The sequence below is a fragment of the Prionailurus viverrinus genome, chromosome C2 (assembly GCF_022837055.1).
Source record: "Prionailurus viverrinus isolate Anna chromosome C2, UM_Priviv_1.0, whole genome shotgun sequence".
Taxonomy (NCBI): domain Eukaryota; kingdom Metazoa; phylum Chordata; class Mammalia; order Carnivora; family Felidae; genus Prionailurus; species Prionailurus viverrinus.
Window position 1 is genome coordinate 112,497,634 of NC_062569.1, and position 72,089 is coordinate 112,569,722.

The following is a 72,089-nucleotide window of genomic DNA, read 5'->3' on the forward strand; positions in this document are numbered from 1 at the left end:
AAACTGATGGTTACTAGAGGGGAAGTGGGTTGGGAGATGCGTTAAATAGGTGATGGAGATTAAGGAGAGCACTTGCGTTTTTTTTAATCTTTTTTTTTTAAAGTTTATTTTGAGAAAGAGAGAGAGCAGGGGACGGGCAGAGAGAGAGGAGAGTGAGAGTCTCAAGCAGGCTCCATTCTGTCGGCATGGAACCTGACTTGGGGCTCAATCTCACCAACCATGAGAACCTGAGCCAAAATCCAGAGTCAGTCAGAAGTTTAACCAACTGAGCCATCCATATGCCCCAAGGAGTGCACTTGTGATGAGCCCCAGGTTGTATGGAAGTGTTGAATCACTGTAGTGTACACCTGACACTAATATTATACTGTATGTACAAACTTGAGGCACCTGAATGGTTCAGTTCATTAAGTGTCTGACTTTAGCTCAGGTCATGATCTCACAGTCAGTTAGTTAGAGCCCTGCATTGGGCTCTGTGCTGACAGTTCAGAGCCTGGAGCCTGCTTTAGATTCTGTGTCTCCCCGCTCTCTCTGCCCCCCCCCACCCCGCAGCCCACTTGCACTCTGTCTCTCTCTCTCTCTATTTATATATAGTGATTTTTCTTTTCCAATACATCCCTTTGTATGGAGGAGGAGAATCTTCACCTGCTGTTGCTCTAACATTTTCTAAAGACAGTTCACCATCTTCGTGTAATCTCTTACATTAAGGGTGGATACTGATCAAAATGGGTAACCAGATTGCCCCATATTCAGCACCCCAGTCATCCCATGTAGTGTTCTTTTTCAGAAACATATCATTTATAGAAATGTATCTCTTTTTAAGTTCAGAATGAAGGGAAGTGAATAGAGAGGAACTAACAGGAAGAAGAGTTAGAGGGGTTTGGCTCGCAAAGCTGTGGTATTCAAAGAAAGAGAGCTGCTAGCTATCCTCTCCAGTAGACTATTTTTCTTATACCATGATGCCAACATGTTTTTGGGTGTTTTGGGGGTATTTTAATTGACATACTCATGGAAATGAAATGACATTTCCTTCTGAGTTTTTAACCATGCCCCATTCCCAAAATTGGGTATTTAGGTTCCTTTAAGTGAACTTGGAACTTCACTTCTCTGAGCTTCCATTTCTTTAACTGAAAAAAAAAAAAAACTGAAAAAAGAAATGATTCATTTCTTCCAGCTCTATGAGTTTTTGTCTAACTTCAGACCTTAAAACTGAGATCTTCAGGTACTGAACAAAAATTCTTAAGAAATGGATCAAACTTTATACTTTCCTTCCTTCCTAATGACTTATGTATCTACCACATGTCAGACTTTGTACCATCTTCTTTTTTTCTTCTGCTTTAAGTTTTATGCCACATACTTTAGGTTGTTAGGGATGCCATAGCAAAGCACCACTGAGTGGGTGGCATGAACAATGGACATTTATTTTGTTACTGTTGTGGAGGTTAAAAAGCTGAGATCAAGGTATTAGGAGTTGATTGCTTTTGAGGCCTCCCTCCTTGGCTTGTAGATGGCAATATTCTTCCAGTGTTCTTTGTATATGTCTGTGTCCTAATTTTCTCAGACACAAGTCATAAAGACACAAATCATATTGGATGAGAGCCTATTCTGATCACCTAATTTAACTTAATTACCTCTTTAATCATGTTATCTCCAAATACAGTCACGTTATGAGATACTAAGAGTTGGAATTTCAACATATAAATTTTGGAAGGACACAATACAGCCCATAATACTACATATGGACTCTGTGCCTTGTCCTCTTTTTGCATATTGAAGTCTCTTAGCTGGGTGCATACTGAATATTGTTCGTAAAAATAGTTCAACTGTTACTCCTGAGAAAATTTGCATGAATATGATACACATAGGGACTTTTGTAGATGATACTGATAGCGGAATGTGTGTGTTTATAGAAGTATCTATGAAGGAGAAAGGTGGATATAAAAAGGAATACAAGGGGCAAAGATAAACTTTGTTCTTCCCTTATCCTCAGCCCTGATCAAGTGTTATTGAGCCCATAATAAGAGAGTTTTTTAGGCAAACACTCAAGACTAAGACAAATTCATCTTTTTTTTTTAAGCTATGAAGATAAAAATGCAACATTTTCTTAGAGAAATAGTGTTTCTTCTTCATAGCTTCCCCCGACACCTGATCTAACCACTCTGTCACAGATCACAGGACAGCTTTGGTGTTTTGGGGCTTAGTATAGCCCCAGCAGCAAATTGCCATCCATCACTCTGATGGAGAGAGGGAACAGAATGAAGAGGCAATATTGAAGCTGCTGGATGAGGATACCACAGTGGAAGAAAATGGAAACCATCTGAAATTGCAGGCAGCCTATAAGAGGATGGAATTGAAGTCATTCTTTCCAAAGATGCTAACATCTACTAAGAAACATGGAATGCTTGGAATTTATGTAAAAGAAACATCATCTATACCCCCATGGTGAAGCGATGACCATTTGGGTCACATTTGTTGACAATTGCTTGCTTCAACCATTTTTTTCTCCTTTTTTTTCACATTGAATTTTAGGTAAAAGATCTGTCACTTCCAAATTCTATGGAGCTACAAGCAAATAGTGCCTTTGGAGAATTCAACTTACCCTCTCATTCAGTGTTTTCTTTCAGTCATTTATTACATGTGAATAAATTGAAATCTTAGTATATGGTAGACTGCTTCCTCGTTTTCAAAAATTATAGATAGTTTTAATGTTAATAGCTTCCTTTAGAAGGGGGACAGATATTTAGGTATTTGGGATGTTCTAGAAACTATTCGCAAATTAATTAGTATCAAAGAAAAAGTCTAAGTTATTTCATTTCTAGTCATTGAAAATCAGCAGGAAATATGTATAAGCCGTAACATTTATCCTGACATCTGAACTATCAACTAAACAGCAGCAGATCAAGCTTCAAACATAGGATTCCAAGCTGGACTTCATGGTAGACAATCACCTTATGGTGTAGCAGATGCCTTTTTAGCCTATACACAGGTATTAAACCTCAAAGATGGACAATTTCATGAAGGAAGTCTTGAGGGGGGGGAGAAATTTTACTAAATCCCTATGTTAAATAGCCTAGAATGCCCTCAAATGAATATCAGATGAAGAATATCTTTTCTCCCACTTTCTTTTGTGTTCACTTGACACCAATAGAAAGTAAATCAAAGTAGCTAAATTAAATATAGACAAGGCTTGATGTAGGGTTTCATGTATTACAAATGCATTGAGTAGTATAATTTGAGAAACATGATGAGGGAAGGTATTTTCTATAAACAGTAGTGGGTGTCTGTTATTGGAGATGCCAATGAAAATCCCATTTTTCTAAGTAAGAAGAAAAAATGGGGAGCCAGTTCCTTTCATATTTTATTCAAAAGAAAAGATGTGAAAGGAATTGACTGAATATACATAATCTGACTATAAAGTCCATCTGAAAAAAAGATTCAGATGTTTCTCAAGACATGAGTTTTTAAAGTAAGTGACTTCAGAAGTCAAAATGTGAATTAGGGAGTTAGTTGTAAGAACTTTCCAAAATTGAATATATGACCAAGGACTTAGGATGTTTTAAAATTTGACAGCTAATTTGTATTAAAGTTTGTTATGGATGCCAGACCCAAATAAGTAGAATAGATTTTAATGTTTCTTTTGAGTGAGATTCAGCACATTGGACAGGGAGACCAGTACTGTCTAGAAAGCTTTTATTTATATAATCAACTCTTTATTATGGAATAATAGCTAGAGATATTGACCCATTAGGGTAGATTAAAGAATCATAGGAAAGAAAGTTATCTTGGTTAAAAGAAGTTTTTATTGGGAACAATAGAGTTTTGATTAGTGTATACTCAACTAACTGATGCTTTCTTAGACCATTATGGAGTACTATGAACACTAGATTTTTCCCAGGGTTTTTTTTTTTTTTTTTTTTTTTTTTTTAGTGTGGTTCTTTCCACATTCATTGTTCTGAGAATACTCAAATTCTATAATCTGTAATTTTGTGTCCTTCAATTATGGATATTTTCTTTGATAAATTTATTCATTAAAATCTCTTTCTTTTAATTACTATTAGTTGGATGCTGATCCTATAATTTTTATATATTTTTTACTGCCATATTCCTCTTCTTTGCATTTTAATCCTACTTTCTGGGTGATCCTCATACCTTGTTTTTCTACATCTACATTTTACTTTTTTTTTTTTAAGCATTAGCTGTTTGACTTTAATTTCTAAGAATTCTTTCTTGTTTTGATTTTCCTCTTTTTGTGACATATGTTTTTTATTTGAAGATTACAGCATCATCTTCACTATCTGAAGGTTTTAAGTATTTATTTGAATATCTATTTGCATTCTCTCTATTGTCTCTGTTTCTTGTATTAGATTTGCTTGGTTTGCTTTGGCCTTTCTTTTCCTTATTGGAAACTTTCCTTGAATATGTGTTGATATTTGTTTTGTACAAGAGTGTGGAACTGAAAGCTGACTGAAGTTCTGTGTGCATGGGTGTGACATGCCAAGTAGTGAGCCTCTTTTAGAACAACTGGATGAATTTCCGTTTCAGATGCAACAAACGTCGGTGTTTGTATATCAGGTTTCTAGCTCCTCTAACCTGTTGCTTAGGGGCTGTGAGCCTTACTGCTGATGTTCAGGAAGCAGGTTTGACAAAGAGGCTGGGGTCTCACTACTTAGTATTCACACTTACACTTAATGTCTTCATCCTCATTCTGGAATCTCATGCTTTCCCTCCTCTGTGCTTAGTGTTTCAGTCTCTGGAGCTTTGCTGACCCAGTTTCTCTGAAATAAATTCCTTCTTGTTCCTGGGATTGAAAAAGGGAGGCAGTCATCTGACGCTACAGGTTGGAGTTGTTATTAAGGGCCTAACAACTCCATATATAGGCTTTCAGACCCCAGGCTCCCAGTGAGTCTTGATTTTTGGCCTAAACATCATACTGTCTTTGCTCTTTGATTTTTATTTAAAAATGGTTACATACTGAGTCCTACTAATAGAACTTCCATATTTCACTGGTCCTATCACTAATGTGTCCTGTTCTCCACAAACTTCCACTCTCCTCAAACTTGTAGACCTGTCATCTCCTCATTTATCCTTAGTAGATGGCATCACTTTGGACCTCCAAGCCATCAAGTTTCCAATTCTTCTGACTTCATCACATGAAAACTTTGTTCCTCCTTTCCCCATCTGGAAATACAGGGTCCTGGATTTCATCCTTTACTCCTTCCTCAGTACCCTCTTTTTATTATTTCTTCTTTTTCCTTTCACTTTTCTTTGCCCCATCTAATCAACGCTTTAACATTCTTTAAGCCTCTGTCTTGAGGGAAAACTGACTTTTCTTGAGGGAAAACTTTCTGAATTTCACATTTCCTTCCAATCACTAACTTACTTTTCTCTTTACCATCACAGAAAAGCTTCTTGAGTTTTCTACACTTGTTCTTTCCACTTCCTTACTTCTTATTTACACCGAAACCTATTGCAGTCTGATTTTATACTTATCACTCTATAGAAACTATCCTCATTGAAATAAAAAAAATTAAAAATGGCTTTTCTGTAGCCTAATACAGTGGACATTAGCCCTTAAAGTATTTAACTATATTCAATTTTTAGCACTCTTGAATAATCCTATATTCTGGAAACACTTTTCCTTTGGTTTTCATGATAACCCAGTATCAGTCAGGATGCGTTACCTTATGCTACAATATAAAACATCCTTTATATTCATAGCAGATTGAGTTGGGTTCTGATCTGCCTTGTCTTACTCTTAGACACAAGCTGATAGAGCAGACATTATCTGGAACATGGCCAACTATTAAATCAAAGGGAAAGTGAGAGCATGATAAATCGGATACTAGCCCTTTTAGCCTCATTTAGAAATTAACATATGCCACATCTGTTCACATTCCTTTGGCCAAACGTGTTGTGTGATCTCAATTATCTCCAAGGAAGCAGAGAAGTGCAAACTTACTAAGTGCTTACTGGAAGTAATTTGGGAAAAGCACTGAAGAGAACCATTACCACCTTTTTCCATAAAACTGCCCTAAATATTTATATCTAGGCAAGCAGTATCAACCAAAATACACAATAGTTGGAAGTGTCATTTTAGCCATTTTACCAACTGAATGAATCAATCATGATTAAGTAATAGCCACATATATTAGGAATAAATATGTTTAGAATACCGCATAAATTGTAATGAAATCTAAATACATACCTCCATTTATTGTATTTCCACTAAGTACTTACTGTATGCTTGGCACAGTGACAAATGATGAAGAGTAAACAAAATATAATAGATATAGGGAAATACTGCATAAATCCCGTAATTCTTGGTTTTGTTCCTTATTCATCAATGAATTGCAAAAAGTGAACTTATAAAAAGTGAACCTGAAAATACAGTTATTGTTGCCCACAAGATAGAAATTTGAGCATTAGCTGGAAATGGGAAGCTCCAGCCGGCAAGAGCAGAGAGCATTCCAATTGTAAAAATTCTTTAAAGTTCCTGTTTAAAAAAAAAAAATCACAAGATTTTTCAAGTGCTTCTTGAGAACATGCTGAGATGGAAAGAAAGTTAGATGAAAGATAGTGACTGGGAGCAGACAGTAACTCAGAAGTCTAGTTATAAAATACTTTTTAAGGTGGAAAAACCATGCTAGCACTTCCAAAATCAGGCCAAATTCATTTTAGCTTATGCAGTTGTTTCCTACTGAGTCAGTGCACTATAGAAGGCAGAGACATCCAACACTTCTGTAATAGGTCAAAGAAAAGAATGTGTGACTGGAGGAAAGAGCGTGAGGCTCTTATAGCAAGGAGGGCTGCTCCAAGATCACCGCATGGAGACCTTACAGGGTGACTGTTTTTTTTTTTTTTTTTTTTTTTTAATTTTTTTTTTTCAAAGTTTATTTATTTTTGGGACAGAGAGAGACAGAGCATGAACGGGGGAGGGGCAGAGAGAGAGGGAGACACAGAATCCGAAACAGGCTCCAGGCTCTGAGCCATCAGCCCTGAGCCTGACGCGGGGCTTGAACTCATGGACCGCAAGATCGTGACCTGGCTGAAGTCGGACACTTAACCGACTGCGCCACCCAGGCGCCCCAGGGTGACTGTTTTTTATCTCAACTGTAGGAAAAATGTTATGACTCAATTTACATGGTTAGGAATTCATTTAAACAGGTCTGTCTTTGGTTACTTTTTGGAGGTCCATGATTATTTTAGTTGGATCTTTAGGACTACAGGTGCCCTTCAACTGGAGGACATTTGAAAAAGTGAAACATTGATATTTATTAAATAAAAAAGGTAACTTGAGTTGGAGGACACATATACCTCACGGGGCAAATGCAACTGTTATCAAGATGCTGTGTGATTGTCATGTTAAACAATCAGCATTGTCCATCAACAGGCTCTCCAGTCTGCTCTATCTGGGATTCTCTTAAAGCCTCACATAGGTGTTCGATATAGAAACAGCTAGTCAGCTGGCTAAAATAAGGAGAGTTCTGGCTGACTTCCTTTACCAAAGCCAGTCTCTGATCTCACATCTGTCCTTTATGCAGGAATATCCCTGGCTCTGTTTTTATATAGCTCTTCAGTAGACCATTAGAGTTGACTCAGGGGAACCAGAGGAAAGTGGCACATGTCCCACCTAGACCTACTTCTTTGGTTATTCAGTTGTTGGGGAAAGTGTAAAGGCATGATCTCCTGTTGAGACTTGGCTCATGATAAGTAGAAGAAAATATCCATATTAGGAGAGTGGTTGCAAAGTCCAAGTTAAATATGACACCCTTCCTCCCCTCAGGTTCCCATATGTGGATATGTGTGCTTAACAGAAGGACTAAAACATTTCTAGTTTCATTTGGCTTAATTTGGCACATGTGAACACAGTTTCTCTTCTTGGAGTGGTTGCTGCTCTCTGGCCAGGTTCCAATGATCTCACAGTAGACGTTTTCAACGTTAAATTTTACGTGTGTGAAATATTTTAGAGATTAAAATTTTTTTTTTATTTACTTTAAGAAAAAAGTGACAACATGAAATAAAATACTAGCACTTCTATTAACAACTTGAACTGAATCATACACATAATATAGTAATATAGATAATATCAAATTTAAGCAAATACAGCCACTATCACAGTTTGCCCCAGATACTTTTTTGTATATGCAAGATGGAATTTCTGTAAGAGTGGACATTTAAAATGTGACCGGCCTTGCATTGTGTCTACAAACTGAATATTCAAATGAAGTGAATAGCCCCAAAATGTATTTCCAGTTGTTCAAGTAAACCCATGTTTACCATAATTCAATTCAGTAAACACACAGTACATACCTCAAGGTGCGCAGCTCAGGGGTTAAAAAGACGGACAGCTACTACTAATTTTGCCACCTTAAGCAAGTTATTTCACCTTCTGTGTCTCATTTTCCTCTTCTGTAAATAAGGATAATGTAACTACCCAGAGTTTCAGGCAAGGATTAAATGATTTAACATATGTAAAAAAGTGCTTACAGCAAGGCTTGGCACCTAGTTAAGGCTCCATAAATTGTGGTTATTGCTGCTATTGGCCTATTCCAAACATTGCCCTAGGTGCTGTAAGACAAAGATGAATGAACAATAGTCCTTACCTCCAAGGTGTAGAAATCTAAGAGGTATGTAGTGAATTATAATTCAACTCAGGCTGCTATAAGGGCTCGAACAGAGACACAAAGTATAGTTGACAGTATAGGGGAAGGTCAGGCTGATGACAAGGGCTACATTTGATTTGAATCTTAAATGATAGGTAAGATTCTGACAGGAGAAAAAGGGAATCATCAAACATTCTAGTCAGAGGATACAAACAGGATATAAACTTATAAAGATAGATAGAATGTAGCATATAGTATCAATGTAACTGACAATTGTTTCCTTTGCCTGGTGGCAACCATGGCTAATCTATTTCAAAATCCTTTCCTGCTGATCCTGATTTGCTGGAGAGTTCTTAACATAGGGCTCAAGAAACAGCTACTTTTGACCATTTTGGTTTGAGTAACGAAATCTGTTTGCCCCTTCAAATATATGATAGCTTAGTGGTAGGAGTGAGTGTAGTAGTAGATAAATTGGGAAAAGTAAAAAAATAAATAATAATGACTACCATATATTGAGTATTCATTATGTGCATTCATATGTGCTAATTTAATTCTCACAACAAATATGTAAGGTAGGTATTCTTCTTTCTATTGTATATGTAAATAAACCGAGACAGAGGGTTAAGAAGTATTTCCAAGTTCACTTAGCTAGAAAATGTTGCAGTTTGGGGTGCCTGGGTGGCTGTCATTTAAGTGACTGACTTCGGCTCAGGTCATGATCTCACAGTACATGGGTTCAACACCCACTTCGGGCTCTGTGCTGACAGCTTGGAGCCTGGAGCCTGCTTCAGATTCTGTGTCTCCCTCTCTCTCTCCCCTTCCCCTGCTCATGCTCTGTCTCTTTCTCAAAAATAAATAAACATCAAAAAAAAAAAAAAAAAAAAAGAAAGAGAAAGAAAATGTTGGAGTTAGAGTTTAAAACCAGGGCTTTTAAAATTTTAAAGCTGTATTCTTAATCACTTTACAATATTGGATCTTTTTAAATAACAAGGAATTAAGCCAGCCTTTAATTTCATGTTAAATTTTTAAAAAGTCTATTCTGCATATAGAGGGAAGCTACTGAATGCTTCTGAACAGAAGAATATCTTGATTGCATTTGTGCTCTAGGAACAAAACTCTGGTGGCAGGATTAAAAATATTGGAAGTAAGGAAATTGGAAATGGAATGATCAATTTATTGGGAGAAAAATGGGGATATATGAATAGAAGGGAGGTAATAGAATCAAATTATAGCTTCAAAGTGAAAGTCCTAGGGCTTGGATGCATGGAAAGAGGGACATTTATGAAATTTTACATGTGGCAACTTGACGATTGATATGGACAGGAAGGCAATAAATTAAGTTTGAGATATTGGTAGAATATAGAGAAGGAAATTTTCTATAAGTTTGACTCTCCTTTTCTTTCATTCATTCATTCATTCATTCATTCGTATAAATAAGGTTTAACATGGTTAGTTTTTGTCCTTGTCAAAAAATAGTGGATACTGTGCTAATGAAACTCTAAATATCTTTAATCTACATCAAGAATGGGCACATTCCAGGGCTCCTGCGTGGGTCAGTTGGTTGAGCATCTGACTTCAGCTCAGGTCATGATCTCATGGTTTGTGAGTTCAAGCCCTGCTTCGGGCTTTGCGCTCACAGTCTGGAGCCTGCTTTGGATTCTCTGCCTCCCTCTCTCTCTGCCCCTCCCTTGCTCTCACACTCTCTCTCAGAAATAAATAAACATTAAAAAGACTTAAAAAAATAACGAGCACATTCCTTAATAATATTAAACAATATGTGTGTGTGTGTGTGTGTGTGTGTGTGTGAGAGAGAGAGAGAGAGAGAGAGAGAGAGAGAGAAGGAGAGGAAGAGAGAGAAGGAGAGAATAGAGTTGTAGGACCTAATTTAAAAGGGCTGTTTGATATTAACAGATAAATTCTCCAAATTTCTCATTAAATCACTTCTTTATAAGCAACAAGGTAGATTTATTATGTCGTTGTCATTCTTCCATGGTAGAGAGTCCTTGCCCAGTCAGAAATAAAATCAGTGCCAGGGCTCTCAGCAGTCTGACCTACTTAGCTAGAATTTTTATTGGGTTTGTAGCTGAATTCTGCTGAGAAGGTGTCGGAATGGTAGTTCCTGAGGCAGACAGACAGTAGAATGCTTAGTGTTGTTGGAAAGCCCAGTCAGTGCAGGTTCCTGAAGCTTGGTTCCTCTCTTTCTTTAACCATATTGGAATCCCTTGAATTCAGTAGAGCATGGCAAAGTGTGAAGGGTGTTTATGTTTTTATACCAACTTTAAACAGCAATTACAGTTTATATTATAGTGATGCCCAGAAATTTACCGTTCTAAATAGTATTTCCATACAGCTGGTAGATAATGCATGGGTTGTCCCATAGAAATTTACTCTAGTAAAGTAGTCAACACAGATGAGGAAACATTAAGGAGAGAGCAATCATACACTGAAACCAAAAGCAGTATATAGACATGGAGATATCATCAGATTGTGAGGAAACAACACCCACCATTCTTATACTGAACTTCAGGTGTGGTCATTAATAAACTTAATTTTTATATTACAAATGCTGGAATTCCTAATAACTAAACATTTTTTTATTAAAACAATTAAAATCGTTTATAATTCAGTGAGAATGAAAAGTAATTTGTCTTTCTTACAGACAGCTGTTAAGCAGCCAGTGGACCTTAGTGTAAATTACTTACAAAAAGTTTGTCATGTTCACAGAGACTTAGGGCTCCTAGTAAGGAACACGCTCACTGTTCTTAAGGAATTTAGAAAGTGAAAAGAGTCAAGGGAGATCTGTAATAACCATGAATGCTTAAAAAAATTTTTTTTAACATTTATTCATTTTTGAGAGACGGAGTATGAGCGGGGAAGGGCTTAGAGAGAGAGGGAGACACAGAATCTGAAACAGGCTCCAGGCTCTGAGCTGTCAGCACAGAGCCTGACGCTGGGCTCACTCGAACTCACGTACTGAGAGATCATGACCTCAGCCAGAGTTGGATGCTCAACTGAGTGAGCCACCCCGGTGCCCCTGCATGCTTTTGTGTCGAACAGTAATTAAAGGGAGTTGGAGACCTAGAAGCAAATTGCTTATGTAGAGGTGATGCAAATATTTATTAGAAAAAAAAAATCTCCCCTGAAAACTTCAGGTCCTGATCTCCATGCTGAAAGGATTCAAGAAAGGAGCTCGTCATTCACCTCCTAAAGGAGCAAGGTTTCAAAATTGATTAGTGTTCTTAGTGCTATTGAATTTCCATATGATATCAGCATAACTTTAACTGAAGTATCATTAGTTTAGAAAACGTAAGCAAATTAATGACTAAAGATTGAGTAAAATGTGGTTGCCAATAACTTTATGAACATCTGTCTTCAGAAGCACATGATTATCGGTTCAAAATTGCAGGGAAACAGTGACAAATAATCGGGGTCTTGGCTGTAATTTTCATATGTGGGTTGGGAGCCAGCTTCCTCGGAAATCGGCCTGGTAGTTCCCTCTCCTTCCATGTCCTTGGCTCAAGGAGCAGTTGCTTATCTCTGGAGTCCATCTGTGAAGAATTTAAGGGAGCCCTCTCCAGGAGTGCCAGCCCCAGGAATGTTCTCCATGCACACTTCTCCCAGAAGCTTAATGTGGCAAAGCTCACCACGGGACCATCTTTTTATTTAGACTCTCCAACAAATGTAAAAATATTTGGCATGCTCTTTCCACCTTTGCTACTATTCATTTAGTCTTTGCCTCTGAAAAGTATTGCCAAGAGAAAAGTTTCCTGTGTTTATTTTATTTCTAGCATGACATCTTGCTTTGAAAACTTTGAGTATGTGTATAGGCCGAGAAAGAAAAAATTAGGCTCCACTTTTTCCCTCTTTGCATTAATACACAGTCTAAAGAGGAAATTCAAGATAAATAATGAAAGTCATAGCCTTATAAAATCTGTAGAGTATATATGCTCGCCTGATGATAGATACTTCATTGCACTTTCAAAGATGCCCTGATGGCAAATAACCTTGGAGGGAACCTTGGTAAAACATTAAGAAGCAAAACAAACAAACAAACAAAACACTAAAACTGAAGTTTGAGCTCTTTATTCAGAAATTGGAAAGATTTGTATGCATTTTTTTTAAATTGTTGTTGGGGTAGACGGGGAGTAGCAAGAAGTGTTAGGCGCTTTTTGTTTGTTTTTAATTTTGGTACCTAAGAGGTTATATTCAATCATAGATAACAAAAGAAATAAATAGGTCCTGAGGTTGAATGCTCTTACAACGATGAAGGATCTGGATATGTTGATGTGGAGTAGAGGGATGATATTATCATGAGCGGACCTGTCCCTGGGGTTTGACATAGTAAGTATATCAGAAAGAGGCATTAGATAGAAAGAAATTTAAACTGGTCAGGAAAAGGCAATAAGAAGCCTTCCAGATACCACTCAGTTTGCCCCATGGTGACCAAGGAGCTCTACATAAAAGAAATGCTATGATCTCACTAATTGTAAAACCTACAGTTTTAGAAAACTAATGGATTTTAGTGAAAGAGAAATTCATAGCTGAAGAAAATGACAACCATGATAAGATACTGAAAAGTCAGTTTTTCTACAGCAGGTAGCATGGACTCTGTAATGAACTAAATACTGGGAAATTTAATTTGAATTTTCCAAACTGCGTGCCCAGATATGTCTGACTGAAACATATTTTCAGAAAGCTATAAAGCAACCATATTTCTTGACGAGGACTGACAGTCTGCTTACACAAAGAACTTTTGTTATTATTTTTTAATCTGAAGGCTTCAAAGGATAATTATAGAATTCATTATCATATTACCATTTACCATTAGAATGAATTGGTGGTGGGAAAATGATTAATCTGAAAGTTCCATTGAGTCAAAAAGTTCATGTTTTCTACTTTTAATCTAGGATCGCTGTGTTTTCTTTATTGTTTTAAAGTTAAAAGAAATTTAGTTATATTTATCATAGAATATGCCAATATTTACAGCATTTGATATTGTATTTCAAATAATGAAAATATTACCAAATTGTATTTTTTTTGAAAAATACTTGCAACAATAAAATTCCAAGACAGCAAAATGATTCTGCTCACTTTCTGGATATCAAATCTGTGACCATATGACCATACCGAAAGATTTTGTCAATACAATAAGGAAAAAGAACAAAACGTAGCCTCAGAGAACTGATTAATTTAAAGGAGTAATGCCTGGTATTATCACAGAGAACCTGAAAAAGTACAAGACATGTTTGCCAAAAGACTGCAGATCTAGAGAGGATTGTACGGGGCATGACACATGAAACCCCAATACCAGAAAGAAGATGTGGAGAAGGGGGTCCTGGATATAAACGCTAATTTTAGAAGGAGCAGGACAAGAACATTAAAGACAAGTATTGTCTACTTTGGAACTCTGTCTAGTTTGTGGTGTGCCTAGGTTAACATTACAGGAGCCAGAATAGACTGGATGTCCCAGCCTTCATTACCCCCATCATGGCTCCGTGAAGAGATTCAAAAGAAAGACAGTAATCCCTGCCCTTTTTTAGCTGCTGAAGTCATTCCCTGAGCCCTTAAAACTGTCAGCCGTGGTGCTGAACCCTTACTTTTCAATTTCATCTATCTTCCCACTAGTCTAATTATTGTGAATGATATCTCCCACCTGACCACCCACCCTGTTTTTTGTTTTTCGCTTTTTTTGTTTTTGTTTTTTTAGCAGAAGATACTGAGACTCTTGGTTTAATGACTTCAAGTTCAAACAAAAAATAATAGAACAACTGGGGTTTAAACCTCAAGCTATCTGACTGGGAGGTTCTTGCTGTGTCCCAGTGCCTTGAGACACAGGATCTATCAGAGAAATGTCTGGAGAACTTGATGCTGTTTGGTCTCCAGGCTCTGAGCACAGCCCAGAGCAGCAGACCTCTCTCACTAGCTGGGGCAGGAATTGAAGGAAAATTCAATTCCTCTAGTCACTGGGACTTCAATTCCTCTAGTCAGTCTCAGGCTCTTCTCTTCTGCTCTCTCTCATCAGACTCTAAGATGCAAATATCCTACTTCTGCTTCAAAAAGAGAAAATGGGAATTGGAAGGAGAACACAAGTCTTAAAGAGACAAGGGAATTAATGCCCATGGAAGTTTCTCCATTTCCTCAGCCTCTCACTCACTGCCTAGCTCCCAGCATCAAAGAGCAGGTAAGGAAAATCAGGGTTTGGAGGGACAGGGGCTCTTCACCCTCTGCTTTGTTCCATATATCCCCAAGTCGTCTTGAAATTCATTGTCTCTTTCTCTAGCTATGACATAGCCCTTTAAAGACAGATTGCTTGTTCTTGGAATTTGGCAGGGAAGAAGGCAAGACTTCATAACCTGGTGAATTAATTATTATATCCTGTTGGGGCGCCTGGGTGGCGCAGTCGGTTAAGTGGCCAACTTCAGCCAGGTCACGATCTCGCGGTCTGTGAGTTCGAGCCCCGCGTCGGGCTCTGGGCTGATGGCTCAGAGCCTGGAGCCTGTTTCCGATTCTGTGTCTCCCTCTCTCTCTGCCCTTCCCCCGTTCATGCTCTGTCTCTCTCTGTCCCAAAAATAAATAAACGTTGAAAAAAAAATTTTAAAAAAATTATTATATCCTGTAAGGATGTCTACACTGCAGTTCTAATTGTGGCGATTGCTGCTTATAAAGTAAGGTGATTTTTTTTTTAATTTTTTAAGTCAAGCTCCTGAAAATCCTCAGGGCAAAGAAAGTTTATAAATGACAGTAATTGGAATGAAGCTACTTCTAAAACTTGTCTTAACACAGAAGGATTTTTCTTTTCCTAGAGCATCCAGTGCTTTACCCCAGATAGATAAGATAGTTAATCCTCTTTGCTCACTTATTACTCTCCTGCCCTGTCTATGAACACACTGACTAACCTTTCCCTGGGGCCTTGGCACAAACCGAGTAGAGGCGGTGATGTGGAAGGATAAAAATTACTCAGACACTTGACGAAAGTTTCTAGCACTTGGCAATACTCAGTCTGACCTTTATGTTGGATTTTGCCATCATTTTAATCACTTTACCATCACTTGCAGGAGAGAATGTGTCTTTAAAAGTGCCCTATTTAGGGATAGCTTCAGAGCCAGGGCTAAGTGTACATTCTCGTTACTTTACATGTTGTCAAAGTAACCAATACAGTGAAATGACAGCATTTTGAAGAAGATAGGTTTGTGCAAAGCTCTTCGTTAATGTAGGAAGGCATTATATTGCAATTATTTATATTTGTTATACAAATGTGTTAATCTTTTTTGGCATTTTTATGTATATGCAGTAATAAATAGAATATATGGGAGGTTATTGCATCCAAAATTTTACTTTTAATTCCCTATCACTATTGGTCAAAGCTCTTGTAAATTTCCGTTTTTTTGCAAGAGTTTTCACCCAACAGTTTTTGGGGTATCTACTATAGTCTTCGTTTCTGTGTATTTGACTAATTATTTTACCATAGCTCCTTTGCAAAAGACTAATTCACACATAGCATGCTGAAAGAATGTTCAGTATACTTATCAATGGAAAGTAAGCTTAACTTTTTTTCTGTATGATGTCTAACACCCCCAAGGATAATGCATTTGATTTTATATTATTACTGTTGTCATTCATTTTGTTTACTTTTTCATTTTTATGTTTTACAAAATATCAACCCTACAGAAAAATTGCAAAAAAAGGAACTTTCAATCAAACTTATTAATTAACTTTCAGCCACTTGGGAGTTAATTGTAGACACCATAAAAATCAGTCCAATACCTCACCATTTCTCTCCTAAAACAAGGATATCCTCCCATAAACTGCAATATAATTACCATAAGAAATTTTAACGTTGACATGAAGCTTTCATCTAATAAACACAGTTAGTATTCAAATTTCCTAAGTTACCCCAACAAAATTCTCTATAACTACTTGTATACCTCCTTCCAGGATTCAATGAAGAATCATGCATTGCATTTAGTTATCAAATTTCTTTATGCCTTTTTAATCTAAAATAGTCCCCAGCTGTTTTTTCTCTTATGGCATTAACACTTTTAAAGAGACCAGGTCGTTGTTTTGCACAATATCCCTAAAATGACTATTTTCTCCTAAATAGATTCAGGTAGAATATATTTGGCAGGACAACAACAGTTGTGATGTTGTGTCACCACAGAGATTCATATCAGGAAGTACATGATATCAGTGTATCCTAGTTTGGGAAATTAAGTTTGATTATTTAGTTAAGGTGGTGTCTGTTGTATTTCTTCATTGTACAGGTATGCTTTTCTTTTGTGGTTAATGAGTACTCTGCAAGGTGATATTGAGACTGTATGAATATTTTGCTCTCCAATGATCTTTCCCTCAATGGCTTTGGTATCCATTAATACATATTCCTTAGATAAAGTATTACCCTGGTAGCAGCAAAATGATGATTTTTCCAATTTTATAATTTCCTCTACATTTGTTTGTTGTCATTTTTCTGTAAAAAAGAACTTTTCATTCTCCCTCTCCCCAACACTTGAAATTATTATTTTTGGGTATCAGTATGAACTGATGGACTCCTTTTTTCCAGTGTATTGTAATTTATCCAACTCCTTATTTGTTATAATGCATGAGCTGTTTCAAATTTGACCAGTGGAAGCACTGCTAACCTCTGTTATCCATTACAATTTTCCTATTCATTTAACCTATTTATTAGAAATAAGCTTTGAAGATAATTCAAAAATAATTTTTAGTCTATTTACTTGTAGCAATACTTCAACTCCCTTATCACATTTGTTTTTACTTGTGAAAAAACTGTATAAAGGCTCAGCTTCAATGACATATGAAGAGTTTGGAAACTATCGCTCCTATCTTCACAGGAAAAAAAGCTGAACATACTGAAAATCAGTGATTTTTGGACACAGCAGCAAACTGAGGTCTCAGGTCAAGCTGCTATCCCCAAACCATGCAAATTCAGACAGTCACAACAAAGATCTGCCTAATTGGAACAGAAGTCATGGAAGCCATAAACTTATAGCAACAGTTAAATGGTAATTTTAATTAATTGCTGGATGCTGAGTATGGACTAACATGAGAATGAGAAACTGCTAGGGCATATAGACTTAGGGGGAGTCCCACACTTTCATGGTGTTTGCCTCCAGGGGCCTCACCATCCTCCTAGTAAAAATGCAAGAAAGATCTGTGCCTCTGGCAGGGGAAGGGAAAAGGTAAAAATTTTAAAACTTACTGAGGGACGCCTGGGTGGCTTAGTTTGTTGAGTGTCTGACTTCGGCTCAGGTCACGATCTCACAGTCTGTGGGTTTGAGCCCCACATCAGGCTCTGTACACATCAGGCTGACAGCTCAGAGCCTGGAGCCTGCTTCAGATTCTATGTCTCCCTGTTTCTCTGCTCTTCCCCTGCTCATGCTCTGTCTCTCAAAAAATAAGTGTAAGTAAGTAAGTAAATAAATAAATAAAGCTTACTGAGATCATTCACCACAACAAAGACCTCTCCTCCAGGGTATAAGACTTTACCAGAGCCTTAACCCCCTGGAGGAAGGGCATATATACAATTGTGGTGCCATCTTGTTTTACCTAAGAGGTTGAGTAAAGCTAAGAAATATTGGTGAAGGTTACAGCCCAGTGACATAGGCCCACTAAAAGACAGATTTTCTTGTAAGATTATAGAATGTTCCTCTTCCCTCCCCCCATTTTATTCTCCCTCCCCCGACACACAGCAATAAGGCTCCAGTATAATAACAGTTAGTTAAAGCTGAAAGGGCTGCAAAACAGACTATCGCTGAGGAGGTGTTCTTAGGGAAGCTCAAAGTGATAGGGAAGACAAAAACAAAAGCAAGGAAGGTATTTGAAGCTATAGTATGTAGAGGCTAGTATGTAGAGGCTATACAAAATATTGAACACAGCCCAGTTTCTAGATAAATTAACATAAAACTTCACACTAAAGACCTGTTTACCTCAATTCATATTACATAATACATTATGTATGTTTGACATTCAACAGAAAGTATAAGCTATGCTAAATGGAAAAATATATATATAAACAGTGTCCTCTATTAATGAAGACATTTTTCTCCTCTACCTGAATTAAGATGAGATAGCCCAGAAAACTCCTGCTATGTTTGCGTTGTGAAATTGCATTGCAAATTGCAATATCTGAAATTGCATTGTGAATTGGAATATCTGATTTTTGCTTTAAAAAGTCAATATGGTGACTCATTTACCATAAAGAGAAACTTAATTATTGATTTAGTACTAGATCAAATAATATGTACAATTAAAGAAGTGCAATTAAAGAGTACAATTAAATCAACAGACAAAAACAAACAAACAAAACCCACAAACCTGCCTATTTTCCTTAGGAACAGAGAAACCAAAGTGAAATATTTGCATTAAAGAGACCTGCTGTTTTTATGGTCACATCTGCTAACCAGTCTGTATCCTTGGCTCACGGAGATCCCCATGACTGCTGAAAAAAGTGATTCTTTCAGAAACATTTCCCCTTCATGTACCCTAGCATATTTGAGCAGTCTGTGTTCCCAAAACTCGTGGTTGAAAAACACTCAACCTCATGCCTACGTTTCCTGAAAAGAAGATCAGTCCAGAGGTGATTCAGTAACACATGAAGCTTCCTCTCCAGACATAAATATGAAATACAAATCAGAAAACACTGGCATAAAAATGACAGAAACCTCATCACATTGAGTTGGGAAGTCAATCTTATTATTAGTTAACAGAAGTGGAGTGTTCTTTGGCATTGAGTGGTGCCAACAAAGGGCTAGGTGCTGTAGAGAACACAGAATTAGACAAAGTTCTTGTCCAGGGGGCTCATAATCAAATTAGACAAACCAGACACCAACACAGTCCAGCAGTCTGGAGTGGGGAAAGTTGGGTTTATACAGGGAACCTAAGGTTACTCTGTCCATTAGCTACTCAGTTTGCCTCCAACCTTGCTCTCTTGTGTTTCTCCCAAACACAAGAGAAAATCTTAACATTCTTTCTCATGATTTTCCTTTCAACATCACCTAGGAAGTCTCTTTTGCAAGAAAGGACAGTTGGGTTTTCATTGCCATGTGCCAGGATCTAGGATAAATTCCTTCTGTTCCTTCTGGAGAAGGAAGGGTAAAACTGTGAGGCCAGAGTCACTAGAAAGAGAAGTAAAGTTATGTAGGAGAACATTCCTTATGGAGGCCACATTTCTGCTGAGCCTGCAATACACATTCAGCCATTTTGTGATGGGTATATTCTTACCTTTAGTCTGTCACCAACAGCAAAGGTTGCACAAGCAACCTTGACAAGTGAGTAAACCTGCTTAGCACCAGGAAGTCTGGCTTTGAATTGTCAGGATTTTTTTTTTTTACATTAGATGTCTGGGTATACCAGTTAGCCATCAGTTGGAAAACTTTGGACTCATATGATATTTTCAATATGGGAACGACCCTGTTCACATGAGGTCTGGATTTAAAAAGCAATAGCATACATGTGAAAACTCAGGTCAAGTTTGGGCTAGATGATTTCCAATGTCCTCCACTAGCATTTATACTTACCTTCCTCACAGAACTTAGCCTTGTGTTGTGATCAGTACCTTTTTGCCTATAAATGCCCCTCCAGCATCTATACAGTACTTGACACATAGTTAGGTCCAATAAAAATTTGCAAATTAATAAATGCCATAAAGGATGTAAACCAGCTCTAATTTTGAAATCCCAAGGAAAACTCAAGTATGACAACTTGCAAAAACCTTCACATACTCTCCAAACCCCACTAAAGTTTTTTTTAACAGTCTAGGGGCCCTATAATTATATTTAAGCATATATAATGATTTCCATGATTGATTAGTTAGAATCACAAGAGTGGCCCCTCCCAAACCTTCATGTACTCCATAGTTTTATGTATATATCATAAAGTATACATTACACATACAGAATTACATCACACTTTTATTTTGTGCACATAGCACTACTAATATAAGTTGAACTCAGAATAGTAATATAACTGTTTTAAGGAAAATTTTTGTGAATTTAAAAGCCATGTGGTTTAAATAATAGTTTTGCTTCTTTAAAGTTTCTTGAAGACCTTGTAGATTTTTTTCTCTTTTTTAAAAAATTTATTTATTTAAGGTCATGTTAGTTAACATCCAGTATAGTATTGGTTTTAGGAGTAGAACTCAGTGATTCATCACTTACATAGAGAAAGTAAGTTTCAAAAGTCATTGTGCAAGTATAGTATGTTACACACTAGCTTCCAGCAAGAGCAATGGATTTATATCCAGACTGTCTTGGGGGTCCATCAGCTGGTGACAGAAGACCAGAAGAGGTATGCCGCAACTAGCATGTGGACATATTAGTCTTATAACTAAGCTAAACCCAACATTGCTGAAACCAGAATGAATTAAAGGACCTGCCACATATATGTGGGTTATCTCTCCTCCATGTAAAACAGGGTTTGGGAAAAGTTTGGTTTTCTGAAAAAAGATTTTAAATTGCAAGAATGAAAGTATTTCTTTGGTTCTCTGATAGGCTGAGAAGGTTGAGTTTTTGATTTAATCTTAAACCAGTTTCTCATCTCTAACATTATGGGGAAATGCCATCTTGGTCTGGGTGGAGGACACTTCTTAGAGATTTTACATTAATGAGCGAGCAGATTGATCTTTTCCAGGTGCAAGATCTCCATACTTGGGTGTATCTGTTTTCTCAGATTTGAAATAATCTCCATGCATTCCATTTCAGTGGTATAGAGAATCATATATTTCATGGAAGTACTCTTTTCCAGGAAATAGAAATCTATCAAAGAATCATATAACTGGAATTTGATTTTAGAGGTTAATTTATCTAATCTACACATTTTACAAATTAGAAAACCATGGTTCTTAAAGTTGAAGTGACTTACTCAAAGTCATAGGCTCCTGAGTGGTGATCCTGGACAAAAACCTAGTTCTTCTGAATCCAGTGCTATGTTCTTTTCTTTTAAAAAAGTATTGTTTTCCAAAGTTTTTATTTTTGTGATAATTATAGATTCACATTTATTCATAAAAATTATACAAGGAGAGCTCATGTACCCTTTATTCCATTTTCCCCAATGGTGACATCTTGAAAAATTATAGTATGATATCACAACCAGGATATTGAAATTGCTACAATCAAGCTATGGACCATTTACATCATAACAGATTCTTCACGTTGCTTTTTTTAAGTTATATCCACTTTTCTCTAATCCTCATCCCCTCCCTTAATCCATGACAGTTAATTTGTTCTTCATTTCTATAGATTTGTTATTTCAAGAATGTTATATGAATGATACAGTATGTAGACTTTTGAGGCTGATTTTTTTTCACTTAGCATAATTCTCTGGAGATTCATCAAGGTTTTTCTGTGTATCAATACTGTGTTCCATTCCCCACCCCCTGAGTATTCCATGATATAATTACACCACTGAGTTTATTTAGCCATTCATCTATTGAAGAACATCTAGGCTACTTAGTTTTTGGTTAATACAAGTCTGCTGTAAACATTCATATAGAACATTTGTCATTTTGTGTGAACATAAGTCATTATTTTTCTGGATAAATAAATGCCCAAGAGTGTAACTGCTGGATTGTATGGTAGGTATGTTTTTAGTTTTAGAAGAAACTGCCAAACTGTTTTCATTGTGACTATACCATCTTGTATGCCTACTAGCAATATATGAGGAATCTGATTTCTCTGTATCCTTGACAAAATTTGGTGTTGGCACTGTTCTTTTAGTCTTTCTAATAGGTGTGTAGTGATATCTTATTGTGGTTTTAATTTGCATTTTCCTAAAGACTAATGATGTTGAATATTTTTATGCGCTTATTTCCCATCTCTACATCTTCAGCAAGTGTGTCTTTACCTCCTTTTCCCATGTTCTGTTTTTTTAATTGTTGAGTTTTGAAGTTCTTTATATATTGTGCATACTAGTCCTTTATTAGACATGTGATTTGCAAATATTTTCTCCTATTCTGTAGCTTGTCCTTTCCTTCTCTTCACAAGATCTTTTGCAGAACAAAAGTTGGCTTTGATGAGGTTCAATTTATTGCGTTTTCTTTTTATAAACTATGATTTTGGTGTGAGGTGTAAGAACTGTATTAAATATTCAGAAACTCACATATTTAATTTTTGTGTGTGTGTGTGGTAAGAACACTTAATATTTATTCTGTTGGCACATTTCAAATATGAAATACAGTATAATTAATAATACCTATCATGGTATGCATTAGGTCACCAGAACATATTCACCTTTCATACTGAAATTTTGTATCTTTTGACTAACATCTCCCTTCTATCTTTATCCTCCAGGACCTGGAAAACACCATTCTACTCTCTACCTTCAAGAGTTCAAATTTTTTAATTTTTAGATTCCACATGTAAGTGAAATCACGCATATTTGTCTGCCTGGCTTATTTCACTTAACATAGTGCCTTCCAGGCTCATGCGCAAATAGTAGGATTTTCTTCTTTTTTAAGGCTGAATAATATTACATACATACACTACATTTTCTTTATCCATTCATCCATTTACAAACACAGGTTGTTTCTCTCTTGGCTATTGTGAATAGTGCTGCAATAAGCATGGGAATGCAGATATCTCTTTGGGATTCTGATTTCATTTCTTCTGGATATATACCCAGAGTGGGATTATTGAATAATAAGGTAGCTCTATTTTTAATTTTTTGAATAACCTCTATACTGTTTTCTATAATTGCTATATCAGTTTTGATCCATCACTGTACCAGATTTCCCCTTTCTCTACATCCTTGCTAACACTTGTTTATTTTTTGTTATTTTAATAATTACCATCTTAACAGGTATGAAGTGATATGTCATTGTGGTTTTGGTTGACATTTCCCTGATAATTTATGATACTGAGCACCTTTTTGTATACCCGGTGGCTGTTTGTGTTTTCTTTTGAGAAATGTCTATTCAGGTCCTTTCCCAATATTTTAATCAGGCTATCTTTTATTTTTGATTGAGTTGTAGGAGTTTTTAAATACATTTTAGATATTAATCTCTTATTAGATGTTTGGTTTTCAGATATTTTTTTCCATTCTATAGGTCACTTTATCATTCCATTGATTGTTTCCTTTTTCTGTACAGAAGCTTTTTAGTTAGATGCAATCCCAGTTGTCTTTTTGTTTTTGTTGCTTGTGCTTTTGGGGGCGTATCTGAATCATTGCATAGACTGATGTCAAAAAACTTTTCTACTATGTTTTATTCTAGTAGTTCTAAAGTATCAGGTCTTAAATTTAAATCTTGAATCCATTTTAAATTGATTTTTTGTATAAGGTGTAAGATAGGAGTCCAGTTTCATCGTTCTGCAGGTAGATATCCAGTTTTCCCAACATTTATTGATGGGATTATCCTTTTCCTTTTGGTGTTCTTGGCACTGTTGTTGAAGATCACTTGACCATATATATTTGGATCTATTTCTACCTTGTTTATTCTGTTCCATTGGTTAATGTATCTTTTTCTAGGCAGTACTGTACTGTTTTGATTACTGTAGCTTTGTAATATATTTTAAAATCAGAAAGTATGATGCCCTAGCATTGATCTTTTTGTGTTAGATTGCTTTGGCTATTTGGGGTAATTTATAGTTACATATAAATCTTAGGATTTTTTTCTATTACTGTGAAAAATGCTGTTGGACTTTTTTTTTAATTTTCATTTATTTTTTGAGAGAGAGAGAGTGCAAGCAGAGGAGGGGGAGAGAGAGAGAGAGAGAGAGAGAGAGAGAGAGAGAGAGAGAGAGACAGAGGATCTGAAGCAGGCTCTGTGCTGTCAGGGCAGAGCCTGATGTAGGGCTTGAACTCACGAACCATGAGATCATAATCTGAGCTGAAGTTGGACATTTAACCAACTGAGCCACCCAGGCATCCTGCTGTTGGACTTTTGATAGAGATTATATTGTATCTGTAGATTACTTTGGGTAGTATGGATAGTTTAATAATATTAATTCTTCCAACTCATGAACAAAGGATATTTTCCCATTTCTTTGTATCTTCTTCAATTTCTTTCATCAACATTTTATAATTTTTAGTGTACATATCTATCACCTCTTTAGTTAAATTTACTCCTAAGTATGTTATTATTTTTTTGGTACTATTGTAAATGAGATTGTTTTCTTAACTTGGTTTTTAGATAGTTCATTGCTAGTGTATACAAATGCAATTGATTTTTGTATGCTGATTTTATATCCTGCAGCTTTACTGAATTTGTTTATTAGTTCTAATAGCTTTTTGGTCAGGTCCAGGGTTTTCTATATATAGGGTCATGTCATCTGCAAACAGAGACATTTTTACTTTCTTTCTTTCCAATTTGTATGCCTTTTATTTCTTTTTGTTGTCTGACTTCTTAGGTTAGGACTTCTAGTACTATGTTGAAAAGAGAGTGAGCACCATTGTCTTGTTCCTGATCTTAGAGGAAGAGAAAAAGCTTTCAACTTTTCATCACTAAATGAGATGTTAGCTGTAGGATTGATATATATGGCCTTTATTATGTTGAGGTACATTCTACCTATACCTAATTTGTTGAGAGTTTTTATCATGAAAGAATTTTAAATTTTGTCAAATTCTTTTCTGCATTTATTGAGATGATTATATAATTATTATCCTTTATTCAGTTAACACATTGGTTGATTTGCATATGTTAAAATATTCTTGTATTCCAGGGACAAATCCTACTGGATCGTGCTGTACGATTCTCTCAATGTGCTGTTGAATTTGGTTTGCTAGTATTTTGATGAGATTTTTGCAGTTGTGTTCATTAAGGATATTAGCCTGTGGTTTTCATTTGTTGTAGTGTCCTTGTCTGGATTTGGTATCAGGGTAATACTGCCTCATAAAATGCGTTTGGAAGTATTCCCTCTTCTTCAATATTTGGAAGAGTTTGAAATGGGTTGACGTTAATTCTTCTTTAAATGCTTGGTAAAATTCACCAGTGAAACCATCTGGTCCTGGGCTTCTTTTTGGTAGGTTTTGATTATTGATTCAATATTCAGTATTCTGTTCAGATATTCTATTTGTTTATGATTTAATCCTGGTAGGTTGTGTGTTTCTAGTAATTTATCTACTTCTTCTAGGTTACCTTATTTGTTGATAGTAGTATCAAAATTCTTTTTATTTCTATTGTGTCAGTTGTAATGTCTTCTCTTTCATTTATAATTTTATTTACTTGAGTCACCTCTTTTATTTTCTTATTCATTCTAGCTAAAGGTTTGCAAATTTTGTTTATATTTTTAAAAGCCCTCTTAGTTTCATTAATCTTTTATATAATTTTTCTAGTCTCTATTTTATTTTTCTGCTCTAGTGTTTATTACTTCCTTCCTTCTGCTAATGTTAGTTTTTCTTTTTTTTAGTTCTATACAGTGGAAAGTTAGGTGTTTTATTTGAGATCTTTCTTTTTTCTTAAAGTAGGCCTTATCAGTATAAACTTACCTCTTAGAACTCCTTTTGCTGCATCCCCTAAGTTTTGGCATGTTGTGTTTCTACTTTCATTTGTCTCAGGTAGTTTCTTGTTCCTTTTTTGGTTTCTTTTTTGACTTATTGGTTATTCAGGAGTATGTTAATTTCCACACATTTGTGAAATTTTAATTTTCTCCTGTTATTTCTTTCTAGTTCCCTACATTGTGACCAGAAAAGCTACTTGACATAATTTCAGTTTTCTTTAATTTGTTAAGACTTATTTCTTGGCCTAACATGTCTATTCTAAAGAAAATATGTGCTTGAGAAGGATGTATTTTCTGTTGCTATTGGATGAAATATTCTGTATATGTCTGTTAGGTTAGTTTCATCTATAGTGTTATTCAAATCCTGTTTGCTCACTGATTATCTGTCTGGATGTTCTATCCATTTTTAAAAGTGAAGTATTAAAGTCCCCTATTTTATTTATTTCTGTCTATTTCTCTCTTTAGTTCTGTTGATATTTGCTTTATATATTTAGGTGCTCCAATATTATGTGCATCTATATTTATAATTGTCATATCCTCTTTTTTTTAATATGAAATTTATTGTCTAATTGGTTTCCATACAACACCCAGTGCTTATCTCAACAGGTGCCCTCCTCAATGCCCATCATCCACCCTCCCCAACCTCCCACCCTCCCACCCCCCATAAACCCTCAGTTTATTCTCAGTTTTTAGGAGTCTCTTATGGTTTGGCTCTCTCCCTCTCTAACTTTTTTTCCCCTTCCCTTCCCCCATGGTCTGCTCTTAAGTTTCTCAGGATCCACATAAGAGTGAAAACATATGGTATCGTCTTTCTCTGTATGACTTATTTCACTTAACATAACACTCTCCAGTTCCATCCACGTTGCTACAAAAGGCCATATTTCATTCTTTCTCATTGCCAAGTAGTATTCCATTGTGTATATAAACCACATCTTCTTTATCCATTCGTCAGTTGATGGACATTTAAGCTCTTTCTATAATTTGGCTATTGTTGAAAGTGCTGCTATAAACATTGGGGTACAAGTGCCCCTATGCATCAGCACTCCTGTATCCCTTGAGTAAATTCCTAGCAGTGCTATTGCTGGGTCATAGGGTAGATCTATTCTTAATTTTTTGAGGAACCTCCACACTGTTTTCCAGAGTGGCTGCACCAGTTTGCCTTCCCACCAACAGTGCAAGAGGGTTCCCGTTTCTCCACATCCTCTCCAGCATCTATAGTCTCCTGATTTGTTCATTTTGGCCACTCTGACTGGCGTGAGGTGGTATCTCAGTGTGATTTTGATTTGCATTTCCCTGATGAGGAGTGACATTGAGTGAGCATCTTTTCATGTGCCTGTTGCCCGTCTGGATGTCTTCTTTAGAGAAGTGTCTATTCATGTCATATCCTCTTGATGAAATTGAGTCTTTATTATTATATAATGACCTACTTTGTCTCTTATGACAGTTTTTGACTTAAAATATATTTTGTCTGATGTAAGTATAGCTACTCCTGTTCTCTTTTAATTATCATTTCAATGTAATAGCTTTTGTACCCCCATAATTCTCATTCTTTATGTGATCTTAGAGTTAAAGTAAGCTTTTTATATGTGGCATATAAAAGGGTCCTTTTTCTTTTAAATCCTTTTAAAGCCATTCCATGTCTTTTGATGGGAGATTTCAATTCATTTACATTGAAATTAATTCCTGATAGATAAACTTACTATTGATTTTTTGTTTAGTATTTCCTATTTTGTTGTTCCTGTTTTCCTTCTTCCTCTCTTGCAGTCTTCCTCTGTGATTGTAGTCATATTCTTTGATTCTTTAGTCTTCATTTTTTGTGTATCTACTACTTTTCTCTTTGTTCTGACCATGAGGCTTATAAAAAAAACAGTTATAACAGTCTATTTTAAGCTGATAACTTCATTCACATATAAAAACTACACTTTTACTCCTTCCTTCCTGCATTTCATGTTATTCATATCATTATCTATATCTTTTTATATCCATTAATAAATATTGTAGATATAGTTATTTTTAATACATTTATGTTTTTAGGTTGCTGATTAGCAGCCATTAATTTGCTTTTAAAATTTCTTGTAAGGAAGGTATAGTGGTGATGAACTCCCTCAAGAGGAAGGCTCTTTGTTGATTTTCACATCCTGGTTGCTGTAATTTTTCCTGCTCCTAGCTGCCCCTAGACTATTCAGACATGCTGAGCCAATCCCTTCTGTGTCTGGAGTAAGGTGAGAGATGAGTCTCTTGGATAGCATCCTGCATGGCTGGGAAATCCAAATGCTCATTATGTTCTCACTTTCCCCTGTGGAAGAGATTGCAACCAAGAAGGTCTCTCTTGGTGCTGAGCTGTGCCACCTTAGGGGAGGGGTTACATGGGTGAAGTGAAACTAATCTTCTTACCTTTGTCAATGCATCTTGGAGTTTTTGGTCTAGAAGAGTGCTGAGACCTCTCCCAGGATTCCACAAAGGTATTCTCATCTGTGGTTAGTTATTACAATCAGTTTTTCTGGTTGGGGGAGGTGGAGATGATGGCTGAAAAGTCCTATTCTGCCATCTTGTGATATCACTTTACAAATTTGGAAAATGTTACCATTATTTCTTCAATGCTATTCAGTCTTGCTCTCTTTTATCTCTCCTTGGAGTATCCTGATGATACAAATGTTAGATCCTTTGTTATTGTCCCACAGGTTTAAGAGGGTATGCACCTTTTCTTTTTAGTTTACATTTTCTGTGTTGTCCATAATTGGTGAATTCTACTGATGAGTCCCCAAGTTACCTGATTTTATCCTCTGGACATTTTCATATTATGTTCTGAGATTCTGGATCTTATTATATTTTCTGTTTTAGCTAGCTTTTTGGACACCACTTTGATAGAGGAAAGGAGGATTGTACTTCATTATTGCCAGATGGAGGTAAAAGTACATGTTCCCCTCTTGGCTTCTGTTGACACTTTGGAGGGAGGGCACTGCTTATTACTGCTGGTTTGATTGCGAGTTCTGGCTCTCCACTGACACAGATGTGAGGTGGACTTACTCTTCTGGGTGATAGCAAAAGTCCTATTCTTTACCAGGCCTTATCTGATACTGATACTACCCTAACAGGTATGGGGAAAGGTGTTTCATTACTATTAAGTGTGGAAATATAAGCTTCCCACTCAGCCTTTGATATCATGGTTATGGGTAAAACCATAATTTTCCTGTGGTGTTTGCCTACAATAAAATGGTTATTGTCTGTCAGGCCACTTTGTCCCTTCCCTAGTCCTTTGGCTTGACAGACTTTTATCAGAATTTTTTTTTTTTTTTGGTCTGTGTTCATCAGCATTTCTAGGTTCTGACTTCTTTAGCTCCAAGTCCAGGATATATGTGATGAAAAGAAAATCCAGGAAATTCACTTGTATATTGTTTCTTCTGTGTTGAAGTCCCACATCTTTTTCTCTTCACCTTTCAGAGTCTTCTTATGTTGTTTTGCACATAATGTCCAAGGATTATAGTTTTGCTTAGTGGGAGGAATCAGAAAAAAATATACCTACTCCATCTTTCTGGAACTGGAAGTTCTGCTGTTTCATTTCAAAATGAGGCATGAAGCAGTAGTTAGCCTGAGTTGGTGCTTGAGACAGTAGCAAATTGACTTCAGAAATACAAAAAATGTGGGTCTCTCCAAAGTGGGCCAACTCTCTTCTCAATCTATTCTCAGTAGGCAGTTATTTTGTTACAAACAGGAAATTTTATGGTAAGGATGGGGGTAGGTGTGTGGCCGTTGTGGGGGAAGAAGTATGTCTTTTGCCTCTTTGTGGCTTATTCAATGTCTACTACTGCTATAGGTGGTCTAGTGTAATGGCTAAAGTCAAGGCTCTGAAGTCAGACTGCATGGATTCAAAGTCTGGTTTAATCACAAGATAGATTATATGAACTTGGTGAGTTTCCTAACTTCTCTAAGTTTCTCAACTGTAAATAGAGATAATAGTGATATCTCTCTCACCAGACTGTATGGGAATAAATGGGATAAAGTAAGTGTGCAGCAAACAATAGTTTTTTATTAATGTAATATCCAGATATGCTGTGTATAATTAATATAAAAACATTAATAAGCGCTTGTTGAATATATCTTGTCTCTTTTCCATTATTCCTTGGTTTTAAGCATTGCCTTGTAATGTTTTGAAACTTTGTTTGGTATTTCTTCTAACAGAGAACTCACATAATCTTGGATGGTGATGACTCTTGCACTGTGTCACCATATTCTAATGTGTTATTTTGGCCAACACATTCCAGCTGGATGGTGGGTAGTGAAAACAAATTCAGTTGGTTTCCTAAAAGACAAAGACTTTGTCAGAGAGGAAACCCTTTTTACATAAAAATGAACAATTTCTGATAATTCAGGTAGTTCCAGACAGACGAGGCAAATTTTTATTCTTAGGATTTTTCAGAGGAGCTCTCTATACTACTCAGATTTATCTAATTTTCTCTCTTGCTTTAGCAGTATAGATGTGATTCTAAATATACCATGTAATTAGCTGTACATTTGGTTCAAAGTTTATTCTATTTGGTTTAAAAGGCACCAAAATCATTAAATACACATTGATTTAGAAGGAAGAAGAAAAAGAACTCAAATGAAAAATTATTTTTATTGTCAAAACCTGAGTTCTCTTTCAGTGATTCACTGACTAACACCCAAGGCAGGCAAGTGGCAGGTATCTTTTATGTTCTAGGCGTAGTGATGACATGAATCATAGTAGGAACAAAATACAACGTTTTAAAGGTTCTGGCTGGTTTAGAAAACAAGAAATCAGTTTTCAATATCAAGTTTTAAAAATGTTCATTTGCAAGTCTTTCTATGTCTTCTTGCCCCCTTGGTTTTGAATTAAATCTATTTGTTGAAATGACAGGTTTTCAGAATACTCTCGTTACCATTACACTTTCTACTTATGTACTTCCAATACATTGGTGTCTCATTTTATCCTTGATTAGTTTCCAGAAGACTAGGTAACTTTTCTTCACATATACACTGAAAATAAGGTAAGACTCATTCCAAGTTGTGCTATTTTGATCAAACCAATATTCTGGTCAAATAGTAATGGACAAGAAAAATAATTAATAACATACCATAAGTTGCCTTGATAAGGCAAAGCAAGAAGTGACTGTGGGCTAGGTTAAGCAAGCACAAGCTGATAGTACTGTAAATAGAGAAAGAAAAACCACTGACATTTTTAGGATGTTAATTTTTAATTTTTTAATTTTACTCTTTTTTAAAATTCCATATTATCAGAGAACTGATATCATGTTTCTAAGTACAGGAAAATATTAACCTGTACTTTATATTATTCCTGCTAAGGGCCTCAATGTAATTTGAAGGGCCTGTGTATTATAAATATTAAGGCCTAGATGCTACTTCTCTAGAATAGTTTTTGATCTATTACATAAAATATTAATATATTATTTATGTAGAAGTGAAACTTGGACATTAGAAAAATGTTTTTTAAAATATGAATGTATTAATAAAATAAAGGTAAACTATAATCCCTTAACCAAGTGATAACCAAAGTTAGTGTTTTATAGTATATCCTTCCATTTATTTTTCTGATGTTATATATCTATATCTATATCTATATCTATATCTATATCTATATCTATATCTATATCTATCTACATACATATATATGTAACCAAAAAAATATAATAATATAATAAATGTTTAATATAATATATATAATATATAATATATATTATATAATTATTTTTAACAAAATGAGATAATACTGTAAATTATTCTATAGTTTAATTTTTATTTATTTTTTAAATTTAATTTTATTTTAATTCCAGTGTAGTTAACATGCAGTGTTATATTAGTATCAGGTGTAAAATATAGTGATTCAGTTGTTCCATATGCTATTCGATGCTTATCAAGATAAGTGTATATCATTAATCCCCTTGCCCTATTTCATCCATTCCCTACCCACCTTTCCTCTGGTAACCCTCTGTTTGTTCTCCTTATTAACAGTGTGTTTTTTGATTTGTCTCTGTCTTTCTTTTTTTCTTTTCTTTGTTTTTCTTCTAAAATTCCACATATGAGTGGTACTATGTCATGTTTGTCTTTCTCTGACTGACTTAGTTTACTTAGCGTTATATTCTTTTGATACATCCATATTGTTGCAAATGGCAAGATTTCATTCTTTTTATGGCTGAATAATATTTCGTTGTATATATGGCACATTTTTATCCACTCATCTATCAATGGACACTTGGGTTGTTTCCATAGTTGGCTATTGTAATAATGCTGAAATAAACATAGGGTGCATGTATCCCTTTGTGTGTGCATTTTTTAATTTTTTGGGGTAAATACTCAGTAGTGTGGTTTCTGGATCATAGAATAGTTCTATTTTTAACTTTATGAGGAAGCTCCATACTGTTTTTTCCACAGTGGCTGCACCAGTCTGCATTCCTACCAACAATGCAAGAAGTTTCCCTTTTCTCCACATCCTTACCAACACCTATTGTTTTTTCTGCTTCTTATTTTAGCCATTCTGAAAAGTGTGAGGTGATACCTCATTGTAGTTTTGATTTATATTTTCCTGTGATCAGTGATGTTGAACAACTTTCATGTGCTGTTGGCCATCTGTATGCCTTTGGAGAAATGTTTGTTCGTGTCTTCTGCCCACTTTTAAATTGGATTACTTGATTTTCTGGTGTTGAGTTGTATAAGTTCTTTATATATTTTGAATACCAATCTTTTATTGAATATGTCATTTGCAAATGCCTTCTCTCATTCCATAGGTTGCCTTTTAGTTTTGTTGATTGTTTCCTCTGCTGTGCAGAAGCTTTTTATTTTGATGTCTCTATAGTTTATTTTAGTGTCCCTTGCCTCAGCATACATCTAGAAAAAAAGTTGCTACAGCCAATGTCAGAGAAGTTACTGCCTGTGCTGTCTTCTAGGATTTTTATGGTTTCAGGTCTCACATTTAGGTCTTTCATACATTTTGAGTTTATTTTTGTGTTTTGTGTAAGAAAGTGGTCCAGTTTCTTCCTTTTGCATGTAGATGTCCAGTTTTCCAAAAATCATTTATTGAAGAGACTTTTTCCATTGCATATTCTTACTTCCTTTGTTGAAGATTAATTGACCATATATCTGTGGATTTATTTCTGGGCTTTCTATTCTGCTCTATTGATCTATGTGTCTATTTTTTTGTGCCAGTACCATACTATGTTGATCACTAAAGCTTTGTAATATAACTTGAAGTCTGGAATTGGATGCCTCTCCAGTTTTGTTTTATTTATTCAAGATTGCTTTGGCTATTTGGGGTCTTTTGTGGTTCCATAGAAATTTTAGGATTGTTTGTGAAACAATCCTGTGAAAAATGCTATTGGTATTTTGATAGGGATTGCATTGAATGTGTAGACTGCTTTGTGTAGTATAGCCATTTTAACAGTATTTGTTCTTCTAATCCATGAGCATGGAATGCCTTTCCATTTCTTTCTGTCATCTTTAATTTCTTTCATGAAGGTTTTATAGTTTTTAGAATATATGTTTTTCACCCCTTTGGTTAAGTTTATTCCTAGATATTTTATTATTTTTGGTATAATTGAAAATGGGATTGTGTTCTTAATTTCTTTTTCTGATGCTTCATTATTAGTGTATTGAAATGCAATGGGTTTCTGTGTATTGATTTTGTATCCTGCAACTTTACTGAATTCATTTATCAGTTGTAGTAGTTTTTTGGTGGATTCTTTAGGGTTTTCAATATATCATATCATATCATCTGCAAGTAATGAAAATTTTACTTCTTTCTTATCAATTTGGGTGCCTTTTATTTTGTTGTTATTGTTGTTGTCTGATTGCTATGGCTAGGACTTCCAGTACTATGATGAATAAAAGTGGTGAGACTGGACATTTTTTTCTTGTTCCTGATCTTAGGAGAAAAGTTCTCAGTTTTTCACCATTGAGTATATTAGCTGTGTTTTTTCATGTATGGCTTTATTATGTTGAAGTACATACCTTCTAAACCTACTTTGTTGAGAATTTTTATCATGAATGGATGTTATACTTTGTCAAATGCTTTTTCTCCATCTTTTGAAATGATATGATTTTTATCCTTTCTCTTACTGATGTGATGTATCACATTGATTGATTTGTAAATATTAACCCACATTTGCATCCCAGTAATAGGTGCCACCTGATCATGGTATTGGTTTTATTTTATTTTTTATGTTTTCTTGAATTCAGTTTGCTAACATTTTGTTGAGAATTTTTGGATGTATGTTCATCAGAGATGTTGGTCTGTAGTTCTCTTTTTTGTGGTATCTTTATCTGATTTTGGTAGCAGGACAATGTTGGCCTCATAGAATTAATGTGAAAGTTTTCCTTCCTCTTCTATTTTTTGGAATAGTTTGAGAAGAATACGTATTAGCTCTTTTAAATGTTTGGTAGAATTTGCCTGTGAGGCTGTCTGGTCCTGGACTTTTGTTTGTTAGGACTTTTTTGATTACCGATTCAATTTCATTGCTGGTAATCAGTCTGTTCAAACTTTCTATTTCTTCCTGCTTCATTTTGTTAGGTTATGTGTTTCTAGGAATTTATCCATTTCTTTGAGATTGCCCAATTTGTTGGCATATAATTTTTCATAATATTCTCTCACAGTCATTTGTATTTTTGTGTTATCAGTTGTTATTTCTCCTCTTTCATTTGTGATTTTGTTTATTTTAGTTCTTTCTCTCTCTGTCTCTTTGATGAGTCTGGTAGAGGTTTATTAATTTTGTTGGCCTTTTCCAAAAGCCAGCTCCTGGGCTCATTCATCTGTTCTATTGTTTTTGTTTGTTTGTTTGTTTGTTTTGTTTTGTTTTGTTTTAAGTTTTTATATCACTTATTTCTGGTCTAATATTTACACCTGGTTTTTGAGTTTGGTTCTTCTTTTTCTAGCTTCTTTAGATATACGGTTAGATTGTTTATTTGAGGTTTTTCTTGCTTTTTGAGTAGGCCTATATTACTATAAATTTCTCCCTTAAAACAACTTTGACTGTATTGCAAAGATTCAGAACCATTGTAGTTTCATTTTCATTTCTCTCCATGTGCTTTTTGATTTCTTCTTTGATTTCTTGGTTGACCCGCTCATTGTTTACTAGCATGTTATGTAACCTCATGTGCTGTTTTTAAATTTTTTTATGGTTGATTTCTAGTTTCATAGTGTTGTGGTAAAAAAAGATGCATGATATGACTTCAGCATTTTTTATTTGTTGAGGCTTGTTTCATGGTCTATGTGACTTATTCTGGAGAATGTTCCATCTGCACTTGAAAAGAATGTTTATTCTGATGTTTTAGGGTAGAATTTTCTGAAAACACTGTTAAATCTATCCAGTCCAGTGTGTTATTCAAAGCCACTGTTTCCTTGTTGATTTTTTTGGTTTGGATGATCTGTCCATTGATGTAAGCAGGGTGTTGAAGTCCCCTACAATTATTATATTACAGTTGATTAGTTCCTTTATGTTAGCATTAACTGTTTTATGTATTGGGGTGATTCCATGTTGAATGCATAAATATTTACAATTGTTATATATTATTAAAGTGTCCCCTTTATTATTACATAATGCCCTTCTTTTTCTCTTGTTACAGTCTTTGTTTTAAAGTCTATTTTGTCCCATCCCATTGATTTGCTGCTCTGGTTTTTCAGTTATATCAGCAGTTATACACATGGGAAAGAACAATTTTAGGCCATTATAAATGGAGATGGAGTAACCATTTCATCTATTCCGCATAGTCCAGACATTGTTTCCATGTCTAAATAAACCATGTAAGCAGAATCCAATCAAGGTGCTTATGGTGAACTTCTATGTATATTTATTTTATAAAAATATTGATTAGGGACACTTGGGTGGCTCAGTCCATTGAGTGTCTGACTCTTGATTTTGGTTCAGGTCTTGATCCCCAGGTTGTGGGATTGAGCCCTGTGTCAGGCCCCATGCTGAGTGGTGAGCATGCTTAAGATTCTTTCTCTTTCCCTCTGCTGCTCTCCCCCACTTGTGCTCTCTCTCTCCTTCCCTCCTTCTCTCTCTCTTTCTCTCTCTCTCTCTCTCTCTCTATATATATATATATATATTTTTTTTTTCTCTCCCTTCTCCTTATGGGATCCCTATAACCTTTGACAGAGTTGCTGAGTTTCCTAAGTCTATTCTCATTTTATATATATTTTTTCTGTTACCTGTTCAGCTTGATTACTTTCCATTACTCTGACCTCCAGGTCACTAATTTGCTCCTCTGTTGCCTCTAGCCTGCTACTTACTCTCTTTAGTGTAATTTTAATTTTGTTTATTGTGTTCATCTCTAATTTGTTTTTTTTTTTTACTCTCTTTGTAAAGGGCCTCACTGATGTCCTCTACTCTTTTCTCAAGTCCAGTGAATATCTTTGTGAGTATTACTTTAAATTCTCTATCAGGCATATTATTTATATGTGTTTCACTTTGGTATCTTGCTGTGGTTTTGTCCTGTTCTTTCATTTGGGACATATTCCTCCATCTCCTCATTTTTTTCTAACTCTCTGTGTCTGTTTCTGTGTGTTAAGAGGGTCTGCTATGTCTCTCTGGTCTGGAAAGTAATGGCCTTATGAAGAAAAGGTCATATAGTGCCCTGCAATGCAGTTTCCCCAGTTACCCAGAACCTGGCACTTCAGGAGATGTCTCCTATATGTGTTACATGTACCCTGCTATTTTGTCCTGGCCAATCTTCCTTCATTCCAGTCATCTGCAGAGTCTCTCTTTGCCTTTATGGACAGGGTTTGGTCCCCAGCTGAGATGGGGCACCCAGTTTTAACAAGTTGTGGCTTGAGCCTTCACAGGGCCCCTGTTCTCACTGCTACCACCAAAATGCACAGGTTGGGAGATACACTGTTGGCACTAGTCTTTTGAGGGAGGGAACCTGAAGCATGAGTAGGTAGGCTAAGGTAGGCATGACTGAGAAGGGTGGACCCACTGAAGAGCTGGGAAGCAGGGCTTGATGTAAGCAAATTAGGTAGTGAAAATGGGCACTGTGTGACTTCTATAGGTGACCATGTGTTTATCCTGAGGAGCAGGGGAGGGAGACGTCACCTGCCAGCTTCTTTGGTACTGGAGGAATCTCCCTCTGAGGTGAGTAAATAATTATCCCTCCAATATACACCAAGAGTTTTTCAAACTGCTGCTTCTGCCCTGTATCTCTGTAGGCTGTTTCTTGTGCTGCCTCTTTAAGGTAGGGGACTCCACTTCCTATCACACTCCAAGCTCTCCTGGAACTGAGCCCACTGATTTTTAAAATTCCAGACTTTCAGTCATTTGGTTTTAAGAACTCACAAAATCCAGCCCCTCTCACTTTCAAACCCAAATATTATGCGGGTTCATGTTCCTCGTTTAGGGTTCCTGGTGTGACAATCTGCTTCTCATCCTTCTCCTTGCCTGCAACTCCCTTCCAACCACAGACAGCCACGGTCTGTTTCATTCCCCACATCTCCACCCTTCCTACCCTCTTCAGTGTGGCCTCTTCTCTACCTTTTGTTGTGGACTTTGTTCTGACAGTCTCTGGTCATTTTCTGGGTTATTTCTGCTGATATGAGTGTTATCTAATTGTGTCCATAGGATGAGGTAAACTTAGGGTCCTCCTACTCTTCCATCCTCCCAGCCTCTCTTCTGTAGCATAATTGTTTAATGAATAACAATAACCATTTAAATGTCAATGTATATATTTTTTATCATTTTTAATGGGTACAAAATATTTATCATAATTTAACAAAATATCAAATAATGGACAATTAAGTTTTCTGGGGAGCAAGGACTGTTAGAAAAATGAGATACTTATGCATGCATCTTTATGTAACTCCTCTGTTATTTCCTTAGGATAAGCTACTGGGAATGGGATTGCTGGATCAAAGAGGAATCTTTTTTTCAATATAATTTATTGTCAGGTTAGCTAACATACGGTGTATACATTGTGCTCTTCATTTTGGGGGTAGATTTCCATGATTCGTTGCTTACAGACAACACCCAGTGCTCATCCCAACAAGTGCCCTCCTCAATGCCCATCACCCATTTTCCCCTTGCCCCTGCCTCCTCCAATCAACCCTCAGTTTGTTTTCTGTATTTAAGAGCCTCTTATTGTTTGCCTCCCTCCCTCTCTGTTTGTAACTATTTTTTCCCCTCTCCTTCCCCCATGGTCTGTTAAGTTTCTGAAGTTCCACATATTTATCCAAAGGATACAGGAGTGCTGACTCATAGAGGCACATGTACCACAATGTTTATAGCAGTGCTTTCAACAACAGCCAAATTATGGAAAGAGCCTAAATGTCCATCAACTGATGAATGGATAAAGAATATGTGGTTTATATATACAAAGAGGAATCATTTTTAAAGTTATTGGCACATATTAAGAAATTGTTCCCCAGAGAGTTTGCATTTACTCATGCTTCCAACAAAAGTGTGCAAAGGTACCTGTTTCTTTATATGCTATAATTATGAAGTCATCCTTCAGCTTTTTATTCCTTGCTAAACGGGTGAGCAGAAAAATAATAGGACATTGCTTTGGAGTGAAGTTTCTATTCTAAAATTATATTTATTCATTCACTATTTGATTATTGGTCTTAATAATTAAATTATGCAGCTCATGCTTGATTTCAAGGGCATATATAGACCTACACATATCTTAAATATAATAAATATAATTACTTTTTTCTAGTCTCTCAAATTCTTTCAAATTCAAAATATCCAATAGACTCTTGGGGGAGAAAATATACATTCATTTAAGGACCCTTGTTTTGTCCACTGGGAGAAAAAGAAAGATTAGATAGTAAAATAGTAACTTTATATCTTGTTTATATTTTATTATTTATTGAGAGCTCTGTGTTCCAGGTGCTGAATTAAACTTTTTACATGAATCGTCTGTTTTCCTTACCCATTCTTATGTAGTAGTAGTAAAGTATTCCCACTGTTAAAAGTGTCATGGCTCTAAGTGATAATAACATAATTTGAGTCCATGTTTGTGCAGGACCAGAATTACTAATAACTGCAATATACTAGTTTTTGTAAAGTGGTCTTATGTTAATGATGATATGAATCAATTCTGTCTTGATGAATGAAGAATAAGATCATTAATGTCATCACATCATACATCTGGTAGCGATGTTTTATTCCTTCATCAGAAAGTTAAAGAATGAGAAGGGAGGGGATTGTCTGCTATTTTTTACTTTGTTCAGCTCCCTTTCTTGATGCCAGATTTCTGTTTAAGCCAGTCACTTAGGGCACAGTGGTTTGTGTGAGAGCTAATACTCTTCTTTTCCCATGGGCACTTGTCCATCCCTCTTCTGTTTCTCTTCATCTCTTCTTGGGGCAACATGTAATCTGCCAGGCCTAACTCATTACTCACTCTGGGACCTGTATATTTGCCAGAAGTCAGAACACTGGCCTTGGTGGTTATGTGGTCCTTGCTCTCTGCCCTCTGGAGTCTAGGGTGAGAGATCCTGTCACATTGGAAAGCATTAATCCTGCTGTCTCTCAAGCCACCAGCCCTGCTATATCAGACCACAAGCTGAGTTTTCTTCTCTTTCTATAGAAAGCAGTAGCACATTAGCCAGGATATGGCCTGGGTTTCTGTTTTTTATAGACTTGCAGAGGCCAGGGGGAGGCATAACTGTCTACAAGTATCTCCAAATATTTCTTACAATTTAATCCTTGTTTTCCTTTATGTGACTAAGGTTTTCACTGTGCAGATCTGGATCTCTAACAATGCTTGCATAAAAGTTTACATTCACCCTGATATTTTTCCATCTTTTAGCCTAACAGAATGGGAACTCGATATAGCCAGAATTATATTGCTTTACACAGCAAGAGGGACTTTGTTCATTTGTTCCTTTCACAAATATTCAGTGAGGGCTAAATGTATGCCAGACACAAGGAATAGAGGAGTGAACCAGACAGACTAGATCCTCCCTTAATTGAATGGCATTAGGGTAAGAAGGCAGCAATGAAAAATAATCAAATAAATGAGATTTTTTGAATGAGGTTTTTGATGCATGCTACGAAATAAATAAATGTAGTATGTTGTAATAGGAAGTGATGGTTTAGGGTGGTGGAAAAGGCTATTTCCAATTGAATGTCAGTGAAGAGGTAACATTTGAGCTAATACTGGGTGACTAGAAGGCACCAGCTATTCAGAGATCTAGAAACAGACAACTCCAGCGTGAGAGAACAAGGACAAAGACCCCAGGGAGGAAAATATTTTGGCCCATTCTAGAAAGGCAATGTTGCAAGAGCATAGGGAATGAAGGGTGAAGGTGGGAGAATTCACAGGTAAGGGAAAGTCAGATCAACTGGGATCTAATGGGCCATGGAATTTAGATTTTGTTCTAAATGGAATAGAAGACTACTGAAGAGTTTGATGTGGGAGTTGGAAAAATCTGTTTTGTGTTTTTAAAGCATTACTCTGGCTTTTATGTAGATTATAAAGGAGCATAAGTGGAAGGGAAACAACCAGCTGGGAGGCTTTTTTGCAGGAATTAAAGCTGGAGTTAACAGTGACTTAGACCAGGATAAAAATAGTGAAAATAAAGAGAAGTAAACAGATGTGGAATATGTTTTTTAGGTGGAGTTAAAAGCATTGTTGATGGATTGTATGGTAGTAGTGATGGTGTTGAGGTAAAGGAAATACAAGAATCAATTCTAGATTTTTCCCCTACATAACTCTATATTTTTCGCCTGAGAAATTGGATAGAAAGTGATGACATTTACTGAGTCAAGGAAGATTCAGGAAAAACAGTTGTCATGGAGTGGAAGTTAAGACCTCTGTTAGGCAAAATTATAATTGATATGCCCTTTAAGATATGCAAGTGAAAATGTCAGTCAGTTAGTTGGATTCGGTGGGATTTAGTTGAGATTAAAGAATCCTCTTTTAATTAATTGAATCTGATGAACAAAATTATGTAGTTTTGTATGAGGAAAAAAATTCTCAATCTAGCATCTCTATTTCTGTCAATGATGCCATTTTTCTTTTTTCTTCTTTTTAAGTTTATTCATTTTGAGAGAGAGAGGGAGAGAAAAAGAGCGTGCACACGAGTGGGGGAGGGGACAGAGAGGGAGAGAGAGAATCCCACGCAGGCTCTGCACTGTCAGTGTAGAGCTCGATATGGGGCTCAAACCCATGAACCACGAGATCATGACCTGAGCTGAAGTTGGACACTTAACTGATTGAGCCGCCCAGGCTCCCTGATGCTATTTTTCTCATTACCCAATGCCTTAGTCTGTTTGGGCTGCTATCACAAAATGCTGTAGATTGAGTAGCTTATAAACAACAGAAATTTTTTCTCATAGTTCTGGAGGCTGTGAAATCCAAGACCAACAAGATTATGTACTTAAATACTTCATTAAAGCACAAAACAAAACAAATGAAACCTAGGTGGGGATTGAATTAAAGAAAGAGCATGGGCTTTGGAGAGAGAAAGTTCTTGGGGATTTTGTGAGTTTTCACTAAGAAAATGTGTATAAAAATTCTTTACACCCTATAAAGTACCACCTGAAATCATTCTTAGCATCAGAAATTTATAAAATGAAGCACTATTAAAATGAAGCACCATGTTGCAAATTTTCTTGGCTTGGCTGTTACTATACCTTTGTCTCTGGCCACATAGGACATTTTCTTGTATTCTGAAATCCTTTCATTTCTAACCAGAATGCTTGGAATTAAAGAACTGAAATTTGTCACTGTTGAATTAAAGTTTTATACTATTCCTTTGGGTTTCTTTTAAGTTTATTTATTTTGTTCACCCTGTTTGAATTGGAAGAAAAAGACACACAAATTGAATTAGTGGCAAGCACGTTCGGTTGCCTCTGAAGTATGCATGCTCAGGCTCCTTTCTGAATCAATCTACCAAACACTTTCAACCAGCTTTTGAAGAAGCCTGATTAAAAACACTGCCAGACAGCACCCTTAGAATCATGACAACTCGCATGTCTTCTCAGCTTCTTTGAAGCTTCTTTGAAGAAACCAGAGAAAGAAAAAATCACGTTTCATACTTTGTTGTTTATTCACAACAAAAGAAACGCTTAAGAATTTAGATAACATACATACATGCTGCCTTGAATTTAGGCTGTCAATTTATGCAGAGTGAAAGCAAAACATACAGCCTCTGTGTGAAGAATGTACTCTGGTACTCAGGCAATGGGCAACCAGACAGAGCTTGACAGTGTGGGCCAGATGAGCCAGTATCCTGCAGGAGGCCCTAACAACATCTACTGCTCCAAGTGCATTTCACTTTCACTCTGCCGCTGTTGGACTAAACAATCTCGTAAAAGTTAATGGCCTTCTCCAGGGCTGGCAGTGAAATTGCTGGTATTGCAGAGAGTAATTTTTTAAAAGTCATTACAGTACACACCAGTAGAGTCTATTTCAGGTTTCCAGTCCTTTTCCTAAGGGACAAAGTTAGCTTTCAACAAAATGAAATCGCCAGTAGAAAGACACCATGATTTTCAACTTACAGATTTTTCTGAGAGTGTGTTGAATAAAACACTTCACATATTTTTTGGTGAGATGTTTCTTTCTATAGTCTCCTGCCTGCCCTACCTCCCATTCTAGAGTCATGAATCAACTTGGCTATCATCAGACGGAAGAGGAGAGCTCAGTTCTTCACTATTGGTTTAACTGGGTCTGTATGTGAAGAGTGTCTTCTAATCGTTATCACAAATGTTCTATTTTAACTATGGAGTGAAGAGGGCCTAAAAAGAGACCAAGTAGATTTAGCAAGTTTTCTGCGATTATTCTGAATTGCAGAGGAAATTAGACCCAAATAGACCAAAAAATTTATTTTTATGGAGGTTTTCTGTTTACTAACTTAAGGAATACCAGACATATTATATCATCATTTTGCAACCACAAGCAAATTAACAGTTCTAGCTAGGTAATGGTCACCAAGGACTACTAACATCATAAAAAGAGGGGGGTGGCGAGAAACCTTTACATTATAAAACCTATGAGGTGTCTTGCCAAAAATATTAAATTTGAATCTGTTCAGTCCTCTATATGTAAGTAATATCATACAGAAAATATAGTGAGTGGAGGAACATGTTAAATGACAGCATGGGGATGTAATCAGCAAAAATGAAACTGCAAAAATTACACAGGAAAAACAACCTGCTCTCTTCAACAAATTGGAAAAACAAAAACAGAAACAAAAAAACAACCAGTGAGGAATTTATAGATTTAAAGGAACTTACATTGTGACATATAGACCTCATTTGCATTCTGAGTTCAACAAACAAATTTAAGAAATGATTACAAAATGGAGGAAAGTTGAAATCTGACTAGAGTATGTTATGACCTTATGGAACTGTTTGTTTTTACTTGAGTGGTATTCTAAATGAGAGCCCTTGCTCTCAAACTTTTGGGTCTCAGGATTTCTTGTAACTTAAAGAATCATTGAGGACCCTAAAGTTATTTTGTTTAAGTGGGCTATATCTATTGATATGTATGTATTGTAAACTAAAATACAAAAATTAAAATAAAATATTAACTCATTTAAAATAAAAATAATCTAGTTACACATTTTCATAAAAATAGCTATATTTTCCAAAACAAATAAAAAAATAAAGGAGAAATGTGGCACTATTTTACATTTTGCAAATCTTTAAAATAACTTTCTTTATAGAAAACAGATGAATTCTAATATCTGCTTTTGCATTCATTCCTTTGTGATATCACATGTCGTGTAGCCTCTGGAAAACTTCACTGTCTACTCATGAGGATAGGAAAGAAAAAGGCAACCACAATCTTAATGTTATTTGAAAATGAACTCCTTGAAGGAGTGATGGGGACACCCGTGGGTCAACCGGCCCATACTGTTAGAACTACTATATTAGAGATACATTCTGATGTACTAAAAATGAAAAAAACCCACATATTTTTAGTATTAACTTCATTATAATCTGGGATGGAGATTATATTTGATACACTACTTTTTATAATTTGGTAATTGTTCAAACTGGATAGGCAATGCATCAGATTCATTAAACTAAGCCTGGTAAGTTTAAGCTTACCATAACAAAAAGGAAAAAAAATCAAGTGAATAACAGTAAAAGTGTTTTGTAAGTGGGGCAATTCTTTGACTATAATACAACTATGATTAATTACAATATTGAAATTTTGGACAAGAGAAGTAGTAAAAAAAAGATAAGTAGGAATGGGGTCTGCTAGCATTGTCTTTACAAAAACATGAATGAATATACTGTGGGTGAGATGATAATATTTGAACATTAAGATTTTTTGGAAAGATACATAGTTTTCACCTTTTAATTGACACTGATAAGTTTTTGTCATCAGAGTGTCAAGTTACAAAGTTAATATAAGTTTTTAAAGTTGGATGAAAAAGAGTTAAGAAATTGTAGGTTTTAATTTCCTAAGTTATGTGTTTCTTATAGTAGAAATAAAAAAGTAACTTTGGTGAGAAAATTTTCCCACAGAGAAAACATCAATTCTGAATGGTTTTACACATGAGTAATAATAAGCTTTCACTGAGAAGATCATCTAATCTTATATAAAATCTTTAAAAGTGTCAAGGACTACTGGAAAATGTCCCTAATTCATTCTATAAGGCATTATAAATTTGATATCAAAAGCAGACAAGGGTAGAAGAAATGAGAAGTATTGGCCTGGGATGTAGATGCAAAATTTCTCAACAGAACAATAGAAAACTAAACATAAAATAGTGTATAAAACACAAAATATATATGATGAAGTTAAGGTTTACCTATGGAACTCAAGGAAGATTTAATATCACAAAACTCTTTAAACATCATTTACCGTACCAATGAAGTAAAAGAGAAAACCTGTAAGACTACCTTAAGACTACCTCAGTAGATGTAGAAAGCAAATCATGATAAAATCGTTAGTAAATTAAGATCGGGAAGGACATCAGCAAGATGGAGAAATAGGATGTCTCAGCACCATACCTCCCATAGAAACACTCATTTTTAACAACTATTCCCAAATAAAAACACCTTTATGAAAAGCCAGGAGAACACCTGCAAAGTTCCAGTACCTTGGTGGACCAAAAAATGTGAGACTAGATGCATTGAAGAAGGTAAGAGCAGTTTCACTTCACCCATGTCACCCCTGTCTTGAGGAAACACTACTCTGGGGAAAGAAAAATGCCTTCAGGTCTTGATTTTTCCCATGGGGTTAAATGAGAGCAAAATGTGACCCCAGCTTTCCTAATGTTTTAGAATGTTGCCCAGGAGATCCATTTCTGCCTTGCCCCACCCAGAACACTGAAGGGATTGAAATGGCTGAGAAATCTCAGGACCATTAGAAGCAGAGAGAAAGGTGGGGCTCACAGAACCCAGGGGATCTTAACAACAGGCCTCCTGCTGAAGGTCTCCACCAAGAGCCCCACCCACAACTCTGTAGGACTCTTCATCTGACAACTCCTGACTATGAGTGGATGCACACTCCCAGCAACTTTCACTCCCCTGCAGACTGAACACAAAGAAGCCTCCTTGGATGGCACATGAGAGCCACCACAGACTTTCTAGAAGCTCCCACATACAACACACAAACATTAGCTGGCTCAACTCTGTCGGATGGGGAAATGGCACATGACCTTGACACTTAAGGGCACTGTTGTGGAGAAAATAAACAAGAGACTCTCAGTACCCAGCCTGGCTTTTCAGAATTAAGGCAAAATACACAATTCTAACTCTTCCCTCCAAAGAATGAATAAGAGGAGTGGAGCAGCTGCACCATTAGGAAAGGTCTGAGAGACTATCATAATCTCTAACCAGGCTGACTGGTTAAGGTCTTTTTTGAGGCCAGTCAGTAAGATTGGAGAAGGTAATCGCTTCTTCAAATGTGAAGACAATAATACATAACTTTAAGGATATGAAGAAGTATTGAAAACTATCAAGATTGAACCACCAATAAATAGAAAAGTTGAACAGACCAATAATAAGAAGACTGAATCAGTAATCAAAACCTTCCAACAAGGAAAAAAGCCCAAGATCCGATGGCTTCACAGGTGAATTTTACAAAAATTTAAATAATTAATGCCAATCCTTCTCAAACTCTTCCAAAAAACTGTAGAGGTGAGGACATTTCCAAACTCATTTCATGAGGCCAGCATTAATGTTATACTGAAGCTCAACTATGATACTAAAAGAAATTAAAACTGCAGGTAATTGTACCTGATGAACACTGTTGCAAAAATTATTGATAAAATACTAGCAAACTAAATCCAGCAGCACATTAAAAGGATCATACAGCATGGTCAAATGGGATTTATCCTTGGATTTAAGGATTATTCAACACATGCAAACCAATCACTGTGATATGCTATGTTAACAGAATGGAATATAAAAATCATGTGAACATCTCAGTAGATACAGAAAAAGCATTTAACAAAATTCCTAATATTATACTCAACAGTGAAAAGCTAAAAGCTTTTCTTCTAATATCAGGAACAAAACAAGGATGCTCACTTTGACCACTTCTATTCAATATTGTAGTGTAAGTCCTAGCCAGAACAATTAGACAAGAAAAAGAAATAAAAGATGTCCAAATTGGAAAGGAAGAAATGAAATAGTCTCTTTTTGCAAATGACATGATCCTATGTGTAGAAAACCCTGAAGACTGCACCAAAACAAACAAACAAACAAACAAACAACTTTTAGAATTAATAAACAAATTCAAGGAGTTTGCAGGATACAAAAATCAGCATACAAATATCAGTTGTACACCTATACATGAAAAAAAAAAACTATCTGAAAAAGAAATTAACAAAAACAATCCCGTTTACAGTAGCACTATACAAGATAAAATACTTAGGAATAAATTAAACCAAGGAGGTGAAAGATTTGTACACTGAAAATTATAAAACACTGGTGAGACTGAAGAAAATGGAAGTCAAAGATAGCTCATGTTCACAGATTAGAAGAATTAATATTAAAAGTCTGTAACCCTCAAAAGAATGTACAAACTCAATGCAATCTCTATCAAAATTCCAATAGCAGTTTTTACACACACACACACACACACACACACACCCTAAAATTCATATGGAACCACTGAAGACTCCAAATTGCCAAAGAAATCTTGAACAAGAAGTAAAAGGCTGGAAGCATCATATTTTCTGATTCCAAATTATGTTACAAAGTTATAAAATCAAAACAGCATGATACTGGAATAAACCTATGTATCTAAAAACAGACCTGTAGAACAATGAAACAGAAGAGAAAGCCCTGAAATAAACCTCGCATCGTCATCTATTCTTCAACAAGGGCACCACAAATACAAGATTAAGGGAGGGTAGTCTCTTCACTAAATGGTGTTGGGAGAACTGAATATCCACAAGCAAAAGAATAAAATTGGGTCCATGTCTCACACCATATATAAATATCAACCAAAATGGATTAAAGACTTCAATGTAAGACCTAAAACCATAAAACTCCTAAAACAAAGCAGAGAAAAAGCTCACTGAAATAGGTCTTGGCAATGTTTTTCAAACATAACCCTAGAAACAGGCAACAAAAGCAAAAATGGACAAGTGGGATTTCACCTAACTAAAAACTTCTGGACAGCAAAGGAAACATTTGACAGAGTAAAAAGACAACCTATAGAATGAGAGAAACTATTTGAAAACCATACATCTTATGAGAAGTTAATATCCAAAATATATAAGCAATTCTTATAACTTAATAGCAAAACAAAACAATGCCAGCAGCAAAATTATCCATCTAGTTCCATTTAAATGTGTGAAACATTTATGGTCCATTGAGAGTCATGATTCTTGTGAAAATTTGCATACAAATGCAAATGCCTAACAGGGTGAAAAACCATGATCAAATGGCATAATCAGCTTAATTTGCATGATTCAAATAAGAAATTAAAAACATAACAGGCATATTTTTCTTATTTCTGATTCCTCTTCTCAAATACTCCTTGGTCTATTAATATTATTAATAAATAATATAGGCAGAAACCAGAATTGCCAAGTAATTAAAGCCATGAGTTCACCAGGAAAACTGCCCAGGACTGAATTATGTTTCTATTATTACTAAATGTGTGACTTGGGACAAGATATTTAGCATCTCTGTGTCTCAGAATCTTCATCTGTGAAATGGGAGTAATAGTATCACCCTCACATAATTTTAATAAGTTGTGGTATGGTTTGCATATTGATGAGGAATGTGGTTCTAAAGCCTGAAAAATTTCTACTGCCTCTTCTGTACAGAAGGAACCCAAGAAGTTCTATCCTTAGGTTATGTCTAGAATAGTTCGAAGCTTCTGCATAGTTTTAAGTGATTCCTTGATTGTGGCATTCAGAAAAAGTGTCAAGCATTGGCAAAAAAGCAGTTCAATGACTCTCAACTATAATACATTTTCATTTTCCTAAATGCATGATAAGCACCAAGGGAAGAATGTACTGTATATAAAACCAATTTCCCTGAGCTGTTGGTTATTTATAAACACTTTAACATAAACTCACATGCTGAATCTTATTTCCTTAGGTATATTTTATATTAATTGTTTTGTTTGAATTGTATTTGGATTAAGTTTTCAAATTTTAGTGTTCTGAAAAGTATTTAAATATTGCTGACAGCTAAAAATTTCAGTTCTCTGTTCAATCCTTTGACCAGTTACCATGGTTTACTGATTAACAGCAATGCATGATTGATTCCTTCTTCCACCACAGGTAAAGTGTCATAACAAGTTTCATCAGATATATGGTACTTCTGGGGTGCCTAGGTGACTCTTGATTTCAGCTTAGATCACTATTCCAGGATCAAGCCCCATTTCAAGCTCCACATTGAGTGTGGAGCCTGCTTTAGACTCTCTTTCCCTCTCTCTCTTCCATGCTCACATGGTCTCTCTCTCTCTCTCTCTCTCTCTGTTCTCTCTCTGTTTCTCTCTCTAAAATGAAAGTTAAAAAATATGGTACTAATAGGTATCAGGGGCTCACTAGTTCTCTTTGAAGACTGCAGGGATTTGGATCTAAGTTAAACTGAATTCAGATGTTGAAGTTAGACCAAGAAATTTGCTTCTGAACTTTGTTAATTCTTTAGTTCTAGGAAGTTGATATGTCAATGATTACTAAAAGATTTCTTATTGACTCTAAAAAATGCATAGTGCAAAATCAGAAAAGTCACATTTAGCACATTAAATGTTGATGAAAGAAACTGCATTTTTTACTTTTGTGAGTCATCGATACTGCAATATTTCAGTATCTTATAGTTCTTGTCATAGGGACAAAGGAATTTAGCAAGCATTTTGGCTGACTGGATGATGATATGATTTGTATGCAGAATATTTTTAGGTAAAGTCCTTTTGGGAATAACACCTACTGAGAAAGGAAAAAAAATATTACATTAATACAGCAGATTACAAAGGGTTAACAGAAATTCTTGTCCTGAAAAGTTATATTGTGCAGGCTCATAGATCAAACTCAGAAGATGGTGAGAGGGCTTTGGCTCTGCTGGCCATTTATCCACAGGAGGATCAGTTTAATAAGAAGTTCAATTGTAGGGTTGGCTTTACTAGAAACATACCAACTCATTCTATTATTCTAAATATTATGGCATTCCTTCCTCACTTGTAAAATTGGAAGAGATTTTCCTGGGAAGAAATAAGTAATTGTCTTGGATCTTTAGAAACAATTGTGAATTACACTGAAGGCAGATGCAGTAATGTCAAACTGTTGGACACTTGAGATGAGCCATTTCTTGGGTAGATTCCATTTTCTCAAAATGTCTGCTTAATCATAAATCCAAGAACTCTCTTGGCTCTCTAAGTTTCTTTGCCACCAGGGTGATTCTGGTAGGTGTATAGAGGTTTATTTAGACTTACCCAAAAATGAATTCAGTAGTAATGGGTATAGTGGATGCTATAGTGTGCAGTCCAGTTACTACCCTTCTAGAACCACAGCACTTACTGCCCCAGTTTACAGAAGTGCTGGTTACTAGTAGCTCTTAGCTAAGTCTTTCTCTAGAAATTGCCCTTAGCTAGAAGAAATTGCCCTATTGTATCTAATAACTGGTTATTGAAGAAGATACAAAGGTCCAACCTCATCACCTCCATTTGAGACTACTTTGAAGGGTCATTCCCAGCTTTAGAACTTCCCAGAGTTCTGGATGAGACTTCTGCTGGAGGACTGCATTGCAGTTCAGCTTCTCTGTCTGCCTAATACTTCCTTCCCTTCCTCAGTAGGTGTTGTTCCCAAGAGCACTTTACCAAAAAATATCCTGCATACAAATCTTCATTTCAGAGTCTCTCTCACAGGGAACGTATCCTCTGAGTTATGTCAGGACAATATCTTCTGATTATGTCAGGAGTGGTTCCAAGAAGTAGACTATGAAGTGAGTTGGATCTCCCTTTGGCCAACTGGTAATGACTCCATCATTGTTGGCAAGTAGAGTACTCATAGACCTCAACATGTTGTAGTGGTATATAGTTAAAACATTCACTAATGGTGAACTAAAATGGGATGCTAGTGAAAGGAAATGCCCCATTAGGAGAATATCTCAGGCATTTGAAAAGTTCTGGGGGATAGTAATTATAAGAACTATGGAATCAGACAGCCTTTGCTCAGTGCTATTGGTACATTTAAGAAAGTCATTCAAATGCTGAGGATAATTAATAATTAGTTAATTAGTTAATGTGAGCTCTGAAAGCCAAAGGGCCTTTTTAGTATCATAAAAAGAGACTTTCAAATCCTGAAGCTGGAAGGGAAGAAAGAACCTTTCAAGAGTAGTAGGGCTCCAGAGGAAGTTGACTTTTTAACTGTGACAAATCTGAAATGCCAAGATCAGAAGCCTAATGGAAAGACATGGAATCCTGGGTCTAGAGAGGGGGCCAACTGGGTCACTTTATCAAAAAATCTTAAATTCTTAAATTCTCCAGTTTCCTATGAGGGCAGAGAAGTTGTCCAAACATCCCTGTTAAACAATAGGGCTTCCTCATTCTGCTTTGCAAGACAATATATATTCCCCTCAGGATCTGTCTCTTCCTCCTCTCCTGACCATCAGACCAATATCTAGGGTCATAGAGTATAACCCAACCAGGGAAAGGCTAGGTTTTCTAAAGACAAAAAAAAAAAAAAAAAAAAAAAAGAATATATATCAAAGAATCAGTAAGGCCTGGTTACCATATTTTAGCAGGGGCGAAAAGAGTTTTTATAGGATTACTTCTTGAGGTGCTGGATTAGGGAGGGGAACATAAAGTTGGATACGTGAGTTTATTTCCCACTTTTCTGGGATATAGGATTAATTCCCTGGCAATACTTTAGGGAAAAAGGTGTTAGGATACTACTAGGATGATCCTTGGGAGCTTAGAAAAAACAAATGGCTGTTCTAAATGAAGTGGAAAGTCTTAACCTACTGTGACTAATAGCTGAAATAGGGATCAATAGGCAGAGAGAAGTGAAGATAGAGGGGATACACTATGTACACCCAGAAAACCTACCAGCTAACAGTGTGGGATTTGTAGGAGGGCTGTGGAGACATTTTGGTTACCAAAGCAACAAGGATTGTATTGGTGAGAGGGACATTCATGTCACTGGGAAGCTCAATGATATCTTTCCCCTTTAGTAAGGAATGATAGAAAGGTACTATTACCAAACTGGAAAAGGGGGTGATGGAGGCTGGGTACTTAATCATTAGAAGCAAGCTGTGCACAGTTATTGTAATGAGAGGCAGGACTGGAGTGGCAACTCAGGGTCTGACCTTCAGAGATATGAAATGACTAATAAGGCACAATATTATTAGGAAGAAGATCAATGAACAACCAACAAGGATATTGCTTAACTTATGCAACCAAAAGAAATGAAAAATCTATGATTAGGAGGCTAAGGGAACCAGCGCTATGTGGGAAATATGGCGATCCTTTGCCCACGTTCTAGACCTGAGCCAAGTTTCAGGCCCTGAGCCTACTGACTGAAGGAAATGCTGAGTCCACAGAAGGAAGGACTCTATATGGCAACAATTACCTCAATTATTTCCCCAAAGGAATGTATCACCACTTACTCAGTTAACCATATACTGAGGGAAAAAAGAATATCCAGACATTTCAAGGACTCTGGGATATAGGATCTGAGTTGAAGTTGATACCCAGAAATCTAAAGCATCACCCTGGAGCCCCACTATTAAAATGGGGATATAAGGTAATAAATGGAACAAAGGCCTAGGGATGACTCACATGGGTTGCCCTATCTCCAAACATATAACTGATAATTGGTACAACTCCCACACGAGTTCCTTGGCCTGTGGAATAAATGCTATCATAGTAAGGAAAGTTAGGTGGAAGTCATTGAAACTGGCTACCTCACCCCTAGTTGAGATGGTAAAAAAATAAATAATGTTGCATCCCAGAAGGAACGGCAGAGATCAAGACCTAAAAGAGGCAGAGATGGTTGTACCTGTGATTTAATTTTCCACTCTTACCTTCCTCCATCTTAGATCCTGTTGCATAATGATACACTACTGCAGGCTTAACAAAATTGTAGTCCCAGTTACAGCTGCTGTGTAGGGATGGCAGAGCAGATTAACATAGACTCAGGTATATGGTTTGCAGCCATTGATATGGCAAAGTGTGGTTATTTTCCACCATTGTTCAAAAAGTATATTAAAACTATTTTGTATTCATATGAAATAGAAAATATTTACCATGTATGGTCTTGATTCCAGCTATGTTAACTTTCCAACTGTCTCTTAAAATATAGTTCCACGAGACCTCAACCATTTGGATACTTTGCAGTATCACATTAATCCCCTATATTGATGACTCATATTAATTGGTACAAATAATTAAGAAGTGGTGAATATGTTGGAGGCTCTGATAAGATACATGTATGTGCTCCTTGATAAGACATGAATTATTTAAAAAATAACTTCTAGTTTTTCATAAAATATCTTGAGGAAAATAATAATAATCTATAATGTTATTGACTTGCCTTCCATATGTCAACTCTGTGCTTACTACTATATGTATATTACCATATTTTAATCTTACAACAAACCTATTACTGTTTTCACTTTACCAATGATGAACCTGAAGCTTATAATAGTTACATACTTGCTCAAAGTTTATACACTGGTAAGAAGATTCAGAGCCAGAACTCAGGTCTGTTTGACATCAAAACTCATGCTTACTTACTTCTCTGTTATTGCCCAAATACACAAATGGTTCCCCAAACCTGTAGTTCAGAGTTGATTCAGTAATACTCTTCTGTGGTCCTCTTCACTTCTTTCTTTTTGCCTTGTCACTAAACAGGAAATAACTCATTATTTTAGCCAGATGGCAGCCAATCACACCTCTCTGAGAAAAAATTCACTGCATTTACTTTAAATGATACATAAATCTTAATGTTTAAATTGCCCTTTCAACATAGTGCCAGGAAAAAATACAGGGGAAATGATTGAGTGTGGAGAGATTTGAGGCTTTCAAAAATGGAAAGGATACATCAGGCTGTTAGACATCCTGCTTTAGGCTGCTGGTTGAAAGGTGACACCTTCTCAGAAAAGGTGCACTTGAGGAGTCTAAAAGGTATTTCAAGAAGTCATGATACCAAATGGAATTGGGAACCTGGCCAAAGCAGTATTTTCCCAGAACATTAACTATTATTCTCCCATTTGTCATCATGAATATATATTTGCTCCATAAATGTATATGTAATGGACATATTCTAATAATGATGATTACCTACTCCCAAATAAAATTCTCCTTTGTTCTTAGAGCTGTTTCCTCTGTATCTGTTGGACTTATATTTAGCCTGAACTACTGTCCTGTTGGAGAACATAGAACATGTCTTTATAGCCTGGATTTTCATCAAAGAAGTCAACCAAAATTGTTATAGAATTATTAATTCAATTTAGGCCTTAAACATAAAACAATATCCTTCGTTGGCTGCTATCACTGGATAGTGACAGAAACCAGAAAAGGAGAGATAAGGATTGATTATTAACTTTGCTTCTTAGAAATAAAAATACAGACAGTATACCAAAGAGGCTTCCATTTATGCTGTAAGAAGTAAATGGAAAACTATAAATGAAATAACTTTTGTTATTTGAGTTTTATAAAGTTTATAACTTAGTTCTGCCAAAAGGCTACTTAAACTTAATTTACCTCTATAGGGACCAGAATTTCACATTTCACAGTGAACAGAAGGTTTGCTGAACTTTACATTGAAAAACAGAACTAAAAATTATAAAAGTATATTTATTAAACCAAGTACTATAATTAGGTTATTATATCAAACATACTGTAGCTAATATTAGGAAGGAATAAAGTATAAATCAAATTCCCCTTTTTTTGTGGGGAAATCAGACAAAATCATTTTGTGTAATGTTATAACATCCTTCATTTTACATTTGACATTTTATAGAACAATAAAGGGTCTTTTTTTTGTAAAAACATGGAAATTTCATCAATTTTTCCAAATGGTCTTTTCAATTTGTTATTGAAACCATTCTTTTATTTATTTTTATTTTTTAATTAAAAATTTTTAATGTTTATTTTTGACATAGAGTGTAGGTGAGGGAGGGCCAGAGAGAAAGGGAGACAGAAAATTTGAAGTAGGCTGCAGACTCTGAGCTGTCAGCACAGAGCCCCATGTGGGGCTTGAACTCAGGAATGGTGAGATCATGACCTAAGCCAAAGTCAGACATTTAACCAACTGAGCCACCCAGGTGCCCCCAAACCATTCTCTTTTAAAGTGTTTATTCTGACATCATCTTTATCATTGTTTTCTTCTTCACTTTTAAACTAAACTAACTCATCCAGGTCACTATTTTTCAATAGTTTTGCCTGTGATTCTCCTGCACCTATTTTTATATTTATAAAATGGGATAATCATCTATAAACTGATAGAGTTTTATAGAATGGGAAAAGGATTAATGCAATTGCTGAACAGAAAAAGATGTTTCAAGTGGGAACTAATATTTAAATTAATACTTTTATGCTTTGACTTTTGCTTTCCTAAACAATAACATGTCCACAGAGACTTAGTGAATAAGAATTCACAGAATAGAGGAGTGGTTTAAAGAAAAGCCTGTGGAATGAGATAACATGTGTATTAGTCTATTCAGGCTACCATAACAAAATACCACAGGATGAGCAGCTTAAACACAGCTGAAAGTCCAAGATCAGGATGATGTCAGGATTGGTTTCTGGTTAGGCCTCTCTTCCTGGCTTGGCATTTCCTCTGTAATGAAAAAGAGCAAGAGAGATATCTAGTGTCTCCCCTTTTCTTATAAGGATGCAAATTTTAACGGGTTAGGGCCTCTCTTATGACCTCATTTAACCTTAATTAGGTCTATAAGGCTCTATCTCCAAATACAGTAATATTAAGAATTAGGGCTTCAGTATATGGATTTTGAGGGATAAAGTTCAGTCCCTAGCAACATGTGTTCATATGTAACTCCATTGCTTCCCTCTTATTTGACCTGGGATAGATTTTAAACATCACTTAGCCTTAATTTATTAATCTATATAATGTGGATAATTACTCACCTCATAGGATTTTGACATGGATCAAACAAACAATGCATTTTAAGGACTTAACATACTACCTGGCATAGAATAAGTGCACAATAAATATTGATTGTTATTCAGGGGTTCCTGTTGATACCCCAGTGCTAATAAAATCAGAAAAATGAAAAGGGATTGTCTTGTTTTCCTCATGACACTAAGAAATGGGGAAACTGGAAGAGATCAGGAAGATAGCAGAGTAGGAGGTACTGAAGCAACAGCTACATCATGCAACAAACTCTGAAAATGATCTAGAGACTGGCAAAGCACAGCTTCCACAGCTAGTCATAGAGAGAAGTCCACATAGAAAAGGGTAGGGAAGTGGAGATAAGTTCAGGAATGAAACCTCTGGTACAACTAACCATAAGTGGGAGGGACATCACAAGCATGGAGGAGGAAGGGGATCAGACTCCACACCAGGCACCCCAGTCTTGGAGACCTTCACTGGGGAAACAAGTCCCCATAACATCTGACTATGAAAATCAGTGGGGCTCAATTCCAGGAGAGCCAGAGGACATAGGAAACCAAGTCTTTGCCCTAAAAGGGCCAGTACACTAAGCAACTCAACCTTAGACACGGTACAGAGGCGGTAGTTGAAAAACTCCTGGGGTTACGTGAAGAAATTTTTTCACCAATTTTAGAATGTTGGCCAGAGAGGCACAGATATGCAGATTTCTCCAGGAACAAAACTGCCTTTTTTTTTTTTTTTTTTTTCCCCTCCCTAAGCCTGGGTAGCCAGAGGCTGGCAGGAGTCAAGTCTAACATTCTCCACCTACCTTTCTAGCACCATGTGCCCTGCCCTAGGATTCCTCTGCAGACCCACCCCATACAACCTGCTTTCCTATGCAGGCATCCCTCCAAAGCAGCTTCTGACTCACCACAAACCCTGCCCTTTGGTGCCCCCATAGCTGACACAGCAGCTAATTGCAGACAGCCAGGCTAAGCACCAGTTATTTCTACTAGTGATCCTTCAGAGGCTTCAGCTGGGTCTCTCAAATGTGTGGGGAGCAAACCCTGCCCACTGTACCCATGATAGGTGAAGTGGGTCATTGCAGCCACCTGGGTTGAAGTCCAGCTGTCCCCCAACATGTTTACAGCAATCGCAACTCAGCCACAACAAGAGGGTGCATGGAGTCCACATAGGGGACACCCCTAGAACAGCTGGCTCTGTTGACTGAGGTGTGTGGGGTACACTATAGAGCACCATAGAACCTCTTCTACACAAGGCCACTGCTTTTAAGACCAGAAGATGTAACTTATCTACCTAATGCATGGAAATAAACAGGGGGTTAGACAAAATGAGGAGACAAAGGAAGATGTTCCAAGTGAAAGAAGATAAAATCACAGAAAAAAAAGAACTAGAGACAAGCCTGATAAAGAGTTCAAAGCAATAGTCATAAGGATATTCACCAGACTTGAGTGAATAGCAGATCAACATAGAATTTCAACAAAGAGATAGAAAACACAAAAAATAACCAATCAGAGCTGAATAAAATAACTGAAATGAAAAATACACTAGACGGAACCAACAGCATATTAGAGGTGGCAGAAGAATAGATGACTGATCTGGAAGACAGGATAATGGGAAACAACCAAGCTGAGCAGTACAAAGAAAAAAGAATAAGAAAAAAATACGAATAAGTTAAGGGACTTCTATAATATTATCAAGTATAACACATTATAGGGATCACAGAAGAAGAAAGAGAAAAGAGGGCAGAAAACTTATTTGAAGAAATAATGGCTGAAAACTTCCCTAATTTGAGGAAGAAAACAGACATTCAGGTCCAGGAATCAAAGAGATCCCCAAACAAGATGAACTCAAGCAGATCCACACCAATACGCATAATAATTAAAATGGCAAAAATCAAAGATAAAGAGAGAATTTTAAAAGCACCATTAGGAAAGAAAATAGTTGCATACAAGGGGAAACCCCATAAGGCTATAAGCATATTTTTCAGCATAAACTTTGTAGGCCAGTGGGAGTGTCATGATACATTCAAAGTTCTGAAAGGAAAACCCTACAACCAAAAATCCTCTATCTGGCAAGGTTATCATTCAGAATTGAAGGAGAGATATAGTGTCCCAGAAAAACAAATCACCCCTAAATCAGCCTTACAAAAAATGTTAAAAGGTATTCTTTAATGGAAAGAAAAGGCTGTAACTACAAGTAAAATTATGAAAGGAAAAAAAAAACTTCACTGGTAATATATTAATCAATTATAAAGCCAGTATGGAGGTTAAAAATACAAAAAGTAGTAAAACCAATTATATCTACAAAAATTACTGAAGGGTCACACCAAATCAGAAGATATAAAGTATGAGATCATATACATAAAACATGGAGGAGGAAGTAAAAATTTTATGCTTTTAGAATGTGTACAAATTTAAGTGACCATTAATTTTATATGAACTAATATACATGCAAGATGTTATATATGAACACATAGTAACCACAAATCAAAAACCTATAATAGATACACAAAAACTAAAGAGATAAGAATCCAGTATAACACTAAAAATGATCCATCATCATAAGGGAAGAGAGCATGAGAAGAAGAAAGAGAGAACTACAAAACAAACAGAAAATAACCCATCTATATGCTGCCTACAAGAGATTCACTTCAGACTGAAAGACACAGACTGAAAAATATATTCCATGCAAATGGAAGCAAAGAAAAAAAAAACTAGAATAACAATACCTATATCAGACAAAGTAGACTTTAAAACAAAGTCCATAACAATAGACAAAGGCATTATATAATGGTCAAGGGATCAACCTAACAAGAGGATATAATAGTTGCAAATAACTATGCACCAAAAATAGGAGCACTTAAGTACATAAAGCAAATATTAACAGGGATATACTGACATTGATACCATAATAATAGGAAATTTTAACACCCCACTCACAAGATTGGATAGATCATACAGACGAAAAATAAGAAAACAGTGGCTTTGAGCAGCACATTAGGCCAGATGAACTTAACAGTTATATACAGAACATTCTATCCAAAAAGAGCAGAATACACATTATTTTCAAGTGCACATGGAACATTCTTCAGGATAGATAACAAGTTAGGCCACAAAATAAGTCTGAATAGATTTAAGAAAATTTAAACCATATAAAGTATTTTTTCCAACCATAACAGTATAGAACTAAAAATCAATGACAAGAAAAAAACATCAAAAAATACAAACACATAGAGGACAAAAAGCACATTACTAAACAACCAATGAATCACCATAGAAATCAAAGAGAAAATTAAAAAATACATTCAGACAAATGAAAATGAAAACAGAATAGTCCAAAACCTTTGAGATGAAGCAAAAGAAGTTCTAAGAGGGAAGTTTAGAGCAATACAGGCCTATCTCAGGAAATAAGAAAAAGCTTGGGATGCCTGGGTGGCTCAGTTGGTTGAGTGTCCAACTTTGGCTCAGGTCATGATCTCACAGTTTGTGAGTTCAAGCCCTGTGTCAGGCTCTGAGCACAGAGCCTGGAGCCTGTTTCAGATTCTGTGTCTCCCTCTCTCCCTACCTCTCCCCCACCCACACTCTATCCCTTTCTAAAAAATAAACATTAAAAATAATAATTTTTAAAAAAGGAAATAAGGAAAAGCTCAAACCATCTAACACCTAAAAGATCTAGAAAAAGGAAAAAAAATAAAACCCAAAGTTAGTAGAAGAAATAATAAAGATTAGAGTAGAAATAAATGAAATAGAGACACCCCCCCCCCAAAAAAAAGAAACTAGGAAAGAAAGGATCAATAAAACCCAGAGCTGGTTCTTTGAAAACGTAAACAAAATTGATAACCTTTTAGCCAGACCCATAAATAAAAAAAGAAAGAAAACCCAAATAAATTATAAATTGAAGAGAAGTAACAACTGATACCACAGAAATAAAAAGGATTGTATTAGAATGCTATGAAAAATGACATGCCAACAAATTGGACAACCTAGAAGAAATGGGCAAATTCCTAGAAACACACAATCTTCCAAAACTAAATTAGAAGGAAATAGAAAATTTGAATAGACTGATTAGTAGTAACAAAATTGAATCAGTAATCAAAAAAAGCCCAACAAATAAAAGTCAAGACCCGATGACATCACAGGTGAGTTCTACTAAACATTTAAAGGAGAGTTAATACCAGGGTGCCTGGTTGGCTCAGTCCATTAAGCGTTGGATTTCAGCTCAGGTCGTGATCTCACAGTTTGTGAGTTCAAGCCCCGCATTGTGCTCTGTGCTGACAGCTCAGAGCCTGGAGGCTGCTTCGGATTCTGTGTCTCCCTCTCTCTCTGCCCCTTCCCCACTCACACTCTGTCTCTCTCTCCTTCAAAAATAAATAAACATTAAAAAAATTTTTAATAAAAAAATAAGGGAGAGTTAATCCTATTCTTCTCAACCTATTCCAAAAAATAGAAGAGTAAAAATAAAACTGCTAAATTTATTCTGTGAGGGCAGCATTACCCTGGTATTAAAACCAGACAAAGACACTCCAAAAAAGAAAATCACAGGCCAATATCCTGAGGAATAAATGCTACAGTCCTCAATAAAAATTAGCAAACCAAATTTAACAATACATTAAAAGGATCATTCACCACAATAAAGTGGTATTTAATCCAGGGAGGCAAGGATGGTTGAATATTTGCAAATCAACCAATATGATACATCACATTAACAAGAAGTATAAAAACCATATGATCATCTCAAAAGATGCAGAAAAAACATTTGCTAAAATTCAACATCCGTTCATGATAAAAATCTGAACAAATTGGGTTTAGAGAGAATATACTTCAACATAATAATAGTCACATATAAAATTCCACAACTAACATAATACTGATGAAAAAATGAATGCATTTCTCTAAGATCAGGGACAAGACAAGGATGTTCACTCTCATCACTTTTATTCAACATAGTACTGTAAATTCTAGCTGCAGCAATCAGATGAGAAAAAGAAATAAAAGCCATCCAACTTGGTAAGAAAGAAGTTAAATGGTCCCTATTTGCAGATGACATGATACTGTTTATAGAAAATTCTAAATACTCCACCAAAAAACTTGTACAACTAATAATTTAGTAAGGTTGCAGGATACCAAATTAATGCACAGAAATCTGTTGCATTTCTATGCACTAGTAACAAAGTAGCAGAAAGAGAAATTAAGAAAAACAATTCTATTTATAATTGTATCAAAAAATTAAAAACCTAGGAGTAAGTGTGACTAAGGAGGTGAAAGACCTGTACTTTGAAAAATGTAAGACATAGATGAAACAAATTGAAGGTGACACGGACAATGGTCATCAATTGGAAGAACTAATGTTTTTAAAATGTACACACTACCCACAACAATCTACAGAGTCAGTAAAAGCACTATCAAAATACCAATAGTATTTTTCACACACGTACAACATATAACCCTAAAGTTTGTATGGAAATGAAAATGATCCCCAATAGCCAAAGCAATGAAGAAAGAACAAAGTTGGAGGTATCACAATCCCAGATTTCAACGTATACCGTAAATCTGTAATAATGAAAACAGTGTGGTACTGGCCCAAAAACAGGCAAATAAATCAATGGAACAGAGTAGAGAGCCCAGAAATAAACCCAAGTGTATATGGTGAATTGACTTACAACAAAGGACGTGAGAATGTACAATGGAGAAAAGACAGTCTTTTCAATAAATGGTGATGGGAAACTGGGTAGCTACATGCAAAGAAATTAAACTGGACCACTGTCTTACACATTATACAAAATAAACTCAAAATGGATTAAAGATCTAAATATGAGACTTGAAATCATAAAATACCTAAAAGAAACATAGGCAGTGAAATCTTGGACATTGGCTGTAGCAACATGATTATGGATATGTCTCCTAAGACAAGAGAAACAAAATCAAAAAATAAACTATTGGGACTACGCCAAAATAAAAGGCTTTTACACAGGAAAGGAAACCATCAACAAAACAAAAAGGCAACCTACCACTGAATTGGAGAAGATATTTGCAAATGACATATCTGATAACAGGTTAATATCTAAAGTATATAAAGAATCAGTAATGGAAAATACTCCCAACAAACAAAAGTCAGGACCAGATGACATCACAGGTGAGTTCTACCAAACATAAAGAGGACTTAATACCTATTCTTCTTAATCTGTTCCAAAAAAATAGAAGAGTAAAAATAAAACTACCAAATTTATTCTGTGAGGGCAGCATTACCCTGGTACTAAAAGCAGACAAAGACACTCCAAAAAAGAAAACTACAGGCCAATATCCTGAGGAATAGATGCAAAAGTCCTCAATAAAAATTAGCAAACAAATTCAACAACTTAATTTTTGGTGTTAACTATATAATTTAACACCAAATAATGATAATAATAATATTAATAATGGAGTTAAAGAATGGCAGAGGACCTGAGTAGACATTTTTCCAAAGAAGACATACAAATGGCCAACAGATACATGAAAATATAGTCAGCATCACTAATTATTAGGGAAATGCAAATCAAAATTACAATAAGATATCACCTCACAGTAGTCAGAATGGCTACTATCAAAAAGATAAGAAATAAGTATTGGCTATGATGTGAAGAAAAGGGAACCCTCATGCATTGTTGGTGGTAATGTAAATTGGTGCAACCACTCTGGAAAACAGTATGGAGATTCTCAAAAAAATTAAGATTAGAAATATCATATGATCCAGTAATTCCACTATGCAGTATTACCCAAATAAAATGAAAACATTAATTTGAAAAGGTATATGCACCCCTGTGTCTATTGAAGCATTGTTTATAATAGCCAAGGTATAGAAGCAACCCAAGTGTCCACCCGCAGATACCTTTAGATAGATGTCTTTATTTAATAGATAAATAAGATGTGCTATATATATGTGTGTGTGTGTGTGTGTGTGTGTGTGTGCATACACAATGGAATATTACCCAGCCATTAAAAAAAAAAACGATATCTTAGGAGCTCCTGGGTGGCTCAGTTGGTTAGGCAACCAACTTTGCTCAGGTCATGATCTCGCAGTTTGTGAGTTTGAGCCCCGCATTGGGCTCTGTGCTGACAGCTCAGAGCCTGGAGCCTGCTTCTGATTCTGTGTCTCCTCCTCTCTCTACCCCTCCCCTGCTCATGCTCCATTTCTCTCTGACTCTCAATAATAAATAAACGTTAAAAAATTGAAAAAAAATGAGATCTTGCCATTTGTGTCAATATGGATGGACTTAGAGGATATTATGTTAAGCAAAATAAATCGGACGGAAAGGCAAATATGGTCTCACTTATACACAGAATCTAAACAACAACAACAACAACGATTAACAAAAACAGATTCATAAATACAGAGAACAAATGGGTAGTTGCCAGAGGGAAAGAGGATGGGGGTATGGATGAGATAGGTATAGGGAATTAAGAGGTACAAACTTCTAGTTATAAAATAAATAAGTCATGGACATAAAAAGTACAACATAGAGAATACAGTGAATAATATTTTAATGACATAGTATGGTGACAGATAGCTATACTTATCGTAGTGAGCATTGATAAATATGTAGATTTATTGAGTCTCTGTATTACATGCCTGAAACTAATATAATATTTTATGTTTACTATACTTTGATTAAAAAAAAGAAATGGGTTGGGGCCCCTGGGTTTTTCAGTCAGTTAAGTGTCCAGCTTTTGATTTCTGCTCAGGTCATGATCTCATGGATTGTGAGGTCAAGCCCTGCATTGGGCTCTGCGCTAACAGTGTGGAGCCTGCTTAGAATTCTCTCTCTCCCTCTCTCTCTGTCTCCTGTGTATATGCACTTTCTTGTTCATTCTATAAATAAATAAATAAATAAATAAATATTTATATTTTAAATAAAAAAGGAAATGGGGGAGGTGGGGTTTGTAGAGAGTGAAGAGTGGGAAGAAGTAGCTACTAAGAGAAAAGTTTTTTTTTTTTTTTTTTTTTTTAATTTTTTTTTTAACGTTTATTTATTTTTGGGACAGAGAGAGACAGAGCATGAACGGGGGAGGGGCAGAGAGAGAGGGAGACACAGAATCGGAAACAGGCTCCAGGCTCTGAGCCATCAGCCCAGAGCCCGACGCGGGGCTCGAACTCACGGACCGCGAGATCGTGACCTGGCTGAAGTCGGACGCTTAACCGTCTGCGCCACCCAGGCGCCCCAAGAGAAAAGTTTTAATCCTAGTTATCATATGGTTTTCCTAAAGAAGCAAGAGATCTGTATTCTTAAAACTATAGAGCACTTATTAAATACATTGAAGATGACACAAAGAAATGGAAAAACATTCCATGCTCATGGATTATGAGAATAAATATTGTTAAAATTTCTATACTTTCCAAAGCAATCCACATTTAATGAAATCTCTATCAAAATACCACCAGCATTTTTCATAGAACTAGAACAAAAAATCCTAAAGTTTTTATGTAACCACAAAAAACCCTGAATAGTCAGAGCAGCCTGAAAAAGAAAAGCAAAGATGGGGGGATCATGATTCTGGACTTCAAGCTATTTTGCAAAGCTGTAATCACCAAGACAGTATGGTACTGGCACAAAAGACACACACATAGATCAATAGAACAGAATAGAAAACCCAGAAATGGACCTGTAACTATATGGTCAACTAATCTTTGAAAAGCAGGGAAGAATATCCAATGGGAAAAAGACAGTCTTTTCAACAAATGGTTTTGGGAAAACTGAACAGCAACATGCAGACTACTTTCTTACACCATATACAAAAATAAATTCAAAATGGGTGAAAGACCTAAATGTGAGATAGGAAATCACCAAAATTCTAGAGGAGAACACAGGCATCAACCTCTTTCACCTCAGCTGGAGCAACTTCTTACTAGACACATCTCTGGAGGCAAGGGAAACAAAAACAAAGGTGGACTATTGGGACTTCATCAAGATAAAAAGCTTCCGCACACCAAAGGAAACAATCAACAAAACTAAAAGGTAACCTGTGGAATGGGAGAAGATATTTGCAAATGGCATACCTGATAAAGGGTTAGTATCCAAAATACATAAAGAACTTATCAAACTCAATACCAAAAAACAAATAATCCAATTAAGAACTGGACAGAAGACATGAATAGACATTTTTTCCAAAGAAGAAATCCGGATGGCTAACAGACACATGAAAGGATGCTCAACATCACTCATCATTAAGGAAATACAAATCAAAACCACGAGATACCACCTCACACCTGTCAGAATGGCTAAAATTAACATAGGAAACAACAGATGTTGGTGAGTATGCAGAGAAAGGGGAACCCTTTTGCACTGTTGGTGGGAATGCAAACTGATGCAGCCATTCTGGAAAACAGTATGGAATTTCCTCAAAAAGTTAAAAATAGAACTACCCTATGACCCAGCAATTACACTACTAGGTATTTACCCAAAGGATACAAAAGTACTGATTTGAAGGAGCACATGCACCCTGATGTTTATAGCAACATCATCCACAGTAGCCAAATTATGAAAAGAGCCTAAATGTCCATTGACTGATGAATGGATAAAGTAGATGTGGAATATATACACAATAGAATATTACTCAGCCATCAAAATAATGAAATCTCACAATTTGCAACAAAACAGATGAACATAGAGGAAGGGAAATAAAAAAGAGAGAGAGAAGCAAACCATAATAGACTCTGAAACATAGAGAACAAACTGAAGGTTGTTGGAAGGGAGATGGGTGGAGGTTGGGCTAAATGGGTGATGGGTATTAAGGAAGACACTGTTGCAATGGGCACTGCGGTTTTATGTGAGTGATGAATCACTAAATTCTACTCTTGAAACCAGTATTACCCTACGTGTTAATTAACTAGAATTTAATAAAAACTTGAGATGAAAATAAAGAAGAAAGAAGAGAAAAGTAGTCTGAGTCCCTGAGATTTTGAATGGTAGTAAGAAAAACATCTTTGTCCAACAAAAAGCCTTGATGCTTAATTATCCGAAAATCTATGAAGTCTCCCAGTTTGTCTCAATAGACTCAAAGCTCAAGGAGAAAAATGGCCAAGTTTTATGCACTTTTGTATTCCTGATATTATCTGGCATTGATTGTATTTTACCTGTAGTCAATGGCCAATACGCTTTTATAGAACTTATATGATGTTTAATTATTTCACTATACATATTTAATTACGATAAGCATAGCTCTTTGCCTAACCTGTATTTCAGGGATCTAGCCACCTTAGATGATTGATTGGGTCATCTAGATCATGCTGAAGTATTCCAATTTTCTAGAGTCCTGGAGGAGCCACACTGTGTTAGTTTAAGTCAGAGATGATCATAACAGTCCTTAAATTACTTAAGGGAATGTTGAAACGAATTTAATATTTTATTGTGGATAGAAAACAAAAGTTTTCTATATAAATATCCAACTTCTCTTTGAAGTCATTTCTTCTTTAGCCTTGCTTTAAATTTTTACATAGTTATTGAAATTGGTGTGTTTTAGTGGGATTTCTCTTTCATGTGTCGATTTTGCTCATCACCACTATTCTGTGGTTTCTAGTCTAGATTAAAAAAATTTTTTTCAAGTTATTCCACCAGGTTGCTCTCCTATTTAGTTTTCCTCTTCTTTCTTTCTTTTCCAAAACTATAGAAATTAAAGATGAAAATGACACATTGCTCATCAAATCCCTCTTCCTTCAGGGTTGAATCCTCCTCTTTAATAGAGCAATTTTTCCACTTAGCTGAAAATGATTCAAGTGATGGTGTTTCCACCACTTCCTGTGAATGACTATTCCACAGACTGACAGATCCCATTACGTGGTCATTTTCTCCCTCAAACTCTGCCTGCATTTTTCTTTGCTCTATTTAATCCTGTTTCTCTTAGTTATACCCCTTTCGATAATTCAAAGAAATTCCTCACCTCTTGTTGCTCCATATTTCCCTCAAATATTTGCAGATGGTTATTATTTCTCCTTAGTCATTATCTGGTCCAACCATTTGAATTAGGTCTTTCATCTTTTCCTGTTATCCATTGCCTTTAGCTATTTCAATTTTTAGACATTTGTGTTCAAAACTTGTCATTTTAAAAAACGTTTTAACTCTTTTGGAATGGGGAGGTTCCAATCTCAACATGAGACTTTTCTCTCAGAAACCTCAATGTGATATCCACGCGCAATGCCGGACAGAAATAATTCAGGGCCTCTTCTACCTGTAACTTCAGTTGCAAAATTAAGCAATGGTGCTCCTTCTTGGTTCAAATGCTCCTAGTTCAAGTCTTATCTCTTTCATGAAACCTCATTCACAGCACTGGGCTCCTTAGAAAGAGAACCAATACTGCACTGTCTGAGGGAAATGAACGCTTCTGTCACCAAATATTTAGAAACATCCCCCAAAGGGCACCAGTTTCCTGAAAGAGGGATACAGTTTTTTAAAATGTAAAATTTTAATTAAAAAATTTTTTGCCCTCTAAAATTAGTTGCAAGCCTAATTTACTCTCCCAAAAGGCCCTCAGATCTCCAGGTTCATTTGTGGTAAGATCCTTACTAGCCAGTGCTATAAATACCATTTGAACATGATGTTTTAAGAAATGGATAATTTCTTTAGAACTGCCATATAGCTGTTACTTTATTAACAACATGAATAAGGATGGTATGAAAAAATATATATATATATCAAATGTGAAAGGGCTAAAGGTCTGGAGTATTCCTGGACATCACAAATTCCCTGAATCTCTCCCTTCTTGATCTCCTGAGTGGTCATTGAAGGAGTCAGAAGTCCTTTTCTCATATCCAGTGCATTTTTCCTTTTGTCAAAGACTATTGCCATGAAATGTCATTCCTGTTTCTTTTCCGTTTATTTTTGTTGCTACTCCTGATATTTTACAGTGCTAATTGAAGCTGTGAGGGTGAGTTGTTAACAATATTTTCTGTATTCTCTGACTTTAGAAATCATGAAAATGTGAGGCGCCTGGGTGGCTCAGTAGGTTAAGTGTCAGACTGTTGATTTTGGCTCAGGTCATGATCTCATGGTTGTGGGACTGAGCCCTGCATTGAGCTCTGTGCTGAGAATAGAGCCTGCTTGGGATTCTCTCCCTCTCTTTGTCTCTCTGCCCTCCCCCCCCCCCCCCCCCCGCAAAATAAATAAATAAAACATTTTAAAAAAGAAATGATGAAAATGTAAGATGGGTTCTTGTTAATTTGAAATGTCTTCAGTACAGATTTGTTAGGATCATAGATGAAAGCCAAATATTAGTATAGAAATACATGGGCTTTACAGCCAGATGGCCATTTCTCTTTGCCTTGCTGTAAAATCTAAAGCAGGTAACTTCTCATGTTCTTTTTCAAATATTTCTCTCTCTCTGACTTGAAAAGTGTGACTAGTGATTTACTAGTGAGTGCTTTCTTATTTTTAATAACTAAAACTAATTTTAATAGTTAGCTCTATAAAGAATATAAAAAGTAAATAATGTTATGATCCCTACTCACTGTATTTGTTTGGCCAATTATGCCCATCATCTTCACAGAAACCAGAGCTTTAGTATGGTTATGTTTTCCAAATAAATTTTTTACCTGTCTTCCAACTCCTGAGTTTGCTGAAGTAGTATTTTGCTTTCTTGTTAATATATTTTCCCCTGACGAAGGTTGGTTTTATGGAATAAATACTTGCTTATTATCTATATTATAATTTTCAATTGCATTAAAGCCATTTCTTCAGATTTTACTATGACTGTTATCAGATTTATTGCTCACAGTTTTCTTCTATAAACACTTATTCTATCTAGAGAGTTCATGCATAATTTCTTGGTTAGAGTGCTTTCTCAGGTAATTGCTTTAGTGATTGAATAAATGGAGATAAAGGATGTATAATTTTTTAATCCTTATGAGATATGAAAATGAAGGATATCTTGGAGAAGGATAATAATCTTTATAACAGTACTTTTTTTCTCATTAAAACTCTATAGCTCTCCCTTTTTTATTTTCCATTGGTGTACAGAGGGAAGCTGATGCTAGATGGGTAACTTCCCCAAAGTGCATGATCCAGGAGAAAGTAAGATGGAAGCCACATTGTCCTTTATGACTTACATGAGGGATGAATACCAGGGGCAGGCTCTGTATGAACCAACTTGGAGGCTGGCTAGCACGGTAGTTTACCTTTTTTGTTTAATTGTAATTTGTAATTGAGATTTTTACTGAGATAATTGTAGATTTAGATACAGTGACTATGCAGAAATATCAGTCCACATTTTGCCAAGTTTTCCCTAATGGTAACATTTTCAAAATGGTAGTATAATATTACAGCCAGGTTATTGACTTTAATAAAATACACCAGTTGTATTCAGCTTTCAGTTTTACTCCTATTCATGTGTGTGTGTTTATATATGTTTGTGTGTATTAAGTTCTGTACAAGTAAATCACAAGTGTTGATTCATATATCCAATACCTCATTCAAGATTATGAACAGTTCCAATACCACAAGAATCCTCCCATGGCTATTTTTTTTTTTATAAACAACCCTCCTCCCTCTTGTACCAACCATATACCCTGGTAATTATTAATCTATCCTCATTTCTACAGGTAAGTGGTTAAACAAATGGTAGTGTGTATATATATATATATATATATATATATATGTATAAATATATATAAAACAAAATCAATATCAATAAATATCAACAATATCAATAAATCGATATCAATAACAATTGATATAAATAACAACTTGGATGACCCTTCAAGGAATTATGCTAATTGAAAAAAAGAAAAAACAAGGTTCCTTCAGCCATGTTCTCTCTTTCATTCTTCCTTCATTTCTTCCTTCCTTTCTCTTTGTTTTCTATTATTTTCTTCCTTTTTCTTTTTCTTTCTTTCTTTCTTTCTTTCTTTCTTTCTTTCTTCTTTCTTTCTTTCTTTCTTTCTTTCTTTCTTTCTTTCTCTCTTTCTGTCTGTCTGTCTGTCTGTCTGTCTCTTCTGTTTGAAGAACTTCCTTTAGCTAATCTGTAAGAATAGGTTCCTTTAGAGGCACCTGGGTGGCTCAGTCAGTTAAGTGTCTGACTTCAGCTCAGGTGATGATCTCATGGTTTGTGCGTTCAAGACCCACATTGGGCTTTCTGCCATCAGCACAGGGTCTGCTTTGGATCAGCTGTCCCCCTCTCTCTCTGCACCTCCCCTGCTTGTGCTCTCTGTCTCTTTCAAAATAAATAAACTTAAAAAAAAATTTTACTTAAAAAAAGAACAGGTTTTCTAGTGACAAAATTTTTTAGTTATTTTTTTCACTTGAGAATGTTTTTTATTTCCCCTTAATTCCTGAACAATTATTTCTACAAATATAGAATGTGCAATGTTTATTTTCTTTTAGCACTTGAAAAATATTGTGTCACATACTTATGACTTCTATGACTTTCAATGAAAAATTAGCTGTTATTTAAATTAAGATTCTACTATAGATAATGCATAATTTCTGCCTTGTTGCTTCCAAGATATTTTTCTTTACCATTAATTTTCAAAAGTTTATGGTATGTCTTAATTTAGATTCCATGGAGTTTATACTGTTTCAGGAGTTTGCTCAGCTTCTTGGATCTGTAGGACTATATCTTCCACCATATTTGGAAAATTTTCAGCCATGATTTCTTATTTTGAGAGAGAGAGAGATACGATTGGAGGAGTGGGGGATCCACAAACCATGAGATCATGACTTGAGCTGAAATCAAGAGTTGGACACTCAACCTATTGAGCCACCCAGGCGCCTTCACACAGGATTTCTTCAAATATTCTTTCAGTCACACTTTCTTTTCCTTCTTTTGGATTACCAAATGATATGCATCTTGATTTTTGCTATGGTCCTCTAGATCTCTGAGACTCTGTTAATTTCTTTTGGACTGTTTTCTTTTGCTATTCAGATTAGGTAAACAACCAATCTACTGTTTTGTCTTCAAATTCACTGACCCTATTCTGTGTCATCTCCACTCTACTGTTGAACAATTCAGTGAGTTTTAATTTTTATTATTGCATTTTCAGTTTTAGAATTTCATTTGATTTTTTAAATAATTTATATTTCTTAGCTAATATTTTCTATTGTTTCACTTGTTTCAAAAGAATTTGTAATTAATTGTTGGAGCATTTTTATGAAATTTCTTTATAATCTTTGTCAGATAATTCCAACGTTGGATTCATCTTTGTTTGGGTGTCAGTTGATTGTCTTTTTTCATTCAAGTGATTTTCTTGGTTGTTCATGGGTGATTTTGTATTATATTCTTAACATTTATGTTAGGGGACACTGGATCTTATTTAAATCTTTTATTTTTCTAAGATTTACTTTCTGGGCTGTGGCTCCAGTGGTAGTTTTGTTTTTATAGATTTTTGTGGTGTTAGTTTAGTTTATTTGGTTTACCTGGTGATGCTGGGGCACCTGTTGTTCCTACCAATGTTGCCTAGGGGTGGAGAAGGGGTGTCGTAAGGTGAGCTGCCGAGCATCTCTCAGTAAGGAAGGGCTGATAGCTCCTTGTTGTCCAGATATCTCTGGGCAGGGATAGGAGATTCTCAGGTATTTGGGACAATGAACTTTCTAGACTAGGCTGAATCTCTTTTACCAGTTTCACTGCATATCTACTATGGAAAGGCTCATTAAGGAAGGAGAATACTTCCTCAGGCCCCTTACTTTAGATTGGGCTCCTAATCCTTACTTAAGCAGTCTGGCTTACCTGATGTTGTCAGGGAGACTTCTACTCAATCCATGGAAGGGAAGGGCCTGCCTCAGTTGCCTTCTTTTGTTTGGTTGGGTATCTGGAAATTTGAGGCTGGGTAATCTTCCTCTGTTGGGTGGAGGTATGCAAGACTTCCTGGTATTGTGCAATTCCACCAGTCCTGGGCCCCAGAACTAGCTCATAATATCTCCATCTTTGAGAGTTCTCTTTTCTTTGTGCCTTATACAATTTCCAAGGTTTATAGTTGTACTTGACAGAGAGATGCAGGGGAAAATGGCTTTACCTCATCTATAAATATAGCTTTAAAATCTTCAGTCTAGGTAAATTTTGTTCTAGTTATTTATTTCTTCATTTGTTCATTGAACACCTACTATGGGTTTGACACCATTAAAGATATTGGCAATGATAAAGAAGTGCAAGATTTCTGTCCCTATTGAGTTTACATGCTAATATTTCTTTTTTTCTTTTTGTATTTAAGAAAATGTTTATTATTTATTTTGAGAGAGAGTGAGTATGTGAGCAGGGGAGAGGCAGAGAAAGAATCCCAAGCATGCTCTTCACTCAGTCTGGAGTCCAACGCAGGGCTCAATCTCACAACTGTGAGATCATGACCTGAACTGAAATCAAGAGTCAGGTCAAGGTGACTCAATTGGCTGAGCCACCCAAGGGCCCCTATATTCTAATATTTCTATAATTATCACTTTTACCACATCTATTTTGTTCTTCTTTATATATCTTATTTTTTCATACATTATTTTACTTTCTTGATACTTAGTTATTTAAATCATAAAACCTAATTTTCAATGGCAGACCACTTATTTTCCATTTTTCTAATTTTTAAGTTTATTTTTTTTTGTTCCCAAAACTCTTCACATGTATGTGCTATAAT

At 35.8% G+C, this 72,089-nt stretch overlaps 1 non-coding gene across 1 annotated transcript; it reads left to right on the forward strand.

Annotated features, from left to right (window-relative positions):
* Window positions 1–35,661: 35,661 nt before the first annotated feature.
* Window positions 35,662–35,791, forward strand: LOC125175879 (small nucleolar RNA SNORA20). The gene has a single exon (XR_007156041.1). It is a non-coding gene; the product is annotated as a small nucleolar RNA SNORA20 (small nucleolar RNA).
* Window positions 35,792–72,089: the final 36,298 nt, after the last annotated feature.